The sequence below is a fragment of the Apium graveolens genome, chromosome 6 (genome assembly GCF_009905375.1).
Source record: "Apium graveolens cultivar Ventura chromosome 6, ASM990537v1, whole genome shotgun sequence".
Taxonomy (NCBI): Eukaryota; Viridiplantae; Streptophyta; class Magnoliopsida; order Apiales; family Apiaceae; genus Apium; species Apium graveolens.
Window position 1 is genome coordinate 254,490,267 of NC_133652.1, and position 72,089 is coordinate 254,562,355.

Below are 72,089 nucleotides of genomic sequence, written 5' to 3' on the forward strand. Positions count from 1 at the left end.
TTATTACATATCCGCGAGGTATTGTGGAAGATGTCTTGGTCAAGGTTGAAAAACTCATCTTTCCTGCTGATTTTGTAATTTTTGATTTCGAGGAGGATAAGAAGATTCTCATAATCTTAGGAAGACCTTTATTAGCCACTGGCCAGACCTTGATAGATGTGCAGAAGGGTGAGTTGACAATGCGAGTGCTGGATCAGGATGTGACTTTTAATGTGTTCAATGCTATGAAACTTCATACTGATAATGAGAAGTGCTTAAAAGTTAAGTTGGTTGATTCGGTGGTCACATCGGAACTTGATCAATTGATAAGGTTTGATGCCTTAGAAAAAGCCTTATTGGGGAATTCAGATAGTGAAGATGATGAAGGTGAAGAGCAATTACAGTATTTGAATGCTTCTCCCTGGAAGAGGAAGATTGATATGCCTTTTGAATCTCTTGCAATGGAGGAATTGAACAAAGCTCCTAAATGCCTCAAGCCTTCTATTGAGAAAGCCCCCTCTCTTGAACTTAAGCCTTTACTTGAGCATTTGAGGTATTAGTTTTTATGTGATGTATCTACTCCGCCTGTTATTATTGCATCTGACCTTTCAGGTACTGATGAGGAAAAGCTTTTGAGGATTCTGAGAGAGTTCAAATCGGCAATTGGATGGACTATTGCAGATATCAAGGGGATCAGCCCTTCTTATTGTATGTATAAAATTTTGCTAGAGGAAGGTAGCAAGCCTACAGTCGAGCAGCAAAGAAGACTTCATCCTATCATGAAGGAAGTAGTGAAGAAGGAAATTCTGAAATGGCTAGATGCAGGGATTATCTATCTTATCTCTGACAGTTCATGGGTAAGCCCAGTTCAATATGTACCAAAGAAAGGTGGAATTACCGTGGTAGCAAATGAGAAGAATGAGCTTATTCTGACAAGGACAGTCACGGGGTGGAGAGTCTGTATGGACTATCGGAAGCTGCACAAAGCCACTAGGAAGGACCACTTCCCATTGCCCTTCATTGATCAGATGCTTGACATGTTGGCCGGTCATGAGTATTACTGTCTTCTTGATGGTTATTTGGGTTACAATCAGATTTGTATCGCTCCAGAAGATCAGGAGAAGACTACCTTCACTTGTCCATTTGGTACTTTCCCCTTCAGACGAGTTTCTTTTGTTATGTGTGGTGCACCAGCCACATTTCAGAGATGTATAATGGCCAGAATATGGAGGTGTTCATGGACGACTTCTCAGTCTTTGGCAATTCTTTTGATGAATTCTTGCAGAATCTGGGACACGTTCTCAAGAGATGTGTTGAGACTAATCTGGTTCTCAATTGGGAGAAATGTCATTTTATGGTGCATCAGGGCATTATTCTCGAGCACAAGGTTTATAATAAAGGCCTAGAGGTGGACAAGGCCAAGGTGGGGGTCATTGAGAATCTTCCTCCACCAATTTCTGTTAAGGGAATTCGCAGTTTTCTTGGTCATGCGGGTTTCTACAGGCGTTTCATCAAAGATTTCTTGAAAATTTCAAAGCCTTTGTGTAGTCTGTTAGAGAAAGATGTTCCTTTTAAATTTGATGACGAGTGCCTTGTAGCTTTTGAGACATTGAAGAAGAGTTTAATCACGGCACCTGTCATAACTGCACGTGATTGGAATGAGCCTTTTGAGATGATGTGTGATGCAAGTGACTACGCACTTAGAGCAGTTCTTGGGCAGAGAAAGAACAATATATTTCATGTGGTCTACTACGCTAGTAGGACTCTAAATGGTGCTTAACTGAATTACACTACTACAGAGAAAGAACTTTTGGCTATTGTCTGCAGTTTTGAGAAATTGCGATCTTATCTACTTGGGACTGCATTTAGAGCCACCGGAGTTGACATTCAATGGCCAGTATTTGGTGAGGACTCTGTGTATCCGCCTCCTGACACGCCTGATACTCCACCCCTTGAGGGTGAGGATTCTGATACAGAGTAGGTATGCCTGATTCCTTACTATTACCTACACTGAGGACAGTGAATATTTTAAGTTTGGGGGTAGTAGTTGAAGGAATATGTTTGTGTGAGTCTCATATAGTTGCATGTTCATGATAGTTTAGTTCATATAGTTGCATGTTTTTCCATGTAGTTTTTTTTATTTTGGTAGTTTTATGATATTTTGTTCATGTAGTTTCATGCATTTGCATTATAACATGATCCCTTAGATAATTTTTCCGATCGACTTGCGATATTGATGCTAGTGTAGTGATGTCGTGTTTAGATATGTTAAGTCATATTAAGTTAATTTGCATGCTAGAAACACTTTTATTTCACTAAGTCTTATAGGTTGCTAGAGTGCTAGATCATGATCATGGTTTGTTGATTTGTCGAGGTTTAATCATTTGTTTATATTTAGAATCTTGGGTATTCTCTTAATAATAAAAGGCATGGATATTTAAAAATTAGAGAAATTGGATTTTATTGCTAGTTGTGTGGCTAGGTGTCAAATGGCTAGTAGTTGGCTCGTATTTTTATGAGTAGTCTAGGGTTTGAATGAGATGGAGCGAAACGCACTCATTCAGAAATTGTGAAAAGAAAAAAAAAGAAAAAAAAATAAGTGTTATGTATAATTGATCATGAGTGGGCTCTTTAGTACTCGAGTTATTAAGTTCTTAGGGGACTTTATGTCTAGTGACCTAAGGCTTTTATGATCTGGGATCCGTTAACCTAACGCTCGCTACATGGGTGCTATTGTATAAGTCTTTTGTGGACCTCACTCATTGCACAATCAAATAATCATACTTGTGTTATTTTGTTGTAAATAAAAGCATGAATCCGTATAAAACTCCAATATAAGAATTGAAGTGTTATAAATTATTTTGAGTCTAACTTTTTATTTTATTTATAACCTTACGATTGCCTTGATGAGTAGTGAGTCATAATTATTGATCTAGTTGCGATAGTATATCTGTAAGCATCTTCACACACGCACGTCTCTAGTTTGTAAGTTGATTTGTATGATTTGATTGATCTTCATGCGAGTAACTGCATTTGTTGATATGTTGCTTGTTGATTGGTTGACTTATTCTATTGGGATCGTTGCATTCATATAGTTGCATTCATGCATTTTTGTTTCTTGTTCTTTGAGTTTGTTTATGCTTGAGGACAAGCATCGATTCAAGTTTGGGGGTATATTGAGTGGCATTTATGACACTTATTTATGCTATAATAAGCTTTGAATTGATGCATTTGTACTCAAGTTGTTAAATGTTTTAATGTGTTATTTTGTTTTATAGTTAAAGGTGATTTTATTCAAAATATATTTTCATAAATATTTGGATTGTCTCTAAAAATCATTTTATTGCTTTATAATTTATTTATTATTTTTAGGAGTTTATAAAATTTGGAAATCAATAATTCATTAATTATTTAGTCCTGAATGATTTTCTGATTGTATTTTATTGTAAATTCAGTATTAAATTCAGAAATATTTTGAAAATTATGAAATTTGTACTTTATTAAGTTTGGAATATTCCGGGAATTTTAAAATTATTTTGGAGATTTTTAGGATTTATTTGACCCGCGCGTTATTTCGTTTATTTGTAAAATAAGGATCCAGTGCACGTTTTAAAATTGATTTAAAAATATTTAAAATTTTTGTTTAGTTAATTGTTAATTATTGTGCTAATTTTAAAGTTATTTTGGTAAAATATTAGAATTATTTTACTCATAATTTTCCCGTTTAAATATACGTGTTTCGTGTTTTGCGGGTATTCCAGAGTACGTGTTGGGGATAAAAAAATAAATAAAACCCTCCCCTGTAACCCCCCGTCTCTCATCTCTCTCTATCTCAGCCCTCTCTCTCTACTTTCCTGCTGTCTCTCGATTCCTCTCCTTCGATCCCTCCTTATCCTTTTCTTCCCAGTTTATTCCTTCGGTTTAGGTGAGTGGTACCGCCTCTGTTTTCCCGGCCGTTTCTCATTTTTCCGGCCACTCCTGCTATTTTTTCGATCCATTTCTTTTGGTCACGGTGTGTCGTGTTTATACATGTGTGTATAGGCGCGTGCCCATATCCCTCGTTTCATTTTTGTCATTGCTCTATTTTCCCTTATTTCGCCGCCGCCCCTCGCTATCTCCGGCGAGGCGGTGATGCGTGGTGAAGGGGTTTGTATGTTGGCTTGTTGCGGTTCTGTTACCTCTGTTTCAATGATGTGGTGTTAATTGGTTTATCTGATTTAATTGAATTATTCAGGAAATATTCGAATGAAATCGTGTTGATTATTCGACTAATTATTTTAATTATTTGAAGTTATATCGGTGAAATATGTGTTGGAAACCCGACTTTAATCGGGTACCCGCGATTTCACCGCCGTCGGCAATGAGCATCGGCGAGCCGACGGTGGGCTATGATGAATATTTTTTAGTCCTACAATTTAAAATATAAAATACGAATTAAAGCGTAAATACGAATAATAATGATTAATAATTATATTTAATTGATATTAGTGAATTGGCGAATTGACGTTGTTAACTAAAATCGGTGGTTGGGTTTTGGATTGCGATTGATTGTGGTTGTGATTGTTTTGACGTCGGGATGTTCGACGGGTTAGCCGATAATCAAAGGAGGTGATGCCCGATTTCCGGGAAAATTTAATTACGGAAATACGAGGCCGTACCCGATGACTATCAGAACGTCAATCGGTTATATGTAACTATTTTGTACAAAACCTGATTATGTGTTGTGATGGAATGGAATACTTTGCGAAACTGATAACCCTAATTTCGTAAAATGACAAATATACCTATTTTTTGAAAATGAACACCGAACCGACTTTCAAGGACGTGAACCCTAATTGACACGTGTATTATTATATTGAGAATGTTTCGAGTCGGGTTTGTTAACGTATGGGTAGATTGTTAGCGAGGGTAGTCAAGCATATTCGGACGTCTAATTTAGGGTATTTCGGTTCCTGTAGGTACCAGTCGAAATCCTTAGCATCCCGGTCGGTGCAAAGCCAGTCAGAAATTATTGTTAAAGCGTATTGAGGCAAGTACCCCTGACCATTCTTTTATGGTTCAACATATATGAATATACAGTTGTTTTATTCTTGTGATGAAACAGAACGATTTAAGTTACGTATTCCCTGGATTTTAAATTATTTTGTTAACTCGTGTTTTGGGGGAAAAGTAACTTCGAAAAATGCCTATCTCTAAATTTTGAATAAAATGGAAATGTTTTGGAAAGTGTGTTGTGATATAATTATTTTGACAAGAGATAGGTAAGTGATTTGGAAAACTGGATAAGAATGATCAGATAATTGGATGAGTGTGCGCAGGAGGCCCGTAACGGCCTGGAAGTTAGCGTAAGAGGTGAAGTGGTTGTGCACCCTATTATAACCACCAGCCCAGCGTGACAGGGACCTAGCTAGTCTCCGAGTTCCGGAACAAGTTTTCATATGATAGCCAAGATAGAGTTATCATATGGAGATAGCCTGATCAGCTGTTTCACCAGGGATCATCCAATACTTTTATATCTGAGCAAGTGATTTTGAGGTTCCCGGAGAGGAACAAGTTTTATAGGTCCTGTGATGGGACAAGTTTTATGGTTCCCATAACGGAACAAATGGTTTTATTGGGTCCTGTGATGGGACGGAAGATTTGAAAATGAAATTAGCATGCTAAAATTTAACTCTGGTATTTACACAACACAATTAATGAAATGTTTTATAGGGCATACTAGCTATTGAGATCCAGTTTTCAACAGTTCATCAGTTTTCATCTATTTATGCTTGTTTTACTTGTTTTCTACTAACAAGTTGTGATTTATGTTCCTACAATTGTTTATTATAAACTGTTTTAACTAGTATTCATATAGTGGTAATGCTGAGCGATTGATCGCTCACTCTTGCAAATATGTTTGTATATTTTCGCATTGCAGATGCCTAAGAGATGTTGATGTCTCGGTAAGGGCCAGTTTCCAGTTCCTCCTGTATTGAACTCCTCTGAGTGGGTTGTGTCAGACCAAGTGTGGTATGTGAGTTGCTGTAGAATAATAGTTATGACAGGTTGCTTTCAATAAGTTGGATTGTAATAAGTGTATAACCTAAATTATACTTGAACCTGGAAAAGATCTTGTGGAAGAGTTGTTTATATTGAAATAAAAGTAAGTTGGTTGTATTATAGTTGTAGTTTAATTTTGTTAGTGACATCAACTCCTGACTCGGGGTTGAGGCCGTTACACTTCAAGTGCAAACAGAAAGGACACTATTCCAATGAATGTCTAGCAGGGAGAACAGAAGTTACTTGCTTCCAGTGTGGGAGGAAAGAGCATGTTGCCAGAGATTGTAAAGAACCAGCAATTGCAGCTAGTGTTTTGAAAGTGTTAGCATTACCTCCACCACCACAGCCCAATCAGCCTAGAGCGAGAACTTTTAATATGACGGTGAAAGAAACTGTGCAGAGTCCTGGTGTGATTGCAGGTACGCTTTCTGTGAATTCAGTAGATGCAAAAGTATTGATTGATTTTGGAGCCACAAGATCTTTTATTTCTGAAGAGTTTATTGATAAGATATGTTGTGAAATTCAACGGTTGGGCGAGACGTTAATTATAAAATTAGCGAATGACGATCAAGTTCCTGTAGATCGAGTATGTCCCGAATGTAATATCGAAATAGCATGACATCATTTCTCAATCGACTTGATACCTTTCAAGTTAGGAGAGTTTGATGTTATTCTGGGAATGGATTGGTTAGCCAGTAGTAATGCTCAGATCAATTGTGCGAATAAGAAAGTGAAATTGCGAACTACGGATAATGCAATGGTAATGTTTAGGGGTGAAAATAGAGAAAGAAATTCCTGACAATAATGCAGACTAAATGATTGTTACGACAAGGATGTAAAGTTTATTTAGATTATGTGTGGGATACTGAAAAGGGAAGTTCGAGGATAGAAGGTATTCCAGTTGTGTGTGAATTTCCTGACGTTTTTCCAAATGAACTTCCAAGATTACCGACGGATCGAGAAATCGAGTTTACTATTGATTTAGCACCAGGTACGAAATCGGTTTCGAAAGCTCTATATCGAATGGCACCAGTTGAAATGAAGGAGTGGGTAATACAACTGTAAGATCTTCTGGATAGAGGAATTGTAAGACCCAGTTGTTAGGGCGAAAACACGCGCTAATATTCATGCAAGTATACACGTTCGCAAGTAGTATAAGATATAAATCAGATTCGTTCCCACAGAGACTGGTTTAGGTTAAGTTCAATTTATGCACCTATGCAACAATGTATGGTTATTGCTCAATGCTATGACAAATAACAAATTGGATTCTTATTAAACTAAGAGATTATACTAAATAACATTAACTAAGAGAATTGAGGTTGAATTACTATATATAACAAACATGGGATTCTAACTTCACTAAATACTTTATTCAATAGCCTTATTGTTCTTAACCTTAGCATGTGATGGTGATAACACTAATCAGATAACACGAAACTGATAAACGCCAACTTTTGTTGCACGAGTACCATTCTACCAGACATCCACAAAAGAGATAGAAGCTAAATAGGCACCAATTATACTGAGACCGTATATGTCTATAGAATTTGACAACATAACGGTTTAAGCCCAAGTTATCCATAATGATTACATAGGACAAGTAAGACGGTTAGAGTTACCTACTAATCATGCATACAAATACATAAACCTATGCTAGCATGGCAAGTTCTAAATCTCAATATTCACTGTCGTTTCAATAGAGATTAACACAATATCTTATATGTTAGCTACACACATAAGAAGCACAACCAATACTAGGATATCAATCAATCACCACACACCAAGATATCAAAACAATTAACTATTGAAATCCATAAGTAAATCCGCTAGAACCCCATGACAACGATTAGCCCATAATCAAACTCATCATCACCATGGGTTCTAATGAAAGCATGGTATAAAACAAGGTCTTAATAAACTGAATAATAATTAAAGTACGAATAAACGAGATCTAGGTTCAACAAGAACGAAAACGAGCATCCAAAGTTACAACTAATTCAAAGAATTATAAGTTGAAAACAAGATCTTCTTTTTAAGAGTTGTTCTGTGCTTCTAGGTCTTCTCCTTGGTATCCCAATCTTCCCGGATGATAAAAACCCTTTTTTTAAGTATATATACACCCCTAGTGGACCCGGACCTTTAAAATCGTCAAATTCCACTCAAAAAAGGCTTTTTCAGCGAAATCAGCGACCAGCCACGCCTTGGGCGGCCGCTCAGCTCTCTGGACGGGCGCTCAGCTCTCCTGGGCGGCCGCTCAGCTCTCCTGGGCGGGCGCTCAGCTCCTGTCTGAAAATTTTTTTGATGAATCTTGTTTTGGCCATAACTTGAGTTCTACTCGTCAGAATTAGGTGATTCAACTGCCCACGTGAAGCTAACGAGATTCTCTACAAATTGACAATGGCCTTGGCTTGCAAATCTGATCACTTTTTATCCTATTTCCTTTAAAAGCTCTTTTCTTCATATAACTGATACCTGAAATGTAATAACACAAAAATACATCAAAATACCAACAACTTGAGTCCAAAACACCAATTTAAGCTTGTAATGAAGCATTCCAAGTGGATATAAAATCCACTTATCACACCCCCAAACTTGAATCGATGATTGTCCTCAAGCATAAACAGACTCAAAACTATAAAACAAACCTAATGCATGAATGCAACTACGTGAATTCAACTAAATGATAATGCAATCGATCCCCTCAGAATAACCATAACCAAATGAATAAGCCAATGCCTCTAAGAATGCAATGACTTGAAACAGAGTTTGAATAAATCCCATAAACCAACTCACAAACTAGAAACGTGCGTGTGTGGAATGCTTAACAGATATCTCTCGATACTAGATCAATAACCATAACTTATCTATCATCGAAACAATCAAAAGTTTATAAACAGAATAGACAATAAACACATTATGACTCACAACACCTCCTTTCTACTAGAGTTATACAAGGATGCACACTATTTTTGAACACATAACAAAGATGTTTATTTGACCGTGCAATGAATGAGGTCCCAAAAGACTTATACAATAATACCCATGTAGCGAGCGTTAGGTTAGCGGATCCCAGACTATAAAAGCCTTAGGTCACTAGGCATAAAGTCCCCTAGAACTTAATAACTCGAGTATTAAAGAGCTCACTCTTGATCAATTATGCATAAACACATACTTTTTTTCTTTTTTTTTCCTCTTTTCGTTCTTTTTTTTTTCTTTTTTTCAATAATTTCTGAATGAGTGTGTTTCACTCCATCTCATTCAACCCTAGACTACTCATAAAAATATGAGCTGGCTACTAGCCATTTGACGCCTAGCCTTACAACAACTAGCAATGAAATCCAAGTTTTTCTCCATATAAAAAAAATCAGTGTTTTTACGTCATTACGAGAATATCACAAATTCTAAATATAACCAAGTGATTAAATCTCAACAACAAACAAGTATGATCATGATCTAGATCAGAAGCAACCCTATAAGACTTTGTGAAAATATTTGTTGCTGGCATGCAAATCAATTCATTAAGACTTAAACATCCCTCTATTCATCATCACCACACTCAAATCAACATTAACTTATCAAATATCATAGTTCATCTTAAAGGATCATGCTAAATATGCATGCAAATGTAACTATATGAAATCACATAAAAACAACAAATATGTCCTAAATGAACAATCATGCAAAAATATGAATGAACTACAACTAAACATGTAATATGAATCTATATGAATCTATATGGACACACACACTACTAATCCTTACATTATCACCCCCAAACTTAAAATTTTCAATGTCCTCATTGAAGGTAATAATAAGGATTTCAGGCATACCTAGTCGTCGGAAAGATCACCCTCTTCAGGTGGAGGATCAGGTGGCCAATCAACCTCGCCACTAGTGTCTCGGACAATAGTACTGAAAGCATGTGTCAAATCTTCAGCAAAACGATGGTGAATGTCATGCATGGCCTCCATACGTCTAGTCACTCACCTGTACTGCTCATCACCAAGACCAAACCTATTAACTACCTGTAGCGCGTGAGAAGAACCCTCTATAGGCACTGGAAGATCCGTCCAGCCACTCTCTAAGAATGAATAACTCAAGTGATCTGGCGTTCGGTTGAGCTCAAGTATGGGAGCTTCTTGAGTAAATGGTTCAAAACGCTCTTGAAATTTTTTTAGCTCTGCTAACCCAAGAGAATCGAATGGCATATCCAACTTCCTCTTCCACGGAGGTGCATTCAAAACCTGCAGTTGCTCTACTTTAAAGCAGCCCTCTTTAGCTGTGGGTAACTTTATTTCCTTGAACACATTAAAAGTGACCTTTTGATCGTAAACCTTCATCGAAAGCTCTCATTTTTGCACATCGATCATAGTTCGGCCTGTAGCCAAGAATGGTCTTCCCAAGATGATGGGAATCTTCTTATCTTCCTCGAAATCAAGAATTACAAAGTCAACAGGGAAGAACAGTTTATCCACCTTGAACAAGACATCCTCCACTATACCTCGTGGATAAGCGATGGAACGATCAGCTAGTTGCAATGACATGTATGTTGGTTTCGGATCAGGCAAACCAAGCTTCTTGAAGATAGATAAGGGCATCAGATTGATGTTAGCTCCTAAATCACATAAACACTTGTCGAATGACAAGTTTCCAATGGTGCAAGGAATAGTGAAGCTTCCAGGATCTTTAAGCTTCGGAGGCAACTTCTGTTGCAGCACAGCACTGCATTCCTCCGTTAGAGCAACAGTCTCTAAGTCATCGAGCTTCACTTTTCGAGAGAGAATACCTTTCATAACCTCGCATAGCTAGGCATCTGTTCAAGAGCTTCAGTGAAAGGTATATTGATATGAAGTTTCTTGAACACCTCCAAAAACTTCTCAAACTGCTTATCCAGCTTTTTCTTCTGCAACCTCTTAGGAAAAGAAGGTGGAGGATAGATCTGTTTATCCCTTGTATTACCCTCAAGAGGAGTGTGTTCCACAGTAGTCTTCCTTGGTTCCACCTCTGCTTCCTTCTACACTTCTTCTTCAGCCACAACTGCATTTTCTGAAACTTGAGATTTTTCAGGCTCTTCGTCTTGCTGAATTTGGGGGCTTGCGACCTTTCCAGACCTTAAGGTGGTGACGTTCACCCGTTCTTCAACTTCCCTCTTGCCTGGATTGGCTTCTGTATCACTGGGAAGCATTCCCGGTGGCCGATTCAATAAGGCATTAGCAATTTGCCCTATTTGGTTCTCCAGAGTCTTGATAGAAATAGTCTGGCATTGGCATATAAGAGCCTAGTTTTTGCAAATAAGCCGCAACTCCTCCAATTCAGATTTTTCATTCGAAGATAGACCTGCATCATGATTTTTTATTGAATTTGGAGTTGTTGTTTTGGTGCAATTTGTTGCTGAAAACCAGGAGGGTTGAATAGCTTATTTCCAAACTGCTGGAATGGCTGTTGTATCACATTCTGATTGTTGCTCCAGCTGAAGTTAGGATGATTCCAGTTGTTAGGATGATAAGTGTCTGGAACTGGTTGTTGCGATCTCTGAAATTTGCTCACAAACTGAGCTGAGTCACTAGATATAGCGCATTGCTCCGTCGCATGCGAACCAGCACATAGCTCACAAACACTAATTATCTGCTTAACACCATAGTTAGCCAGAGAATCGATCATCATAGACAACGCCTTTAGTTGAGCAGTGATAGCCATAGTTGTATCCACTTCAAGAACTCTTGCTACCTTGCCCTGTGGACATCTCTGGGTTGGATACTGATATTCATTAGCAGCCATCAGTTCAATTAGATCATAAGCTTCCTCATAGCTCTTTGCCCATAATGTTCCACCTGCTGCTGCATCGAGCATGGGTCTGGACTGTGTTCCTAACCCATTATAAAAACAATAGATGATCATCCAATCAGGCATTCCATGATGAGGACACTTCCTACGAATCTCCTTGTAGCGCTCCCAAGCTTCATATAAAGATTCTCATGATTGCTGCGCAAATTGAGTAAGTGCATTCCTGATTGCAGCTGTCTTCGCCATAGGAAAGAATTTAGTAAGAAACTTCTGAGCAAGATCTTCCCAAGTAGTAATCGAACCAGCTGGTAGAGAGTGTAACCAGCTCTTAGCCTTGTCCCTTAGAGAGAATGGGAACAGTCTCAGCTTCACAGCATCTTCAGAAACACCGTTGAACTTGAAGGAGTCGCAGATCTCAATAAAGTCCCGAATGTGCAAATTAGGATCTTCAGTCGGAGAACCCCCAAACTGGACTGAATTATGCACCCATTGAATTATGTTAGGCTTGATCTCAAACGTATTAGATATGATAGCTAGCCGGACAATGCTAGATTGAATGTCATTGATCTTGGGTTGAGAAAAATCCATCAAGGCTTTCGTTCGTGCTGCTGGATCTCCCATTGTAATGAGTACCTGAAACACAAACAAATAAACCGTGAAAGTAAAACAATCCGGGTCAGTGAACTTTAACGACCACTGATGACAAGCACATAAACTAAAAATTAACACCGAGTCGCCGGCAGCGGCGCCAAAAACTTGTTAGGGCAAAAACACGCGCTAATATTCACGCAAGTATACGCGTTCGCAAGTAGTATAAGATATAAATCAGATTCGTTCCCATAGAGACTGGTTTAGGTTAAGTTCAATTTATGCACCTATGCAACAATGTATGGTTACCGCTCAATGCTAAGACAAATAACAAATTGGGTTCTTATTAAACTAAGAGATTATACTAAATAACATTAACTAAGAGAATTGAGATTGAATTACTATATATGACAAACATGGGATTCTAACTTCATTAAATACTTCATTCAATAGCCTTATTGTTCTTAATCATGTGATGGTGATGACACTAATCAGATAACACGAAACTGATAAACGCCAACTTTCGTTGCACGAGTACCATTCTACCAGACATCCACAAAAGAGATAGAAGCTAAATAGGCACCAATTATATTGAGACTCTATATCTCTATAGAATTTGACAACATAACGGTTTATGCACAAGTTATCCATAATGATTACATAGGGCAAGTAAGACGGTTAGAGTTACCTGCTAATCATGCATACAAATACATGAACCTATGCTAGCATGGCAAGTTCTAAATCTCAATATTCATTGTCGCTTCAATAGAGATTAACACGCTATCTTATATGTTAACTACGCACATAAGTCGAATAAGCAGAACCAATACTAGGATATCAATCAATCACCAGACACCAAGATATTAAAATAATTAACTATTGAAATCTATAAGTAAATCCGCTAGAACCCCATGACAACGATTAGCCCATAATCGAACTCATCGTCACCATAGGTTCCAATGAAAGCATGGTATAAAACAAGGTCTTAATAAACTAAATAATAATTAAAGTACGAATAAACGAGATCTAGGTTCAACAAGAACGAAAACGAGCATCCAAAGTTATAACTAATTCAAAGAATCACAAGTTGTAAACAAGATCTTCTTTTTCGGAGTTGTTCTGTGCTTCTAGGTCTTCTCCTTGGTATCCCAATCTTCTCGGATGATGAAAACCCTTTTTTTTAAGTATATATGCCCTTGGTGGACCTGGACCCTTAAAATCGTCAAATTCCACTCAAAAAAGGTTTTTCAGCGAAATCAGCGACCAGCCACGCCTTGGGCGGCCGCTCAGCTCTCTAGGCGGGTGCTCAGCTCTCCTGGTCGGCCGCTCAGCTCTCCTGGGCGGGCGCTCAGCTCCTGTCTGGAAAAATTTCTGATGAATCTTGTTTTGGCCATAACTTGAGTTCTACTCGTCAGAATTAGGTGATTCAACTGCCCACGCGAAGCTAACGAGATTCTTTACAACTTGAAAATGGCCTTGGCTTGAAAATATGATCACTTTTTATAATATTTCCTTTAAAAGCTCTTTTCTTCATATAACTGATACCTGAAATACAATAACACAAAAACACATCAAAATACCAACAACTTGAGTCCAAAACACCAATTTAAGCTTGTAATGAAGCATTCCAAGTGGATATAAAATCCACTTATCACCAGTGTATCCCCATAGGGTGCACCGATATTGTTTGTTAAGAAGAAGGATGATATTATGCGACTATGTATCGATTATCGTGAATTGAATAAGTTGACTATCAAGAATAAGTATCCTTTACCACAGATTGATGATTTGTTTGATCAGTTAAAAGGAGCCGCATGGTTTTCGAAGATAGACTTGAGGTCGGGATACCATCAATTGAAGATCAAGGCTGAGGATATTCCCAAGACTGCTTTTCGTACCAGATATGGACATTATGAATTCCTCGTAATGGCATTCGGTTTAACTAACGCACCAGATGCATTCATGGATTTGATAAACAGGGTATTCAAGAAGTACTTGGATAGATTTATGATTGTATTTATTGATGACATCTTGATTTACTTGAAGCCAATTTTGGTTAAGAGAAGTGCAATTTCTGGGCCACATAATCAGTAGTGAAGGAATCAAAGTTGATCCAGCAAAAATTGAAGCTGTACTAAACTGGGAAAGACCAAAGACACCGACAGAAGTCAGAAGTTTCTTGGGATTGGATGGTTATTACAGAAGGTTTGTTAAGTAATCACAAAGATAGCTATGCCATTAACTAAGTTGACTCGAAAGAATGAAAAGTTTATATAGAATAAAAAATGTGAAGAGAGTTTTCAAGAATTGAAGAACTGATTGGTGACCGCACATGTACTTGTGCTACCTGATGAGCAAGGATATTTTGTCATTTACAGCGATGCTTCATATCGAGGACAAGGATGCGTATTGATGCAGCATGGTAATGTAATTGCATATGCTTCTAGACAACTGAAACCTCATGAACAGAAATATCCTACGCATGACCTGGAATTAGCAGCAATCGTGTTCGCATTGAAACTTTGGAGACATTATCTATATGGTGATAAATGTGAAATTTACATAGATCATAAGAGTCTAAAGTATATCTTTACGCAGAAAGAACTCAACATGAGACAACGACGGTGGTTAGAATTGATCAAGGATTATGATGTTACAATCAACTATCATCCAGGAAAAGCAAATGTCGAAGCAGATGCACTAAGCCGGAAATAGAGATTGAATATGTTGACTTCTGCAGAAGAGCTGGTCAGAGAATTTGAGAAATTGGAATTTAAAGTTCGTATTCCAGAGGAATCCACCGAAATGAACTATGAAGTGACTTTTCAGCCAGAACTGTTGGAAAAGATTTGAAGATGTCAGGAAGAAGTAATGAGTCAAGAGGAATATAACCTAACAGGAGAATAAATCACAAGTTAGAAAGATGATGAAGGAATTTTACAATTTTCCTCGAGTATTTGGATACCTAATGTGTCGGAACTAAAGAAAGAAATTTTACGGGACGCTCATAACTCAAGATATTCCATACATCCCGGAAGCACAAAGATGTATCGCGAATTGAAAGAAAACTTTTGGTGGCCAAACATGAAGAAAAAAATAGTAGAATGGGTAAGTAAATGCTATACGTGCCAACGAGTGAAAGCAGAACATCAACATCCAAGCGGATTACCACAACCACTGGATATTCCAGAATAGAAATGGGAACATTTAGCGATGGATTTTGTGGTAGGACTTCCAAGAACCAGAGCAAATCATGATGTGGTGATCATCGACTGACTAACCAAGTCATCACATTTTCTTCCAATCAATGAAAGGTTTTCACTCGACAAGTTAGTGCACTTATATCTTAAAGAAATTGTGATGCAACATGGAGTTTGTTAGATATATTTGTGATGTCATTTCTAATAGTGATTTGTGTTTAATTTTCAGATCTTAACTAACAGGACAAATCAGGATTTAACTGGAAATCAGTACTTATACTGAAGTCAGAACTTAAGATATCAGAACTTAAGTTATCAGAACTTAAGATATCAGAAGATATTTATCAGGAGATAATATCAGGACTTAATAAGACGTTCAGATAAGGAAGACGGCTGATTGAAAGGAAAGAAGATCAAGACTAAAGCAAGAAGAGATATGCATGGAGAAGAATTCTATGAAGAATAGAATACTTGGAAGAAAAGATAACTAGTTGATATATTTTAGGATGCAGACTAATATTCGATATCAATTAGAAGATTATTTTGTAACTGTGTGTCTATATAAACACAGCATAGGGTTTACACTATATGTGTTATCTTAATCGAGAATATTATTCATTGTAACCCTAGCAGCTCTCGTGATATTTGTTCATCACTGAGAGAGAACGGTTCCATTGTAATACTGTTTATTAATAAGATTATTCTGTGTTTTATACTTATGTTCTTAATTCGATTTGATTGTAGTATACATTGTATTCAACCCCCTTCTACAGTGTGTGTGACCTAACAGAGTTCATGTATCAATTGTATCTGATCGAGATCCACGTTTCAATTTGAGATTCTGGAGACAGTTTCAGGAATGCCTTGGTACCAAATTAAATATGAGTACCGCATATCATCCACAAACAGATGGACAAAGTGAAAGAACGATTCAAACAATTGAAGATATGTGATGTGTATGTGTGATCGACTTTGAAGGCAGTTGGGACGAGCATTTACCATTAGTGGAATTTTCTTACAACAACAGCTATCACGCAAGCATTAGAATGCCACCTTATAAAGCGTTATACGGAAGGAAATGCAGATCACCTGTGTATTGGGATAAAGTTGGTGAACGCAAAATTTTAGGTCCAGAATTGATTCAGCAGACTAAGGAAAAGATAGAGCTTATTCGAAAGTGCCTCGAAGCAGCACAAAATAGACAACGCAAATATGCATATCAAGCTAAAAAAGATATGGACTACCAGGAAGGAGAGCATGTGTTATTAAAAATATCGCCATGGAAAGGATTAACCAGATTTGGCAACAAGGGTAAACTGAAGCCCCGATAAGTTGGTCCATTTGAAATTCTGAAGAAAGTGAGGAAAGTTGCGTATGATTTAGCCTTACCACCTCACATGCAACATATTTATAACGTGTTTCATGTGTATGTGCTTAAGAGATATAATCTTAATTCTATACATGTAATAGAATATGAGGCGATAGAGATTCAACCTGATTTATCTTATGTAGAGCAGCCAATAAGAATTCTAGATCGGCAGGAGCGAGTGTTGAGAAATAAGTCTGTACCTTTAGTACGAGTTTTGTGGAGAAACCCTTTGGTTGAAGAGTCAATCTGGGAACTTGAGAGTGAAATGTTAGAAAAGTATCCCCAGTTATTTTCTTAACGAGATTCTGAAGACTGAATCATATTAATGGGGAAGGATGTAACGACTGGGAAATTACGTGTGTATTATATCGTAATACAGATAAATTATGTGTTTTATTATGTCATGTATGTGTAATTAAGTGTAAAACTCTAACTGCTATATGCTACGTGTATTCCGTATCGTCAGGGTATTTTCCGGGTATTTATCAGATATTTTATTTCGTATTAAAGGCTTTTGTATCAAAAGTTATATGACCCGAACTATGTTTTAATAGTTGATATTTCAAATAAAATAATTGGCTTTATTTTTCGCAGAATGGCTTGTACCATTGTGCCACTCTGAACATCTAGTTATTTTATAAATTTTCTCGTTTCGAGAAAAATAAATTTTCAATGCCCCTTTGGGTGTTAAAAACCACACAAAAATCACATTTTTATTTTTATAAAATTATAGGACTTTCAATTATACCATTTCTTTGTATTTTTGAATTATTCACAATTTTTGAGAATTTTTCGCATATATATTCTATATATTAAATATTTAAAAATTAGAAATTAATACTCAAAAATTATAAAATTAGGGGCCAATTAATTTTAGTAGATGTGTAATTCGGGCCTTAATTTTAATTAGGAGTATTATTTTACTTACTATAAATAGCATAATTTTTATTAATTAATTATAATTAAATTATTAAAAATTCAGAAAATCAGAAATTTATTTGAAGAATGAGCTAGGTTTTGAATTCGGGTTGAATATTCCAGACATGATTTTGATCTAATTTCTGCACCAAATCAAGTCGTTCAAGTACTCAAATTAAAGGTTTTCTAAAATCCGAAATGAATTATGTTAGGTCACACACACTGTAGAGGGGGTGAATACAGTGTAAAATACAATCAAATCGAACTTTTAATATTTCAAGTAACAGAAAACAAACTTTATTGAAACAATAAACTCTGTTACAATATGGAACTGTTACCTCTCAGTGATGAACAAATATCACGAGAGCTGCTAGGGTTACAATGAATAATCTTCTCGAATATGATAACACTTGTAGTGTAAACCCTATGTCTGTGTTTATATACTACACAGTTACAAGATAATCGCTAATTGATATGGAATATAATTCTGCTTCCTAAAATATATCAATCAGATATCTTTTCTTCCAAGTATTCTATTCTTCATAGAATTCCTTCTTCATGCATATCTCTTCTTATGTTTATCTCGATCTTCTTGCCTTTAATCAGCTACTGTCCTTATCTGAACGTCCTTTAGCACTTAAGTTCTGATATCCATCTTCTGATGATTATCTCCTGATAATATAAGTACTGATATCCTTAAGTCCTGACTTCCAGTATAAGTACTGATTCCCAGTTAAGTACTGATTTATCCTGTTATGTAAGATCTGAAAACTAAACATAAATCATATTAACCATGACATTATCAAATATATCTAACAATCTCCCCCAACTTGTAAATTAGCATAATATACAAGTTTAACAGATATTTGATGATGTCAAAAACATTAAGTACAAATACATGAGAATTAGACTAGATAACTAAAACTTATAGTCCTTAAAGCTTTACCAACATTTAACTTCTGATAACAGCTTCAGTCTGTACAAATATCAGAATTTAATCAGTTGTAGATCTTGACTTGGCTTCATCTTCTGATCTCTCTGATGTCAGGAGTTGTTCTGAGATAGTTCTTCAACAAACATCTCTCAGCATATCTAAGTTCATCAATCATCCTCCTTTTAGCATCTTTAAGCTCTGCGGTATCTTCACCAATTTGAAAGATTACAGCCCTGAGATCATTAATCTTTGCTTTTCTTATATCCTGATCTAGTCTAATCAAATAAGCTTTATCAGACTCAAGATTGAATTCCACAGCCCTGTAACCTAGAAAGGTAGTTATAATTTTAGCAGTATTGGGCTTCATTTCAACTATATCATCCTTGTGATCTCTGTACTTTGGAACATATGTGCTATCAGACTTAACAGAATAAAGCCTTTTATGTCTCTGAATCTGATCCTTCAAATAGTTTGCAGCACTTCCTGTCAATCTGTCATCCACTTGAAGTAAGAATAGTACATGCTCCAGTTCTTCAAAATACTTCAATGGAATGGCATTTTGCCTTATATGATAAACCCTACCATCTGTCATGAAGTACAACAAGATGTGTTCTTTCAAGTAGGTATGGTAAACCATTTGTACAGATTCTAGTTGATTCAATCTCTCAGGAATTGCTCCAATACCTGGTTCACTCAAGGAAGTTGGATCATTGGTAGTATTCTGTATTCTTCTTTCATCAGCACTTCCCAATCCAGTTTTATCTCTTGCTTCCTTTCCAGTAACTACTCTAGCTTCAAAACCACTTGCAGCAGTCTTCAAAGGTTGAGTCTATTTTGCTTTAGTGAATCCTGGTACGAGTGTCTTTGGTCTATTTTCTGATATCAAGTTAACTTGAGTTGTGTCAGAGGTTACTTGCTTCTTTGAAATATCAGAACTTACTTTATCTTGACTCTGAACAACTTGAGCCATGTCAGAGGTTGTTTTAAGAACTTTTCTTGAAGTCAGAGCAAGATCATCCTTTTCATCAGTGATTTATTCATTCTCAGGAGGCACATAAACCTTGATAGGTTCACCAACCTTTTCTTTACCCTTGGATCTTGGATCTATCTGCGGTTGTGATTTAGCCAATGTTGCTTCATCATTTGTCCTTTCTTTTATCACAATGCCTTTGAGTTTTGGAAGTGTCTTTTTACCAGAAGCTTCAGATTTAGATATTGCTTTTTCTGATTTAAGTCTGGCTTCTTCTTTCATTAAACTCTCCAAGTCCATTCTTGGATTTTCCTGAAGAAATAACCGTCTTGACATTTCTTCATCAAGATCTAAAAGTTCATCATAACTTATCCTTTTACCAGTAGCAGAACTAATTCTTTTCCTAGTATCAGAACTTGTCCTATGACTTGTGATTTCAGCTTTTCTTGATGTAAAACCTCTACCTTGACTATGACCTCTACCCATTCCAGAGCGTCCTTGATCATCCTTTTCATTATCCTTCCATTTCAGTGTCTTGTCAGTCTTGCATTTGGACTTAATTACTTTCTCCCCCTTTTTGGCATCAGCAGGTAGTAGAAGAGAGACAAGCAATTCCACTGAGGCTTGGATTTCAATAAGTTGAGATTGCTGAGAAGCTTGATTTTTCAGAATATCATCAATCTGAGCTTGTTGTGTGTCTTGAGTCTTCTCAATATAAGCAATCCTGTCAAAGGTAGGTTGGAAGAACTTTTTCTTATCAATCTTGTGAACTTGTTCTTGCTTCATTAGTTCTTCCCTTAAGAGATGTAACTCTGCATGAGTATTTGAATGAAGATCTTGTAAATGTTTAGTACTCAATGCAGTGACTCTAAGCTGTATTTTGAAATCATCAGTATTTAACATCTCATCAGCTTTTGTCAATTGCTCGGCCAGATTCTGTGCAGTTGGAACACAGGTGACTGAGTTCCATTCCTTAGTCCACTTCTGTCCTGCAGGAGTTTCACTCCAAGGCACTGGTGCTTCTCTGGTAACAAACTTCTTAACAAGTTCAGACTTAAGAATAGTTTGTTGAGGAGCATGTCCTGAAGGACCTGCTTCATCAGCATCTGCATTTGGAGCAGCATCACCAGTATCTCCAGCATTTGCAGCATCAGAACTTACAGAATCAGTATCTTCTGATAAAACAACAGTGTGAGTAGCAATGGAGGCTTTAGCATCCTCTAATTGCTGATCTGGTTCTAAGTTCTGATCAACACCCATATCCTGATGCTCACCTATATTCTGATCATCAACATCTAGATGCAGAGAAGGTGTAGTAGATAACTCTGGAGTTTGAACTGCATCAGTAACAGGTGTTGTCGATGGATTATATGATGTTGGAGCTTCTAAGAGAATTACTTCAGGCACAACCAAGTTTTGAACATCAATATCAGCACTTGTGCCTAGATCAACAGGAGATACAAATGGTGTGTTGACCTTTTCAGAAACAGGTTCCTGAGATGGAGTTGATGGAGAAGAAGTGAATTTAGCAAATTCCTTTTCTTGTGAGATCAGAGATTCCTGATCCCCTTTCTGAGTTGCTGCTTCTTCATCATCTGAAACAGGTCTTTTTGCCCTATGTTTCTTGTATCTCTTGGAAGATTTGGATTCCTTGGGAGTTTCAGGAACTGTCATTCTTCTAAGCCTCTTGAGAAGCCTAGATCCCCAAATTCCAGAATCCTTCTGAGAAGTTACTTTCTCAGCTTCTTCAACAACAGGTTCTGAAGAAGGAACCTATTCCTCAGTATCAGATTCATCTCTCAAAGCAATCTTCCTTCTCTTTTGAGGTGTTTGAGGAACAGTCTTTGTCCTCTTTGGCTTGGAAGATGAAGGCTTCACAGTAGGTACTGAGGTTGAGGGTTGAACTGTATGTGAAGTGGAGAGATAGGATTTGATATATTGCCTGAGGGTCGGTTGAGTAGAATGGGTGGTAGGTGCTGATGGTTGTTGTGGTGTTTGGGAAGTTGTTGTTGGTTGGACATCAGAATAAACAGATCTATAAGTATCAGGATCAGCATTTACTAAGATCTGTTTTACAGATTGAGGAATCTGTAAAGGTCTAACCACTGATTTCTTAGTGTCAGCATTTATCAGGTCATTAAAGTAGCGTTTTGCAACCTTAAAAGGTGGAGTTGAGGAACTGACTAATTGAGGTTCATCAGTACAAAAAGTATATATAAGTTGACAGAATCTAGCAAAGTAAACAACATTCCTATCCTCTGTCATCCTATCCCCAATAAAACCAATTATAGCAGCTGCAAAATCAAAATGAGTTTGGTTTATAATAGCATACCCGATGTGCTGACTCATTATAGGAATAGCATCAAAATTTGAACACTTGTTCCCAAAAGCTTTAGTGATGCAGTCGAAGAAGAAGCTCCATTCTCTTCTGATATGAGCCTGTTTCAACTGCCCAAGCTTTGCCAAACTCTGTTCATACCCCAAATTGGCCACTAACTCTTAAAGAGCTGATTCATCTGGAATGGAAAAGTACATCCTTCTGAGAGATGTAGAGCCTTGCGTATTATACCAGGAGTGACTGCATATGAAGAATCACCCACTTCGAAAACAATACTAGGAGTACCATGTGTACCACCATTATCAAAGTGCCCAGTCCGCCAAAACGTCAGAACTTGTTGGCTTGAAAAGACTAAAGGCTGGGTCAATGCATACCCAATTTCACTATGTGCAAGAAGATCTTGCACAATATGCAGTTCAGATGGAGCTTCAGCATGATCAAGAATTGCAGCATAGTTGTTTGGAACAAATTTAGCTCCATCAATGATTAAATCCTTAGGTGCCATGTGCAAAATTGAGATTTAAGAGTGCCTGTTAGGTGTTTGATAAAATGTCTGTATGAAAAACCAACGTTAGATGAAGAAGGAGAGTAAAAGCAAGTAGAGAGAAAAAGTATGAAGGGAAATAAAGGATTAAAAAATCCTCTCTCTCTCTTACTTATACTCTGAAAAAAAATGTTATCATTGGACACCTGTCAGATATGCAGTAATAACGGATAGTTACTGGGCTCGAGAAAACAGTAATCATTACTTACCCACTTGCAGTTTTTCAAGGAAAAACCGTTCCACTTACCCAGTTATTCCATTAATGACGGTGAAACAGTTTTAATTCAAAATTGAAACCGTTCCCACTTATTTAATTATTTCTCACTGCAACATCAATATTCTGAAAATAAATTCGAGTAAGAATGACCAAAATAAATCAGATGAGTAAGTACTGATAAAGGAAAATCAGAACTTAAATTAAAACAGAATTTATATGGTCATCAGAATATGATTATTTATCAGGATTTACCAATGCATTACAAATTATCTCAGAGACAAAATCTTGAAACAAAAACAAATTTCATTAATATATCAAGATAATACATTCATGAAATTGAAATTACATCAGAACTTATACAAGATTTCCCTAAGCCGCTAAACCTAACGTCAACAGCCTTTGTCCTAGCTCAAGAAACAGGGCAAGGCTGATGATGAAGAAAAACAGGAAGAAGAGAATAAATCATTTCTTCTTCCTACTCTCGATAAACATAATGGCGAGTCGAATGATTCGCTCTTGCTGGCGGAGAGCTTCCAGCCTTTCCTCCTCCAATCGCTCCAGATGGCGATGGTAATCCATATAGAAGAACATGAGGTGGGTGAGTACCTCCTGTGGGACAGAGTCCCATATCTCATCAGGAATGGCAGTGACGTGCCATTCCTGCTGCCAATCGGCACAGCTCAGCTCCATGTTGAAGGTTTCGTAGTTCAAAAACATATTATTTTCGACCATGGTGTTTTTGATAGAAAAAGTATGAAGATGAGTTTGTGAGAAAAGATTTGCTGGGAAGGCTGAAGTGAAGTGGTTGCTTATATAGGCAGAAGAATGCCAGGAGACGCAAAGAAATTTAATGTTGACAGGTAGAATTAATTTTACCTCGTCTCCCTAGACTTGGAAAAAGAAAAACATTCATTGGAAAGGGAAAACATGATTTAATGCGCACAAGAAGCAAGTAAAAGTTGACTGTTCAAGTACGAGTACCACTAACCCTAACCATAGTGACTATTAATCTTCCACTTCAACATATTCAGGTTTAAACTGAGACTTTTTCCAAATTTTATCCATAAATAAGTCAAGTAAGGAATCATACGTTAATATCAGAACTTAGACTTATATCATAACTTAACAGTCATCAGAACATAATTTCTTAACTCGAAAAGAAATGCCTATCTTAGTAAGTCCTCTCACAAATTCTGATTTATATTCTTCAGAACTTAATCATCAGAATATGTAATCAGAACTTGTCCTCAGAATTTGTGCAATATGACACAATGACTGTTCATCTAAAATAACATAGATCACCACAGTAATTTTCATCATTCATATGGAGTGATTAGTGTGTGCATTAAGCTAAATGTCAGACAAAGAGTAAAGTCTGATTCACTTCAGTACATCTTAGAAATAAGGCATAACTAAAACTTTGCTAAAGAGCTGTCATTATCCTGAAACCTACTGATGAATGAGTTCATGCTTGAGTCCACCTCAACTATTGTGTGCTAATTTTGTGCATATTTTTAAATTCCTTTTTACAGTGGTTTCTCAGTGTAAGTGAGTCACGACTGCTTATCAGAATTTATGCTATTATCAGAGTATTTCTCCAATAATCATAGAGTGTGAAAAGTCACCAATAAAATATTTTATTTGCTTTTCTGATGCATATTACTTAATACCAGCAATGCACTTGGGTCTTCCCTTCCACATTTTTACTCTAGATCTCAAAGGAGTACCTGATTTTTAATCCTTGATTCTTTTGCTTTTTCATTTGATAAGTGAGGTTTATCAGCACTTAGTACATTCAACAGATTTACTAGCATCAGAACTTAATAGATGAGTAGCATTATTCTAGTTTGTGCCTTAGTAATAAGATAGACAAAGTAAACTCAACTAAGCTCAATTATCAGAATTTGCTTGTGTCAATAGATTTCCACAGAAATAATTACTTCTTACATGGGATCCCTTGTTTATTGAAGACTACTAGTTCAGCATCTAGTACAGTTATCCTCATAGGATTAAATAGTTACTTAAACAGATATATCACTTATCAGAGTTTAGAAACATATATCAGACAACAGTCAGTACTTAAACACATTTTTCAATTAAGCACAGAATACACAAAGAGATTAAATTCTGTAAATACTGATCATAGAGTCTGATGTAACAGAACAAAACTAAGCAGATTTAGAAAAAGAACCTGAAACTATTCCAAGTTCATTTACCAATCTTGTAAAGGTAGCTTCACACAATGGTTTTGTGAAGATATCTGCTAGTTGTTGATCTGTTGGAACAAAGTGCAACTCCACTGTACCTTCATCTACATGTTCCCTGATGAAGTGGTACCTGATGCTGATGTGCTTTGTCATAGAGTGTTGAACTGGATTACCTGTCATAGAAATAGCACTTTGATTATCACAGTAAATAGGAATTTTGAAATATGTTAACCCATAATCCAGTAACTGATTCTTCATCCAAAGAATCTGTGCACAACAGCTTTCTGTAGCAATATACTATGCTTCTGCAGTTGATGTGGAGATTGACTTTTGTTTCTTGCTAAACCAAGAAACCAATCTGCCTCCAAGAAATTGGAAGCTTCCACTTGTGCTTTTCCTGTCAATTTTGCAACCTGCAAAATCTGCATCTCAGTAACCTATTAGTTTAAAATCTAATTCTCTGGGATACCACAATCCCAGATCAGCTGTTCCCTTAAGATACTTTAAAATTCTTTTCTCAGCTGTTAAATGAAGTTCTCTTGGATCTGCTTGAAATCTTGCACAAAGACCAGTAGCATACATGATATCAGGTCTACTAGCAGTTAGATAGAGTAGAGAGCCAATCATACCTATGTAATCAGTAGTATCTACTGATTTACCAGTATCCTTATCCAGTTTTGTTGCAGTGGCCATGGGAGTGGATGCACTTGAACAATCTTGCATTCCAAATTTCTTCAGCAAGTTTCTGGTGTACTTAGTTTGACAAATAAAAGTGCCTTCTTCATTTTGCTTGACTTGAAGGCCCAGAAAATAGCTAAGTTCCCCCATCATACTCATCTGATACCTTGACTGCATCAGTTTGGCAAACTTCTTGCAAAGTCTGTCATTTGTAGACCCAAAAATGATATCATCAACATAAATCTGGACCAGAAGTAAGTCCTTTCCATGGTTGAGGTAGAACAGTGTTTTGTCTATTATTCCTCTGTTGAATCCACTTTCCAGAAGAAACTGAGCTAAAGTCTCATACCATGCTCTAGGAACTTTCTTAAGTCCATAAAGTGCTTTATCAAGCCTGTAGACATAATCTGGATGTTTGGAATCTACAAATCCTGGAGGTTGTTCAACATATACTTCCTCCTCCAATTCTCCATTGAGAAAAGCACTTTTCACATCCATTTGAAAGACAGTAAACTTTTTGTGAGCAGCATAAGCCAAAAATATCCTTATGGCTTCTAACCTAGCAACTGGTGCAAATGTTTCATCATAATCAATTCCCTCCTATTGAGAATATTCTTTTGCAACCAGCCTTGCCTTATTCCTTGTAATTATGCCATCACTGTTAGTTTTGTTTCTGAATACCCACTTTGTACCAACAACAGATCTATTCTTTGGTCTTGGCACTAGGGTCCAGACTTTGTTTCTTTCAAATTCATTTAACTCTTCCTGCATTGCTTGCACCCAATCAGTATCTTGAAGAGCTTCTTCCACTTTCTTTGGCTCAGTCTGAGAGAGAAAAGAATTGTAAAGACATTCATTTGAAGTACCTGTTCTAGTTCTGACACTTGCATCAGGATTTCCAATTATCAAATCAGGTGTATGTGATTTAGTCCACTTCCTTGCAGATGGAAGGTTTTCTCTAGAACTGGATGCTCCCCCATGATCCATGTTGTCTTCAATTTCATTTTCTGATGCTCCCCCTGAAATTATGCTCTCTGAGTTGGATTCTTCAGAATTTAGATTTTCAGCACTATCAGAACTTGGCTTATCAGAACTTGACGAATCAGAACTTGAAGAGCCAGATGTATGTTATGATGCTTCTTGAGATGTGGTAAGATCTTGAGTATGCTCCCCCTGCACAGGTGCATCTTCCTTTGGCATAGTTACCACAGTTTCAATAACATCAGAGTTTAATCCATCAGAGTTTACAGTATCAGGACTTAGACTGTCAGGATTTTCAGTATCAGAATTTGAGTCTTCATTTTCAAATCTCAGCTGATCATGGTCAATAAAATCTTCAAGACCAGTAATTTTCTTATCATCAAAAGAGACATTGATAGATTCCATGACCACTCTTGTTCTCAAATTATAGACTCTGAAGGCTTTTGTGGAAAGTGGATATCCAACAAAGATTCCTTCATCAACTTTTAGATCAAATTTAGATAGCTGTTCAGGATGAGTCTTGAGAACAAAACACTTGCATCCAAATACATGAAAGTACTTCAGATTTGGCTTCTTTTTCTTCACCATCTCATATGGTGTTTTTCCTTGCTTATTAATGAGTGTTGCATTTTGAGTAAAGCAAGCAGTCTGCACAATTTCAGCCCAGAAATAGGTTGGAAGTTTTGCTTCTTTAAGCATTGTACGTGCAGCTTCAATGAGAGTTCTATTCTTCCTTTCAACAACTCCATTTTGCTGTGGAGTTCCAGGAGCAGAAAATTCCTGCTTAATTCCATGGTTTTGGCAGAACTCTTCCATTATCAAATTCTTGAACTCAGTGCCATTATCACTCCTTATGGTTTTCACAGAATCTTTGACCAATTTATCCAGATGTTTGACATGATCAATCAAGATAGATGCTGTTTCATTTTTTTTGTGCAAGAAATACACCCATGTGTATCTGGTGAACTCATCCACTATGACCAATGCATATTTCTTATTTGCAATAGACATGACATTCACTGGACCAAATAGATCAACATGTAGTAGATGATAAGGCTCAAGAATTGATGATTCAGTCTTGCTCTTGAATGAAGATTTTCTTTGTTTGGCCTTCTGACAAGAATCACAAAGGCCATCAGGAGCAAATACTGACTTTGGCAGTCCTCTCACAAGATCTTTCTTGACTAGATCATTTATATTGTTGAAATTAAAATGAGAGAGTTTCTTGTGCCAATTCCAGCTTTCTTCAATTGATGCTCTACTCATCAGACAGATTGCAGAACCATCAGTACTTGTTGAAAGCTTAGCTTCATAAATGTTACCACGCCTGTATCCTTTTAGAACAACTTTGCCTTTGGATTTACTCACAACTTCACAGTGTTCTTCAAAGAAATCAACATGATAACCTCTGTCACAGATTTGACTTATACTCAGCAGATTATGTTTAAGTCCTGAGACCAGAGCTACATCTTTGATGATGACATTCCCTAGATTGATATTGCCATATCCCAATGTTTTTCCAATGTTGCCATCTCCATAAGAAACACTTGGGCCAGCTTTTTCCACAAAGTCTGATAGCAGGGCTTTATTTCCAGTCATATGTCCTGAACATCCACTGTCCAGAACTAGAATATTTTTCCTGTTGCCCTTTGTTTCAGCAGCTTCAGAACTGCTCTCAGCACTTTCTTTATCAGCATTTGCCATCAACGTATAGTTCTCCTCACTTTCAGAGTCTGAGGTGTCTGTCCAGCTTTTCTGCTTTGTGATAAGAGCCTTGCCTTTGTCACCCTTTAGCTTCTTGCAATTAGGAGATATGTGGCCTTTCTCACCACAGTTATAGCATTTGACATTAGTATAATCTCCTCTATCAGACTTTCCTCCTCTGCCTTCAGATCTTCTGAAATTCTTCTTATCAGAACTTATGCCTTTCCTGGAAAACTTCTTTCCCTTCCTGAACTTCCTGTATGCAATCTTTGTGATCCCTTTCACCATAAGAGCACACAGCTTCATCATCTCCTCATCAGCATCAGTCTCAGGAAAGCTTTCAGAATCTGAGTCATCATCACTTTCAGAACTTGATGACTCAGTATCAGACTTTGTGAAAAGAGCTTTACCCTTGTCTTTCCTTGAGGTAGCTGCCTTGGGGGATTCTTCTTCAGCCTTAAGAGCAACTGTCCTTGACTTTCCTCCTTTCTTCTTGCTTCTTTGTTCCATCTCAAGTTCATGAGTCTTGAGCATTCCATAAATTTCATCAAGAGTTGTTTCATCAAGATTGTAATTGTCTCTTATTGTTGTTGCCTTCAAATCCCAACATTCACGAAGAGCTAACAGGAATTTAAGGTTTGAATCTTCAAGATCATACTCCTTATTAACCAGTGATAGATCATTCAAGAGTTTGACAAATCTATCATATAAATCATTCAATGATTCATTAGCCTTTGAGTCAAAGTGTTCATACTCTTGAGTGAGTATTGTCTTCATGTTCTTCTTAATTGTATCAGTTCCCCGACACCTTGTTTCCAGAGCATCCCATATCTCCTTAGCAGTCTTGCAGTTAATTACCCTATTTGACATTATATTATCAATGGCACTATGCAGTAAGTGTCGTACCTTAGCATCCTTAGCAATTGATGCGATATCTTTGGCAGTATAATCACTCTTTTCCTTTGGTACGGTCTTTGCTGCTTCACCTGCAACTGCAACAGCGAGCTTGGTTGGTTTGTGAGGCCCTTCCTTGATTCTATCAAGATATTCTGGATCTGTAGCTTCCAGAAACATGGTCATCATCACCTTCCATATGGCATATTAAGATGGTCTCAGTATGGGAACTCTGATGGTTTCATACCGACTTTGAATTTGTGTCTTTGGAGGTTCTTCAGTTTTGGTAGGCTTAGTTGGAGTTTTTGTGTCAGACATGATTGTGTTTGGATCTTTAACTATATGTGTGTTAACAGATAGGCTCTGATACCACTTGTTAGGTCACACACAATGTAGAGGGGGTGAATACAGTGTAAAATACAATCAAATCGAACTTTTAATATTTCAAGTAACAGAAAACAAACTTTATTGAAACAATAAACTCTGTTACAATATGGAACTATTACCTCTCAGTGATGAACAAATATCAAGAGAGCTGCTAGGGTCACAATGAATAATCTTCTCGAATATGATAACACTTGTAGTGTAAACCCTATGTCTGTGTTTATATACTACACAGTTACAAGATAATCGCTAATTGATATGGAATATAATTCTGCTTCCTAAAATATATCAATCAGATATCTTTTCTTCCAAGTATTCTATTATTCATAGAATTCCTTCTTCATGCATATCTCTTCTTATGTTTATCTCGATCTTCTTTCCTTTAATCAGCTACTGTCCTTATCTGAACGTTCTTCAGCACTTAAGTTCTGATATCCATCTTCTGATGATTATCTCCTGATAATATAAGTACTGATATCCTTAAGTCCTGACTTCCAGTATAAGTACTGATTCCAAGTTAAGTATTGATTTGTCCAGTTAAGTAAGATCTGAAAACTAAACATAAATTATATTAACCATGACATTATCAAATATATCTAACAAATTATTTTTTTAATTATTAATTATTTAAAAATAATTAATTATTTTGATAATTAACCAAATTATTTTCAATAAATCATAATAAATTTATTTAATTTCAAAAATTATGGAAAAATCATTTTTAATTCTGATTTTTCCTAAATAATTATTTAAAATATTTTTGAGGTTCAATTATTTTGAATTATTAATTATAATGAATAGGAAACTGATTTATTCTAATTTATTGAATAATAATTGACCGTTTTTCTGATTTAAGCTAAACGAAAGCCTTTCGACTCGGAAAAATGATCTGTTTTCATTAAAAATAGTTTTAATCCTAGTTTCTTTTAAAAACGAGTCAGCTTTCGGTATTTATTTATTTATATGCCCTATTAATTATAGAGACGGGTCCAATAAATTCTGAAAATTAAGAAACGAGCCAGATATTGTTCAGTAATGCGAATAGTGAGTCGATTTCGATTCTAAAAATTACTTTAAATCTAGAATGACTATGTGACTTATGTGCTATGTGAATTATGTGGTTAATTGAGTCCTAAATATTACTAATTATAATACGAGTCAATTATAAGCATACGGGTAGACGATATAGGCTACGTGAAGTCGGTTTGAGACGCGATTGATGTACGAGTTGACTAAATAAGTATCTTTCTTTGATAGAGATGAAGCCAACAAGGCGGACCGAGCCAGGGTTAGAGAATGGTGATTTGCTTGTGATAGATCGCGCGAAAGGCAAGTTTTTCCCCTATTCTAAATTCAGAATAGTGAATTGCTTTCAGGTTCTTTTCGCAGTTACATACTAATAACTCCTGTTCACATACATTGTTATAAAATTATTAATCCTTTGTTCATATTTTATTTCGATTCATGATTTCTCCTAATTCGTTGAATCCTCTATTCATATTTAAATAGTTTATATATATATACATATATCCTGATATATTCTGATGTTGGGATACATCAAAGCATACCGATCGTTCTGGTTGCTCATCTGTGGATTGGATGGTGATGATTAGGATCAGGTATAGACTTGATCCTGAGGATCGAGAATTAACTGGATCCTTATGTTGGGCCGTAGAGCCTGGGTACCCGAATGGATCTATACATTGAGGTATGGATATGCACTGTATCCTGGCTGATCAGCAGGATATAGGTGTGAACTTGTATCCACTTTAGTTTGTTGATAATCGCTGATAATGACCTTTGTTCTTTTCTTGTGAGGTTATATCTTTGCAGATGACCTTTGTTCTTTTCTTGCGAGGTTATATCTTTGCAGATGTAAACAAATTACCGGTTTATTTAACTTTGTTATAATACTGTTTATATACTATAGACTTGTTGAGAAACTTATGGCTCACCCCCTTTTTGTTGTTGTTATTCACCTTATTGTTTTCAGTTAAGAAGGAAAATGAAACATATCTGGACTCGCGTGGTAAAAAATGAGTCAAGCAGCGGGACCCTCTAATACCAAAAGTGTTTATCCCGATTCAAGAAGAAAGCTTTGAGTTACCTGAGCAGGTGTAGTGTAGATAGATATGGTGTGTGTTTGAATAAAAGTGAATTTAGTTTAAAATTTGTTTAGACAATGGTTTGTAATAAAGAGAGTTCTGTGAGATTTTAAATTTAGTTTGTAATAAAGGTAGAGTGTTGTTCTTGTTTTCATACTTTAACCTAAAAAGATCCTGGTTAGGTGTAAAAAGGGGTTAGATATATGTTGCATAATTATTATACAGGTTTGTACAGGTATGGTGATTAGCTAGTAACCCCCAGACCTAGACCCCGGGTTTTGAGGGTGTTACATTGTGTATCAAACTCTCGAAGTAAGATAAAACCTTGAAGTGTCCATATATATTATGTTTTTATAATATCATATGGGAAGGCGTAATGATCTTAAGATTCATAGAATGGTTAAGCATAATAATTAAGAAGTCATAAAATTTTATAATGTTTAAATATTTTAATATGGTAGGAGAATGTTACACGTTGTAATGGCCTTCTAAAAGTGATAAATTTAGCTATTTTATAATGTCAGACTAGAAAGCATAATAATTTTAATTTTCGTAAAAAGAAGGATACTAAGCAACTAATTTGTTACGCCATAGGAATTAAGAAATCATATATTTTTTTAATAAGATAGGTAAACTTCGCACATTGGGAATAACCTAAAAAAAGTAATAAATTTAGTTGCTATAAATCAATAAATTAATTTTTAAATCTTACTTTCTATCTGTTTACTTTGGCTTCATAATTGCTTGTAAAACAAAGATTATAAAGTTTTTTAATTTATAAACCAACCTTTATAACGACGTATGAAAATCGACAATCTAGAAGTTATTCTCCAATTTTTAGTTTTGCATTAACATTTTTACGAACCTCATAACAATAATGATCAATTAATTAGTAACTCAATAATTTTGAATTGCGAGCAACATTTCGAACGATGGCAGAGTCTGCATATATGTATTGATATCAGGTATTTTAAATGTAATATATTTTCTAGAATATCCAAATTAAGATATTTATTTTGTTGACTTCTTAATTAGTTTATTATTCGGGTTAATGTGATTTATTTAAGAAGTGCTAGTTACGTACAAGGCTAAGAAAATAAACTTTTATGTCAAAATAATTTTCAAAATAGTGTATCAAACTATTATTCAGGGGCTCTTCATTTTAATTGGTCAAATAGTTTGGAGGCTTACGATCATGGAAGCGACAAAAATATTTATTTGTTAATTTTGTTATTAATGGCTCAAATGTAGACGAGTTGAAAATGATAACCCACTACTATACTAGCAAAAGAAATAATGGGTGGTATTCTTCTTATGACATTGGTCAAACTATGGGAGAGTATCACATGAGAACGACACTTGGAAAAGACCAGTGATCTTTGCCGAAATTTTAAGCCAAATAAGTTGTTAATGACTACAAATTATTGAATTCCTGAAGTTGATTCTTTATTAATTGATTTTATAATTATTCATTCAATTGATTAATACTTTTAGATTTAAATTTATATTTGTATATCTGTATTCTTTATCATCAGAGTTATTCTGTTGTACTAGTGAACTTGCTGAGTATTTAATGACTAATTTTTGCTATTACAATCATTTTTAATAGTAAAAAAAAGTGATGAATATGTCAAGGAGAGGCCGAGTGGCAGGGAGAAGGTTTAGAGCCCAAGTGACATTATTTAGATTCTTAATCTCCGAAGTATGTCTCAAAATTCGACTATCGCTATCTTTTGTATTTTTGATATTATGTATATACTTGTAGACGATATGGTGTGTATTAAAGTTCGTAGCGACATGAAATGTTAGAGACAAGAGATCTTTGGATCCGTGGATTTTTGGAAATTTGCGATTTTGTTTTAGTCTGTAACAATAATACAAGTACGCGTTCATGGTGTGACGTGATGACTTAGATTTGCGAAATAGTAGGTTTGGGGGCGTTACACGTACGTTTAAAAACCTGCAAATTAAAGTCATCTCCTCCGACATCATACAACACAATTATATAATGAGGCTTCAATCCATCATAAGACGTCATCGAGTGCAGACCTTTAATAAACACCCTCCTAAACAACCCCAACGGAACATACAAAAATAATTTCTTAGGTAAAACACCACCATATTTATAATAAAAAAAATAATGCTAGACTTTGCATTCAAATTTATTGAAGCACTCAAATAAGTTCACATACAAAAAAATCTAATCACCAAACATAACATATAGAAAATATACCAGTTGTCATTTTTTATAATTAGAAGATGATATTTTACATATCATACCAATCTTAATTTCATCATTGTTCATGACTATATAACCTGATATAAAAATAATAATCCAAACAAATATAACAATCAAAAGATATTTCGATATTCCGGATAAAAAAATATTTCGATATTGAAAGCTTTCGATTAACATATAAACAAATAGGAGAATAAGTGACAACATGCAAATAATGATAAAGAAAATTATTACATATTGGGAGAGGAAAAGACAGAAAAGAAAAGAATAAGAATCTAATATGTAAAACAATTACTCAAAATTATAAAACAGTAGTTTAGAGTGGACGGTAGCATAAAAAATCATAATGTATGCCTCAAATTGAATTAGTAGTTCTGATAGAAGAGTTACCATTACAACTCTCTTTGCTTTTAATTGTATCAAATTCAATTACAACTTAAACTTAAACTAACAATATAATTGTATCTACTTTGAATTATATTTTAGATGTTTACAGAATTTTACAACTAAAATGTAAAATAACTAAATTTTAAATTTTAAGCGGTAATAATTATGATACAATTAGATCAAAAGAGCAATGCATTCACATTAACACCAATAATTAAATAACTCATTTCACCTTATTTTGAAACTCTTTTAATTTATAAGGTAATAAATTTTGGTATGTAGTAAAAGTGATAAATTTTCAAAATACAGTGTGAAAAAAAAGTAAAATGAGTTCTCGCATATCATTTATATTTTTTCAAATGTATTGCGAAGTTTTGATCGTATATGAATTTCTAGTATTCTTTCTTTCTCCGTTAAGTAGTCGTCTTAATATTTCATGAGGGGTTTTCATCAATTTTCACTGTTGGAAAGTCTCAATTCTTTTTTTTCATTTTTCTTGATGAAACATTTATTTTCCTTCAATAATTTATCACTTTATTTGAGTTTTATGGATTTATTCAGTCCCTCCTTATTAGAGTTTGATTTATTTTGGTAGATTTCGATGTTTTTCGTATCTGGAATAAAAAAATTACAGGATTTTCAGGGTTTAAGCGTTTTTTAATTTCGATTGTATTTATGGCCTATAATTTTTTTTTATTTTAATTGAATTCCTTTTTTTTTCTAAAAGAAAGAATGAAATAACTTTATCTACCTACATTTATAAATATATATATATATATATGTGTGTGTGTATATCAATTTAATAAAAAAATTAATATGATGCTTTGAGACAAAATGATTCTACGTAACATATCCAAATCTTTTAACACTTTAACTAAATCTATAATACCTAATGACTACTCCCTAATTTATCCATTTAACAATTTGGGTAAAAAAAATTACTCATGACCCAAATCCTATACATTTTGCTAGATCCATGGACTACCCAATTAAGTTCAATTGACCCATCTTAATCTATATGGTTATTATTTGAATTTCAAAAATAAAGCTATCTATGGAAAATGATTTGAACAAATCAAATCATGCATGATTTTCTCCAATTTGTTACATCAATTTCTCTCTCTTTTTCCAAATCATCCTGCCCCTCTCTCTCTCCCTCAGTCGACGGATTACAATGGAGTTACAGTACTGCTTCTGAACTTAAAAACTTTGCTTGGAGTTTACAATGCAGTCTCAATGTATTGCTTCCAAACCTTGGTTGCTCCATAACTATTTTTATTAGATTGTTTGATATTTTCCCTTGGTGTCTCCAGAACTGTGTAGTTAGATTGTTTGATGTTTTCATGATAGAAATGGTACATGAGATTCTTCTCATTATGTTCAATTTCAGGATTCAAGCGTGTTTGTGGACGTAATATTGAGAAAACCTTGAATCCATCTGATGCCACCAGTGAACAAGGTTTTAATCCTCATGATGATGCAACATGTAAACATTTCCCTATTTATTTTTAACTGATTTGTTGATTTTATCGAACCAGATACAAAACGTAGGGTTCGTGGGAGAAATGTCAATTTTATTCTTTCAGACAGGACTAATCTCTAGCCTACAGAGAATCACCAGTCTAAATCCGTCAACAATGATAGATGTACCCTATTGTTTTTTGAATTTTTACATGATATTTCATGTGACCGCTGTTATGATTCCTTATAAGTTATGTTGTATATATTAATAAGTTTTTCTTTACTCTTTTGTTTAGTTATACTTGGATCTAATCCACCAAGTTTGCGTGAAGATGCATTGTTACGAGTAGTTAGTGACAAGGAGAATCAGAAACCAGATATATTATTTACCAAAGCCTCTTTCAGCCGATTAAATCCTAAGCAGAGCCAATGTATGTCGTGCACTTCAGATCATAAAAAACTCTATCCAAGGTTCACTCTATGAATTTCCTTATAGCTAATGTCGTATATTTGTTACTTAAACAGGTTCCAAACCTTCGCCGATCAAGCAATTTTTGTGGACGACGAAAGAAGCACATCTCAGTCGTGGTCCTCTACAAGCAATTAACGGTAACTTGACATATGAAATAAACTATACTGAAAATTTATTGCAGAACAATCATGTATATTATTACGCCTCATATTGTATAACTACTTTTGTATCAATCCTGACATGGATGCAGGTAATTCTTTGTGCCATTCTCATCTAACACCTCTATCAAGAGTTGATAACTTTAACAATGAATCAGAAAAATCAGGTTAGTCCAGTCTGTGATGTTTGTGTTTATTTTTTAATATAATATTAGTTTTTGTACCTATACGGTATAGTGGACTTGAATCTATGTAATTGAAATTAAGTAACATACAAGCACATACTTTGCCATATTATTTATGTTCAAATATGGAGTCAACCAATTTAATACAGAGAAATGTCTCAAAGCGCTTGGTAGAGTATATAGTTTTTGATTTATATGATACCCTGATTGGCAGGGGATGTAAGTGAAAATGAGGAAATTAGAAACAATTTACTACAAGATATTCCGGTTCAAATATGCAATCAACCAATTTCTGGAAAAGACTGTATGCGTACGGTAAATTTAAGTAATCAGTCTCTGCGCAGCATTTACACTGCCACTCCTGGTAAGCTTCCTAAACTTGGTATTTGGAATGGCGATACATGTAAGCTTCCTGTTCATCATGCAGATTCAGGCGACAGTGATTACCACCCCATTGGTAATGACAGTTTATATACAGAACATTTGTTAATGTCAAATCTCCACGATATTGTGGTTGACACTGATTTCCAACCAAGTTTTAAACTTCTGGCTAACAACCGATGTGAGGTCAATACTGTTCCAAGATCAAATCCCCACCTCACCCAGCCTGGTAAGCAATAATGACTGAGTATCTACTGAGGAAATGTTACAGATTTTATTTGCTAATATAAAATTCTTGATTGGAAATTAGATCAAAATAAGCAAGTGAGGGTGCGTGGAAAGAATTACAGTTCCAAGGATCATAATTTATTCCGATCTACACTGCCATACAATACAAGTTTGAGTGAAACTATTTTACACACTCCTGGAAGAAACACGTCACCTTTGGATGCTTCCCACACATCAGGCACGGCTTGATAATGAATCAAGTGAACATGAATTAGATACGTAAATTAAATGTTATTAACTGTCATAATTTTGTAAGTTTTTTTCCAGATAAAAACAAAGTTAGCGTGCCTGGCAAGAAACAGCTCGCCAAAAAAAGCAATATTCTGTAGTGCAGTGCCATCTTCTTATACAGGATTATTCAATAATTTGATGTACACTCCCGCTGGGAACAAATCGCTTTTAAAATGTACTCAAACATCAGGTCAATGTTTGTAATAATTCTTAATTGAACAATAGATGTACAAACTATTAGAATCATAACTTTCCACGAATTTTTACATAATTGAACTAATGTTCTATATCTCTAATTATTGATTTATTAAAAGTTTTGTAGGTGTTCACATATGTGGAGAAATATGTGCAAATCCTAAAACTCCGTGTGCGCATAAACTACAATCCATAAAGTTTTCTGGTGCGGTTCACATATATGTGCATACATTAATGTATACTATTAGATTGATAAGCATCCAATATGTTTAATTCACAAGTTTACAAACAATGTATTTGTTACACCATGTCAGATCAGAAAACAGGAAACTCCAGGAACATGTCAAAGTGATAAAAATGTAGTCACTTTCTCATTGCCTGCATCCAGAGTGCAGAAACGATCGCAAAAATCTCTTAACCCGGATGGATTACAAACTGGAGAAAATCTAACCAAAAAATTTTGTGGTAGAATAAGTCTAGGTCCTTCGACGTTCGATACATCGTCCGTAAAAAGTACTTTTGAGTGAGGAGAAAGTTCAGGGTCTAAAAACTTATTATATGACTTTAACAGTGTTGATGATTTTGACAGCAGTGACAGTGACTGTTTATCCAGCGGTATGAATTTAGATTTCACACACTACATACTAAGCTGTGAATTCTATATGTTTTTTACATTGCTCACTCTCTGATGAATTGCAAATTTTTGTAGGTGACTGTGAGGATATTGATGTAGATCTATCTGACAATACTATGCATAAGTGGAGTGAGTACCTTGATGTTGGTGCTTCTGATAAAATTTGTTCAAAATGTTAGGTGATCATGTGGAATCAAGAAAGGAACAATAAATCTGCACCAAGACAGCCTCCAACTTTTTCTCTTTGTTGTAAAAATGGTCAGATAACTCTTGATAAAGAAAAGCAACCTCTTGAACCTCTTGCTACACTCCTTAGTGGTGCATCCCGTTTTAGGCATTTCAAGCAAAATATTAGAATGTACAACTGTATGTTTGTGATTTTTTCCACCGGAGGAAAAATTGATCATAGTATCAATCGTGGCGATGCTCCTTATTGTTTCAAGGTCAAAGGTGTAAATTACCACAGTATAGGAAGCTTTGTACCACCTGACGGTACAATCCCTAAATTTTGTCAACTCTACATATATGACACTGAAGATGATGTGAACAACAGAATCAACGCCGTTAAAGGAGGAAGTGATTTCGTTGATGAGGGTATCGTACAGTCTTTGTTAGAAATGTTGGATAAACATAATCGTCTGGTCAAAGGTTTTCACGTGAACGGATTGAACAGAATGCAGTTTATGAATTCAGATTAGTTTTAATAGCTTCTTATTCAGCATCTGGTTGACCTAACCATATTGGCCCATCAAATGAAGTTGTCGGATTGATTATCACAGACGACTATGCAAAAGGATGCAGGGTTACAATAATCCATTTAAGAACCAATGGATTGGAGAGGATATATGAAACCGATCCATGATTTATGCAACTACAATATCCTCTTCTTTTTTAAAACAGAGATATTGGATTTTACCGTCAAATCCCTGCAAATAGACCTTATAAAAAACAGCCCAAACACACTCAGTTTGTAAAAAATGAAGATCCAATAGAAAAGGGAGATAGAGAATTCATCATGATGAAAGAGTATTACAACTATAAACTTATGATTCGACCTTCAGAAGGTATATTCTTTATCTGCACTTTGTTTTAGTACATATTCTTTAATATTCTCTCAAGTTTACAAAGAATCAAGCATTTAATCACGAGTTTACAGGTTTGACTCCACATCTCGGAGGTCGTTTATGGCAGCAATATGTGGTGGATGCATTTACTGCAATGGAGCAGTACAGACTTGACTGGATCAGAGATAACCAGACAACGATTCGTTCAGATTTGTACCACAATATACGGGATGCACTACAAAAGGGTGATAGCAATCCTGAAAATGTCGACGAAGCAACAATTTTACCTACCACATTTACTGGCAGTAAAAGGTACATGAATCAGTATTTTAAGGACGCTTTCGCCATCTGTCGAACGATTGGCCACCCATCACTGTTCCTTACGATGACCATAAATACAAAATGGCCTGAAATACAGCGGAATTTAAAGTTTTTACCCGGTGTTGATGTTGTTGACGCTCCAGACATGGTTGCAAGGGTTTTTAAAATGAAAGTTGACCAGATGGTTGATAAAATCAAAAATAAAAATTGTTTTGGACGTTGTATAGGAGGTATTATAATAAGAAAGTTTTTTCTGATGATCTAATTTTACACTTTGACAATAAAATGACATGTATGGAAATTATACTATTTTTCTAATTTAATACCTTGGCATTTTACAGTGATGTACGTCATAGAGTTTCAAAAGCGTGGACTACCACATGCTCACATGCTTATTTGGTTGCATCCAAACGATCATCCAAAAACCACGGACCAAATAGATAAAATGGTGTCTGCAAAAATTTCCGATCCAAGTACTAATCATGTTGGATATAAAGCTGTAAAGAATTACATGATTCATGGACCATGTGGAACTGATTGTGTTAATTCTCCATGTATGGCTAAAGGCAGTTGTACTAAACATTTTCCTAAAAGGTAAATCGTCATCATTTACACCATAGTTGTACTAAACAATTTCCTAAAATATAAATCTTTGTCATTTACACCATACTCAACGAATTTATTATAACAGTTCATATACTTGATGACATTGAATTATAAAATGGTTCTATCATTTTTAACAGGTAGAATTCTCACACATTCTTCAATGATTGTGGCTTTCCTATTTACAAAAGAAGGAAAACAGGAATTACTGTAAACAAAAAGGGAATTGAGCTGGATAATCATTATGTTGTCCCATACAATCGAGATCTTCTAATAAGATTTCAATGTCACACAAACCTAGAGATTTATAACAGCTCAAGATCACTGAAATATCTATTCAAGTATTGCCTGAAAGGACACGATACCGCAACCATGTGTCTGAGGGAAAAAACAATTGCCAAGACTATCGCCACAACACCAATCACTCTGAAGAAATGTCTGATTGATGAAGTTAAACATTACTTAGATGGTAGATATGTTTGTGCATCTGAAGCATCTTGGAGGATATTTGGTTTTGATATTCATTCCCGTTGACCTTCAGTTGAACGTTTGCCAATACATCTACCAAATGACAAGCACGTGTCGTTCAGGAACTCACAAAATCTACAAGAGGTGTGCGACAATGCAGGATCAAAAAAAATCAAATTAGAAGCATGGTTTGAAGAAAACAGAATATATCCAGAGGCCAAAATTTTCACCTATTCAGAATTCCCAAGCAAGTTTACCTGGCATCCACAACCGGGTTCCTGGAAACCGAGAAAAAGAGGTGATGTCATTGGTAGGCTTTCTGAAGTACATTCATCCAGCGGTGAATTATTATATCTCCGCATGCTCTTGCTTAGGATAAAATATGTTGTTTCTTGTGATGATTTGAAGACAGTCCACGACCATATTCATAAATCTTTTCACGAAGCTTGTGCTGCACTAGGTATCCTCCATAATGACCAGCAATGGCATGAAGCTATAGCTGAAAATTTGCATCCATCCATGCCTCCACAACTCCATGTAATGTTTGTCAACATTATAGTTTACAGTCCAATTTCTCATCCGCGTAGTCTTTGGGATACTCATTGGGAATGCATTTCGGATGATATTGTTCTTGTGAGACGACACCTCACAAACAATCCAAATCTTTTTCTATCAGATTATGATATCCAGAATTACGCTCTTGCAGGTATGAGTTTTAATAATTCTTTCAGCCCTATCATTTTCCCGTATATAACTAACAGGATAAATTTTATATACATTTATTCCAGAGATTGAGAAATTGTTGAACGATATTGGTAAAACCCTTACAAACTTCCCAGATATGCCATTTCCAGGAGAAGCATATCTTTCCAACTCTGACAATAGGCTAATTCTTGAGGAAATATGCTATGACACTGAAGAAATGAAGAAAATACATGAAAAAAAATCATAGTCTTCTGAACGATGAACAGAAGAGAGTCTATGATTCAATTCTTGACAATATCAACCAGAAAAAGGTGGTGTTTTCTTCATTTACGGGAGTGGAGGTTGTGGAAAGACTTTCTTGTGGCAGACACTATGTTGTCGATTACGGTCGGAACATAAGATTGTGCTTCCTGTGGCCTCATATGGTATAGCTGTCATGTTGCTTCCCGGTGGAAAAACCGTACACTCCCGCTTTCACATTCCTCTCAAACTTGATGAACATTGTTCTATCGGGTTAAGACATGGGACCGATATTTCTGAGCTTATTCAACAAACTGATTTAACAATCTGGGACGAGGCACCTATGCAACATCGTCATGTATTTGAATGCATTGATCGATTCTTGAGAGATATTATGTCTTATGTTGATAAAAGAAGAGCTAAAAAGCCATTTGGTGGTATAACCAATATTTTTGGTGGAGATTTTCGGCAAATACTTCCAGTTATTCCAAAAGCGTCAAGAGCTGAAGTAGTTTGCGCTACCCTCAATAAATCCAAGATTTGGGATTCTTGTGAAGTATTTTTATTGAAGCAAAACATGCGGCTTAATGCAGGAAATACATAATCAGAAAAATCATCGCTGAATTCAGCAAGTGGCAGCTTGCGATCGGTGATGGTAAGGAAACCAATATTTCTCCAGATTAAGACAGTGGAGGAATGTTAATCAAGATTCCTGATCAATATATCATTCATACGTCTGGAGATCCTATCCAGATGCTTTTTGAGGTGACATACCCAGATTTTCTACAGAATATCTCTTCGCATGAATACCTCAGATCAAGGGCTATACTAACACCTACTAATATCGTGGTGGATGAAACTAATATACAGCTCCTTGAAAAAATTCCAGGTACTTTGTTTACGTATCTCAGTCAGGATTCAATCGACAATGCTGGTGATGATGATAATGATTTCAGGTCTACATTTCCATTTGAGTATCTAAACTCTATAAATATGCCTTGCATTCCTAAGCATGAGTTAAAATTGAAGGTAGGAGTGGTCGTCATGCTTATGAGAAACTTAAACCAGATTATGGGATTATGCAATGGTACAAGAATGATTGTCAGATCATGTAGAAAGAACAGTATTGAATGTGAGATATTGTGTGGGTCTCATGTTGGAAACAAACATATTATTCCAAGAATCGAGATGATTCCAAGTGACATAAACTGGTCTTTGAATTCAAATATATTCAGTTTCCAATTCAGATATGTTATGCCATGACAATTAACAAAAGTCAGGGACAATTACTTGATACGGTCGGGCTTTACCTTCCTAGAGCAGCTTTCTCACATGAACATATTTATGTTGCAATTTATAGAGTTACACATCCTGAAGGCCTCCTTATTCTCATAGATAGTGACCTATGCAACATCGTCATGCATTTGAATGCGTTGATCGATCCTTGAGAGATATTATGTCTGTTGTTGATAAAAGAAGAGGTAAAAAGCCATTTGGTGGTATAACCATTGTTTTTGGTGGAGATTTTCGGCAAATACTTCCAGTTATTCCAAAAGCGTCAAGAGCTGAAGTAGTTTGCGCTACCCTCAATAAATCCAAGATTTGGGATTCTTGTGAAGTATTTTTATTGAAGCAAAACATGCGGCTTAATGCAGGAAATACAGAATTGGAGAATAAAATCATCATTAAATTCAGCAAGTGGCAGCTTGCGGTCGGTGATGGTAAGGAAATCAATATTTCTCCAGATTAAGACAGTGGTGAAATGTTAATCAAGATTCCTGATCAATATATCATTCATACGTCTGGAGATCCTATCCAAAAGCTTTTTGAGGTGACATACCCAGATTTTCTACAGAATATCTCTTCGCATGAATACCTCAGATCAAGGGCTATACTAACACCTACTAATATTGTGGTGGATGAAACTAATATACAGCTCCTTGAATAAATTCCAGGTACTTTGTTTACGTATCTCAGTCAGGATTCAATCGATGATGCTGGTGATGATGATAATGATTTCAGGTCTGCATTTCCAGTTGAGTATCTAAACTCTATAAATATGCCTTACATTCCTAAGCATGAGTTAAAATTGAAGGTAGGAGTGGTCGTCATGCTTATGAGAAACTTAAACCAGATTATGGGATTATGCAATGGTACAAGAATGATTGTCAAATTATGTAGAAAGAACGGTATTGAATGTGATATACTGTGTGGGTCTCATGTTGGAACCAAACATATTATTCCAAGAATCGAGATGATTCCAAGTGATACAAACTGGCCCTTTGAATTTAAATGTGTTCAGTTTCCAATTCAGATATGTTATTCCATGACAATTAACAAAAGTCAGGGACAATCACTTGATACGGTTAGGATTTACCTTCCTAGAGCAACTTTCTCACATGGACATATTTATGTTGCAATTTCTAGAGTTACACGTCCTGAAGGCCTCTATATTTTCATAGATAGTGACCTATGCAACACCGTCATGCATTTGAATGCGTTGATCGATCCTTGAGAGATATTATGTCTATTGTTGATAAAAGAAGAGCTAAAAATCCATTTGGTGGTATAACCATTGTTTTTGGTGGAGATTTTCGGCAAATACTTCAAGTTATTCCAAAAGCGTCAAGAGCTGAAGTAGTTTACGCTACCCTAAATAAATCCAAGATTTGGGATTCTTGAAGTATTTTTATTGAAGCAAAACATGAGGCTTAATGCAGAAAATATAGAATCAGAGAATAAAATCATCGTTGAATTCAACAAGTGGCAGCTTGCGGTCGGTGATGGTAAGGAAACCAATATTTCTCCAGATTAAGACAGTGGTGAAATGTTAATCAAGATTCCTGATTAATATATCATTCATACGTCTGGAGATCCTATCCAGAAGCTTTTTGAGGTGACATACCCAGATTTTGTACAGAATATCTCTTCGCATGTATACCTCAGATCAAGGGCTATACTAACACCTACTAATATCGTGGTGGATGAAATTAATATACAGCTCCCTGAAAAAATTCCAGGTACTTTGTTTACGTATCTCAGTCAGGATTCAATCGATGATGCGGGTGATGATGATAATGATTTCAGGTCTGCATTTCCAGTTGATTATCTAAACTCTATAAATATGCCTTGCATTCCTAAGCATAAGTTAAAATTGAAGGTAGGAGTGGTCGTCATGCTTATGTGAAACTAAAACCAGATTATGGGATTATGCAGTGGTACAAGAATGATTGTCAAATCATGTAGAAAGAACAGTATTGAATGTGAGATACTGTGTGGGTCTCATGTTGGAACCAAACATATTATTCCAAGAATCGAGATGATTCCAAGTGACACAACTGGCACTTTGAATTTAAATATGTTCAGTTTCCAATTCAGGTATGTTATGCCATGATAATTAACAAAATTCAGGGACAATCACTTGATATGGTTGGGCTTTACCTTCCTAGAGCAGCTTTCACACATGGACATATTTATGTTGTAATTTCTAGAGTTACACGTCCTGAAGGCCTCCATATTCACATAGATAGTGACCTATGCAACATCGTCATGCATTTGAATGCATTGATCGATCTTTGAGAGATATTATGTCTGTTGTTTATAAAAGAAGAGCTAAAAAGCCATTTGGTGGTATAACCATTGTTTTTGGTGGATATTTTTGGCAAATACTTCCAGTTATTCCAAAAGCGTCAAGAGCTGAAGTAGTTTGCGCTACTCTCAATAAATCTAAGATTTGGGATTCTTGTGAAGTATTTTTATTAAATCAAATCATGCGGCTTAATGTAGGAAATACATAATCGGAGAATAAAATCATCATTGAATTCAGCAAGTGGAAATTGCGGTCAGTGATGGTAAGGAAACCAATATTTCTCCAGATTAAGACAGTGGTGAAATGTTAATCAAGATTCTTGATCAATATATCATTCATACATCTAGAGATCCTATCCAGAAGCTTTTTGAGGTGACATACCCAGATTTTCTACAAAATATCTCTTCACATGAATACCTCAGATCAAGGGCTATACTAACACCTACTAATATCGTGGTGGATGAAATTAATATACAGGTCCTTGAAAAAATTCCAGGTACTTTGTTTACGTATCTTAGTCGGGATTAAATCGACGATGCTGGTGATGATGATAATGATTACAGTTCTGCATTTCCAGTTGAGTATCTAAACCCTATAAATATGCCTTGCATTCCTAAGCATGAGTTAAAATTGAAGGTAGGAGTGGTCGTCATGCTTATCAAAAACTTAAACCAGATTATGGGATTATGCAATGGTACAAGAATGATTGTCAAATCATGTAGAAAGAATAGTATTGAATGTGATATACTGTGTGGGTCTCATGTTAGAACCAAACATATTATTCCAAGAATCGAGATGATTCCAAGTGACACAAACTGGCCCTTTGAATTTAAATGTGTTCAGTTTCTAATTCAGATATGTTATGCCATGACAATTAACAAAAGTCAGGGACAATCACTTGATACGGTTGGGTTTTACCTTCCTAGAGCATCTTTCTCACATGGACATATTTATGTTGCAATTTATAGAGTTACAGGTCCTGAAGGCCTCCACATTCTCATATTTGGTGACCTATGCAACATCGTCATGCATTTGAATGCGTTGATCGATCCTTGAGAGATATTATGTCTGTTGTTGATAAAAAAAAGAGCTAAAAAGCCATTTGGTGGTATAACCATTGTTTTTGGTTGAGATTTTCGGTAAATACTTCCAGTTATTCCAAAACCGTCAAGAGCTAAAGAAGTTTGCGCTACCCTCAATAAATCCAAGATTTGGGATTCTTGTGAAGTATTTTTATTAAAGCAAAACATGCGGCTTAATGAAGGAAATACCGAATCGGAGAATAAAATCATCGTTGAATTCAGCAAGTGGCAGCTTGCGGTCGGTGATGGTAAGGAAACCAATATTTCTCCAGATTAAGACAGTGGTGAAATGTTAATCAAGATTTCTGATCAATATATCATTCATACGTCTGGAGATCCTATCTAGATGCTTTTTGAGGTGACATACCCAGATTTTCTACAGAATATCTCTTCGCATGAATAACTCAGATCAAGGGCTATACTAACACCTACTAATATCGTGGTGGATAAAATTAATATACAGCTCCTTGAAAAAATTCCAGGTACTTTGTTTACGTATCTCAGTCAGGATTCAATCGACGATGCTGGTGATGATGATAATGATTTTAGGTCAATTTTCAGTTGAGTATCTAAACTCTATAAATATGCCTTGCATTCCTAAGCATGAGTTAAAATTGAAGATAGGAGTGGTCGTCATGCTTATGAGAAACATAAACCAGATTATGGGATCATGCAATGGTACAAGAATGATTGTCAAATCATGTAGAAAGAACAGTATTGAATGTGAGATATGGTGTGGGTCTTATGTTGGAACCAAACATAGTATTCCAAGAATCGAGATAATTCCAAGTGACACAAACTGGCACTTTGAATTTAAATATGTTGAGTTTCCAATTCAAATATGTTATGCCATGACAATTAACAAAAGTCAGGGACAATCACTTGATACGGTTGGGCTTTACCTTCCTAGAGCAGCTTTCTCACATGAACATATTTATGTTGCAATTTCTAGAGTTACACGTCCTGGAGGCCTCCATATTCTCATAGATAGTGACCTAAGCAACATCGTCATGCATTTGAATGCGTTGATCGTTCTTTGAGAGATATTATGTCTGTTGTTGATAAAAGAAGAGCTAAAAAGCCATTTGGTGGTATAACCATTGTTTTTGGTGGAGATTTTCGGCAAATACTTCCAGTTATTCCAAAAGCGTCAAGAGTTGAAGTAGTTTGCGCTACCCTAAATAAATCCAAGATTTTGGATTCTTGTGAAGTATTTTTATTGAAGCAAAACATGCGGTTTAATGCAGGAAATACAGAATCGGAGAATAAAATCATCGTTGAATTCAGCAAGAAGCAGCTTGCGGTCGGTGATGGTAAGGAAACCAATATTTCTCCAGATTAAGACAGTGGTGAAATGTTAATCAAGATTCATGATCAATATATCATTCATACGTCTAGAGATCCTATCCAGAAGCTTTTTGAGGTGACATACCCAGATTTTCTACAGAATATCTCTTCGCGTGAATACCTCAGATCAAGGGCTATAATAACATCTACTAATATCGTGGTGGATGAAATTAATATACAGCTCCTTGAAAAAATTCCAGGTACTTTTTTTACGTATCTCAGTCAGGATTCAATCGACGATGCTGGAGATGATGATAACGATTCCAGGTCTACATTTCCAGTTGAGTATCTAAACTCTATAAATATGCCTTCCATTCCTAAGCATGAGTTAAAATTGAAGGTAGGAGTGGTCGTCATGCTTATGAGAAACTTAAACCAGATTATGGGATTATGCAACGGTAAAAGAATTATTGTCAAATCATGTAGAAAAATAGTATTGAATGTGAGATACTGTGTGGGTCTCATGTTGGAACCGAACATATTATTCCAAGAATCGAGATGATTCCAACTAACACAAATTGGCCCTTTGAATTTAAATGTGTTCGATTTCCAATTCAGATATGTTATGCCATGACAATTAACAAAAGTCAGGGACAATCACTTGATACGGTTGGACTTTACCTTCCTAGAGCAGCTTTCTCACATGGACATATTTATGTTGCAATTTCTAGAGTTACACGTCCTGAAGGCCTCTATATTCACTTAGATAGTGACCTATGCAACATCGTCATGTATTTGAATACGTTGATCGATCTTTGAGAGATATTATGTCTGTTGTTGATAAAAGAAGAGCTAAAAAGCCATTTGGTGGTATAACCATTGTTTTTGGTGGAGATTTTTGGCAAATACTTCCAGTTATTCCAAAAGCGTCAAGAGCTGAAGTAGTTTGCGCTACCCTCAATAAATCCAAGATTTGGGATTCTTGTGAAGTATTTTTATTGAAGCAAAACATGCGGCTTAATGCAGGAAATACATAATCGGAGAATAAAATCATCATTGAATTCAGCAAGTGGCAGCCTGCGGTCGGTGATGGTAAGGAAACCAATATTTCTCCAGATTAAGACAGTGGTGAAATGTTAATCAAGATTCCTGATCAATATATCATTCATACATCTAGAGATCCTATCCAGAAGCTTTTTGAGGTGACATACCCAGATTTTCTACAGAATATCACTTCGCATGAATACCTCAGATCAAGGGCTATACTAACACCTACTAATATCGTGGTGGATGAAATTAATATACAGGTCCTTGAAAAAATTCCAGGTACTTTGTTTACGTATATTAGTCAGGATTCAATCGACGATGTTGGTGATGATGATAATGATTTCAGGTCTTCATTTCCAGTTGAGTATCTAAACTCTATAAATATGCCTTGCATTCCTAAGCATGAGTTAAAATTGAAGGTAGGTGTGGTCGTCATGCTTATCAAAAACTTAAACCAGATTATGGGATTATGCAATGGTACAAGAATTATTGTCAAATCATGTAGAAAGAACAGTATTGAATGTGAGATACTGTGTGGGTCTCATGTTGGAACCAAACATATTATTTCAAGAATCGAGATGATTCCAAGTGACACAAACTGGCCCTTTGAATTTAAATGTGTTCAGTTTCTAATTCAGATATGTTATGCCATGACAATTAACAAAAGTCAGGGACAATCACTTGATATGGTTGGGCTTTACCTTCCTAGAGCATCTTTCTCACATGGACATATTTATGTTGCAATTTATAGAGTTACACGTCCTAAAGGCCTCCACATTCTCATAGATAGTGACCTATGCAACATCGTCATGCATTTGAATGCGTTGATTGATCCTTGAGAGATATTATGTCTGTTGTTGATAAAAGAAGAGCTAAAAAGCCATTTGGTGGTATAACCATTATTTTTGGTTGAGATTTTCGGTAAATACTTCCAATTATTCCAAAAGCGTCAAGAGCTGAAGAAGTTTGCGCTACCCTCAATAAATCCAAGATTTGGGATTCTTGTGAAGTATTTTTATTGAAGCAAAACATGCGGCTTAATGCAGGAAATACAGAATTGGAGAATAAAATCATCGTTGAATTCAGCAAGTGGCAGCTTGCGGTCGGTGATAGTAAGGAAATCAATATTTCATCAGATTAAGACAATGGTGAAATGTTAATCAAGATTCCTGATCAATATATCATTCATACGTCTGGAGATCCTATCCAGATGCTTTTTGAGGTGACATACCCAGATTTTCTACAGAATATCTCTTCGCATGAATACCTCAGATCAAGGGCTATACTAACACCTACTAATATCATGGTGGATGAAATTAATATACAGCTCCTTGAAAAAATTCCAGGTACTTTGTTTACGTATCTCAGTCAGGATTCAATCGACAATGCTGGTGATGATGATAATGATTTCAGGTCTACATTTCCATTTGAGTATCTAAACTCTATAAATATGCCTTGCATTCCTAAGCATGAGTTAAAATTGAAGGTAGGAGTGGTCGTCATGCTTATGAGAAACTTAAACAAGATTATGGGATTATGCAACGGTACAAGAATTATTGTCAAATCATGTAGAAAAACAGTATTGAATGTGAGATACTGTGTGGGTCTCATGTTGGAACCAAACATCTGATTCCAAGAATCGAGATGATTCAAAGTGACACAAACTGGCCCTTTGAATTTAAATGTGTTCAGTTTCCAATTCAGATATGTTATGCCATGACAATTAACAAAAGTCAGGGACAATCACTTGATACGGTTGGGATTTACCTTCCTAGAGCAGCTTTCTCACATGGACATATTTATGTTGCAATTTCTAGAGTTACACGTCCTGAAGGCCTCTATATTCTCATAGATAGTGACCTATGCAACATCGTCATGCATTTGAATGCGTTGTTCGATCCTTGAGAGATATTATGTCTGTTATTGATAAAAGAAGAGATAAAAAGCCATTTGGTGGTATAACCATTGTTTTTGGTGGAGATTTTTGGCAAATACTTCCAGTTATTCCAAAAGCGTCAAAAGCTGAAGTAGTTTGCGCTACCCTCAAGAAATCCAAGATTTGGGATTATTGTGAAGTTTTTTTATTGAAGCAAAACATGCGGCTTAATGTAGGAAATACTAAATCGGTGAATAAAATCATCGTTGAATTCAGCAAGTGGCAGCTTGCGGTGGGTGATGGTAAGGAAACCAATATTTCTCCAGATTAAGACGGTGGTGAAATGTTAATCAAGATTCCTGATCAATATATCATTCATACGTCTCTAGATCCAATCCAGAAGCTCTTTGAGGTGACATACCAAGATTTACTACAGAATATCTTTTCGCATGTATACCTCAGATCAAGGGCTATACTAACACCTACTAATATCGTGGTGGATGAAATTAATATACAGCTCCTTGAAAAAATTCCAGGTACTTTGTTTACGTATCTCAGTCAGGATTCAATCGACTATTATGGTGATGATGATAATGATTTCAGGTCTGCATTTTCAGTTGAGTATCTAAACTCTATAAATATGCCTTGCATTCCTAAGCATAAGTTAAAATTGAAGGTAGGAGTGGTCGTCATGCTTAGTGAAACTTAAACCAGATTATGGGATTATACAGTGGTACAAGAATGATTGTCAAATCATGTAGAAAGAACAGTATTGAATGTGAGATACTGTGTGGGTCTCATGTTGGAACCAAACATATTATTCCAAGAATCGAGATGATTCCAAGTGACACAAACTGGCCCTTTGAAATTAAATGTGTTCAGTTTCCAATTCAGATATGGTATTCCATGACAATTAACAAAAGTCAGGGAAAATCACTTAATACGGTTGGGCTTTACCTTCCTAGAGCAGCTTTCTCACATGGACATATTTATGTTACAATTTCTAGAGTTACACGTCCTGCATATTCTCATAGATAGTGACCTATGCAACATCGTCATGTATTTGAATGTGTTGATCGATCCTTGAGAGATATTATGTCTGTTATTGATAAAAGAAGAGCTAAAAATCCATTTGGTGGTATAACCATTGTTTTTGGGGGAGATTTTCGGCAAATACTTCCAGTTATTCCAAAAGCATCAAGAGTTGAAGTAGTTTGCGCTACCCTCAATAAATCCAAGCTTTGGGATTCTTGTGAAGTATTTTTATTGAAGCAAAACATGCGGCTTAATGCAGGAAATACAGAATCGGAGAATAAAATCATCGCTGAATTCAGCAAATGGCAACTTGCGGTCGGTGATGGTAAGGAAACCAATATTTCTCCAGATTAAGAAAGTGGTGAAATGTTAATCAAGATTCATGATCAATATATCATTCATACGTTTGGAGATCCTATCCAGAAGCTTTTTGAGGTGACATACCCAGATTTTCTACAGAATATCTCTTCGCATGAATACCTCAGATCAAGGGCTATAATAACACCTACTAATATCATGGTTGATGAAATTAATATACAGCTCCTTGAAAAAAATCCAGGTACTTTTTTTACTTATCTCAGTTAGGATTCAATCGACGATGCTGGTGATGATGATAACGATTCCAGGTCTGCATTTCCAGTTGAGTATCTAAACTCTATAAATATGCCTTCCATTCCTAAGCATGAGTTAAAATTGAAGGTAGGAGTGGTCGTCATGCTTATGAGAAACTTAAACCAGATTATGGGATTATGCAACGGTACAAGAATTATTGTCAAATCATGTAGAAAAACAGTATTGAATGTGAGATACTGTGTGGGTCTCATGTTGGAACCAAACATCTGATTCCAAGAATCGAGATGATTCCATGTGACACAAACTGGCCCTTTGAATTTAAATGTGTTCAGTTTCCAATTCAGATATGTTATGCCATGACAATTAACAAAAGTCATGGACAATTACTTGATACAGTTGGGCTTTACCTTCCTAGAGCAGCTTTCTCACATGGACTTATTTGTGTTGCGATTTCTAGAGTTACACGTCCTGAAGGCCTCCATATTCTCATAGATAGTGATGATGGTAGGAGCACAAATTTTACAAATAATGTAGTTTTTGATGAAGTGTTTTACAATCTTCCAAGCGTAGACAATTGACCTGACATATTAATACAATTATGTTGTATACTTCTCTTTCTCCTGTTTCATTTCTGATTTTTGATGTCATATATCAATGTCGTACGTGTAACAACACAAATATTACAAACATTTATTTGTAAAACCTGCATCAATGTACATAATTAAAACATCCTCTCCAAATTAACCATATGTTTTTAAAAGTTTAACATATCGATCAAGAATATATCTTTAATGGTTAAAATAATAGTATAATTCTGAATGATATGCGTGGTAGGCAGTATTCCTCTATTTTTGGAAGTAACCAAAATGATAAGGTGGGTTAGTTGTCATCATCACATCAAATACTATGTAATCAATTATCATAAAATTAAACCAGGATATTACTCTTATTCTCATTTAAACTAATAGATTTGCACTATCAAATTCCAACTAAATTAAAGGCATATCCCTAATGTCTCGCTGGTGAAATATAGTTACAAAGTTTTTACAGAATGAGATTCATTTGCTAAAATATCAGTTATCTTTTTCTCTCAAGAGTGCAACCATTTTGTAAGAGTTTCATTTCGTTAACCTGTTTTTACTCTTCTTAAAATATGCACTGAATGATTTTCCTACTTACTGTGTTAATCTACATTGTTTAAATAATCTTTTTATATAGCTCCTCTTATAGTGTTGTTTTTAATGGAGTCATTTGACCGTCTATCCAATCTCGACAAGGCTAGCAATAACGGGAAAATTAAGGTCAGGGTTACCAGGATGTGGGCTAATATGACTTTGGAAACAAACTCACTAAAAGGCTATAATCTCATTCTTCTGGATGATGATGTATGGTTAGATGTATTTCTGTCAATCCTGGTTTGCACTTAATTGTATTTATGTAGTTTATATAATTTAAAATTGTAGGATAACCATGTTCATGCCTTTGCGTATCACAACATTTGGAATGGATTTACCACAAAGATTGTGGAAGGCGGTGTCTATATTTTTGACCAGTTTGCAGTTAAAAATCCTATCAGGAATTTGAAGCCGGTCCAGACAAATGTATGTAACAGATTTACAGGCTCCACTACTGTCAGGACTGCTCCTGATGATGGCATGATCCCTTTACAAAAATTTGAGTTTCTAGACCTCGGAGATTTATTTGCGGAAGCAAATAAAGGTCTTCCTCAACAGCAACCTAAATTTGTAATAGGTTCGGTAACGCACTCACTATTATCTTACTGTACTCATATTTAATACCAATTTAATAGGCTAAGCACTTATACAACAATATCATGTAAAATACGTTAGGTGTAAGACAGATATAATTGGAGTTGTCGAAGAGTATGAAGGTTTGACCAAGCTCCCAACTAAATACGGAGATAGAGACATTGTGAAGTTTAGAATATGTGATTCAAGGTTGTTCACATATGTATATTTATTAAGTATTAGATTTATTGCTATATTTCCATTCTGCTAAATATTATTAACCACAACTCCCAATCCTGTTTTCAAGTAATGCCTACAAAGTGACTGTTTGGGGTGATCTTGTTGTGTCGTTCAACGACAAGATGGTTGAAGATCCCAAGAAGCCTATAATTGTTATTTTAACAAGTACAGAAGTGACTACTTTTATGAGTAAGTTATTCTTATTTGCAATCCTATTACATAATTGTAATTCTTGCTGACTAAATAATTTACTTGATTACCACATTCAGGCTCTGTTCAAATTGGTACACTACCATCAACTCATTTGTATATAAATCTTGATGATGAATCTGTGACTGATATGAGGCAAAGGTAACAAATAGATATGAAATTAAAATTAACTCATCCACCTTTTAATCTATATTTATTTTGTTGAAATTGTTTAGGTTGCTTGAAGAAGGTTATATACTGAAAAGAGAAAATTTGATCCAAGATAAACAAAATGAACTGGTTCCTACCTTATTTCAAAAATTATCGCTGAAGGACCTTAATGAGAATTTGACATACAAACATCTCAAGGTATATCGTTAATCCAATTTTAACAAAAACTATATTATAAAATATTCCCTCATGTTGTTAATAGTTACATTTTCATCGTATTCTAGAGAAGAATTTGCTGCACGTTTACCATTATCAAGGTCGATGAGGAAACAAATTGGTGGTTTTATAGCTGTAATAAATGTTTGCATGAGGTTGAGCGCATTAGCACAATATTTAAATGTACCAACTGTCCTCGGAACATTCCCGTCTCTCCGAAGAGGTTACTCATATATTAAAATTTTTGTACAATTTTTATATAAAAGATACCTTAAATTGAAGCCTAATAATATTAGCTACCTATTGTCTTAAGGTTCCCTCTAATGGTTCTTGTTGAGGATGAAACATTTGCCTGTAATGTTGTTCTGAATGATCGAGCTGCTAGAAAAATTCTTGGAACAAGTGTTGCAAAGGTGGTTTCTGATTATGATAAGGTAAACAACTTTAATAGTATTACATCTGCATTTATATATGTTATATCACATATCTGAAATCAATTTATTACAAATGTGTTTGGGATCCATCCAACATTAGTTGGAAGACTAATTTCAGTAGAACTGAGTCTAACCAAATCAAACGTTGCTGAGGACAACAACCTTTTTTATGTTGAAGATATATATGAACCTACAATGCAGACTCCAACTCCTTCTAATTCTCCCATTCTGTCTAAAGGTTATTCCAATAACATTAGTATTGAAGTGAGTGAATTATGTTGTTTTACATTTGCTCTTTGAACATTAATTTTTCCTGATTAATAAATTCTCGAACTTTCTTATCAACGATATGTGCATATGTAGTACTCGGAAGCTGACGACGTGCATGTAACTCCAGGCTCGGCTAAATTTGTTAACAAAAAAATTAAAAAGGTACTCATATTACTATCATCTCATGTTAAACATCCTATTTTCTCATATACTGTTAGATATATTTGAGATGTCATGTCTAATATGATTTGTGTTTAGTTTTCAGAACTTAACAACATGACATATCAGGACTTACTGAAATCAAGACTTACTGAAGTCAGAGCTTAATATCAGAATTTAAGATACATATCAGTACTTAAGTGGGGGAAGACTTTCAGTTAAGGAATGAAGCTGATTTACAGGAGAAGATCGAGACTAAAATAATAGAAGATATGCATGGGAAGAGTTAGAAGACTAGAAGACTTGTAGAAGATATCTGATTGATATATTTTAGGAGACGGAATTATATTCCATATCAATTAGAAGTTATCTTGTAACTGTGTACTATAAAAACACAGACTTAGGGTTTACACTATATGTGTTATCATAATCGAGAAGATTATTCATTGTAACCTAGCAGCTCTTAGTGATATTTGTTCATCACTGAGAGAGAACAACAGTTCTATTGTAACAGAGTTTATTTGAATATACTTGATCTTTGTTACATACTTGTGTTGAAATCAATTTTTTTGTATAAACACTGTATTCAACCCCCTTCTACAGTGTTGTGTGACCAAACAAGTGGTATCAGAGCTTTTCTGTTAACACACATACATCAAAGATCCAAACAATCATGTCTGAAGAAACACAAACCCCAACTAAGCCCACCAAAACTCAAGAAACTCAAAACACCCAAACCCACAGTCGATATGAGACTATTAGGGTTCCCATAATGAGACCTTCTGAGTATCCCATATGGAAAGTGAAGATGGTTATGTTTCTGGAAGCTACAGATCCAGAATACCTTGATAGGATTAATGAAGGACCATATAAGTCTACCAAGCTCTCTATTGCAGTTGTTGGTCAACCAGCAAAGTCCATACCAAAGGAGAAAGGTGATTACACAACTAAAGACATCTCATATATTGCTAAGGATGCAAGGGTAAGGCATTTGCTCTGTAGTGCCATTGATAATGTCATGTCGAACAGGGTAATTAATTGCAAGACTGCAAAGGAGATATGGGATGCTTTGGAGACAAGATTTCAGGGAACTGATGCAATCAAAAAGAACAGGAGGACTATACTCACTCAAAAGTATGAGCACTTTGACTCAAAAGCTGATGAGTCATTAACAGATTTATATGACAGGTTTTCCAAACTCTTGAATGAACTGTCACTGGTTGACAAGGAATATGATCTTGAAGATTCAAATCTAAAATTCTTTTTAGCTCTTCCTGAAAATTGGGATTTGAAGTCTACTACCATAAGAGACAACTATGACCTTACTGAAACTACACTTGATGAAATTTATGGTATGCTCAAGACTCATGAACTTGAGATGGATCAAAGGAGCAAGAGGCATGGAAGAAAGTCAAGGACAGTTGCTCTTAAAGCTGAGGAGGAATCTCCTAAAGTGATTACCTCAAAAGGGGCAAAGGAAATGCTCTCATCATAAAGTCTGATTCAGAGTCATCAAATTCTGATGATGATGATACAGAAACTGAAAGTTTATCAAAAGTTGATATTGATGCAGAGATGATGCAACTGTGTGCTCTTATGGTGAAGGGTATCACAAAGTTAGCCTACAGGAAATTCAGAAAGGGAAAGAAGTTTTCCAGGAAAGGTGGAAGTTCTGATAAGAAAGGATTCAGAAAGTCTGAAGGCAAAGGAGGAAAGTCTGACAGAGGAGACAACTCAAATGTCAAATGTTACAAATGTGGTGAAAGAGGCCACATATCTCCTGACTACAAGAAAGGAAAAAGTGACAAAGGCAAGGCACTTGTCACAAAGAAGAAAAGCTGGACAGACACTTCAGATTCTGAACATGAGGTGAACTATGCCTTGATGGCAAATGCTGATATAAGTACTGAAACTGTTGAATTGAAGGTACCTCAAACAACTTATGTTTTTCATACTGATGATATTACTGAGTTGAGATTATATCTTAAAACCATGTTTATTAGTTATAGAGATCAGATTTAATATGTGAAAGATTAACATCTGAAAATCTTGCTTTTAAAAATAGGAATGACTATTTAGAAAAGGAGTTAGTTTTTCTTTATCAGACTAAGAGAGAAAGAGATGATGCTTTGTATGTTAGAAATGAAGTGTTAAAATTGAATGAATCTCTAAAAGCTGACTTAGAAAAGGAAAAAGAGATTATCAGAACTTGGACTAACTCTGGCAAAACAACTCAGAATTTACTAAGTAGTGGAAACTGGAAAGAGGGCTTAGGTTATGGAGATGATAAAAGTGAGAAAGGAACTGTGCAAATTGAGCCAATTGTTGTTAAACTGACTGCTAAGCCAAAGGTAAATATGTTAAGTTTATAACAAAAACTGTAAAGTCTGATTCTGAAAAGATGAAAGAGTCTAGGACAGAAGTTAAAGAAAAGTCAACTTCTGACAAACAGGATAAACCAACTGAAGTAAAGATAGGCTTAATGACAAAGAAGCAGCTTAAGCATAAGCTGAAAGAGATTAGAAATGTGAACAAGGTAAAGGAAGCTCGGGAAAATAGGAATGGAAAGGAAGGTGTGAATAAAAGAAATAATTAAATGCTTGTTCCTAATGCTCCTAGAAAGAAATATTATAACTGTGGAAACTCTAACCATCTTGCTTCTTTTTGAAGGAAAAATAAAGAAATAAACTCTTTACCTCCTAAATCAAGAGTTAAGAGTCAGTCTGTTAAGTTTAAACCACAAAATACTTGTTTTCATTGTGGTAGTTTATGGCATTCCATTTATACTTGTAAGGAATATCATAGTTTGTACTATGATTATTATCAAATAAAACCTTCTTTGAAGAAAGTTATTATTATTCCTTCTAGTGTAAAGTCTGATGCAAAGTCTGATATAAATTCTGATAAATAGCATGTTAGCATAAACTCTGAAATTAAATCCGCTGTAAATGCTAACAAACTTAAAAAGGCCAAAGGATCCAAGCAAGTCTGGGTCCTTAAAACTAACCAATTGTGGTCTTTGTGATTGCAGGGCAACAGGAAAAACATCCTAGTTCTGGACAGTGGATGTTCAGGACATATGACTGGAAATAAAGCCCTGCTATCAGACTTTGTGGAGAAAGCTGGCCCAGTAGTTTCTTATGGAGATGGCAACATGGGAAAAACTTTGGGATATGGCAATATCAATCTTGGGAATGTCATCATTGAATTAGTAGCTCTTGTCTCAGGAATTAAACACAATCTGCTAAGTGTGAGTCAAATCTGTGACAGAGGTTATCATGTGGATTTCTTTGAAGAACACTGTGAAGTTGTAAGTAATTCTACAGGTAAAGTAGTTTTGAAAGGTTACAGGCATGGTAACATTTATGAAGCTAGACTTTCAACAAGTTCTGATGGTTCTGCAATTTGTCTGTTGAGTAGAGCATCAATTGAAGAAAGCTGGAATTGGCACAAAAAAACTCTCTCATTTAAATTTCAACAACAAACATGAGTTAGTAAAGAAAGATCTTGTGAGAGGACTGCCAAAATCAGTATTTGCTCCTGATGGCCTTTGTGATTCATGTCAAAAGGCAAAACAAAGAAAATCTTTATTCAAGAGCAAAACTGAATCTTCAATTCTTGAGCCTTATCACCTACTGCATGTTGATCTATTTGGTCCAGTCAATGTCATGTCTATTGCAAAGAAGAAATATGCTATGGTTATAGTGGATGAGTTCACAAGGTACATTTGGGTGTATTTCTTGCACAAGAAGAATAAAACTGCATCTACTCTAACTGATCATGTCAGACAGCTGGATAAACTAGTCAAAGATTCTGTTAAAATAATAAGAAGTGATAATGGCACTGAGTTCAAGAATTCAATCATGGAAGAGTTCTGCAAATAGCATGGAATTAAGCAGGAATTTTCTGCACCTGAAACTTCACAGCAAAATGGAGGTATAGGAAGAAAGAACAGGACTCTCATTAAAGCTGCACGAACTATGCTTGATGAAGCAAAGCTACCAACCTACTTTTGGGCTGAAAATGTGCAGACTGCTTGTTTTACACAGAATGCTACACTCATAAATAAGTATGAAAAAACACCATATGAGATGGTGAAGAAAAAGAAGCCAAATCTGAAATACTTTCATGTATTTGGATGTAAGTGTTTTGTTCTTAAGACTCATCCTGAACAGCTGTCAAAATTTGATCTAAAAGCTGATGAAGGAATTTTCGTTGGATATCCACTTTCCACAAAAGCCTTCAGATTCTACAATTTAAGAACAAGGGTTGTCATGGAATCTATCAATGTATCTTTCGATGATAAGAAGATTACTGGACTTGAAGATTTCAATGATCATGATCAGCTGAGATTTGAAAATGAAGATTTAAATTCTGATACTGTAAATTCTGATGGCCTAAATCCTGATCATGTACGTTCTGACAGGTTAAACTCTGATGTCATTGAAACTGTGGTAACTAATCCAAGGGAAATTGCACCTGTTTAGGGGAAGCAAGCTGAAGATCCTACCACAACTTAAGACTCTCAAGAAGCATCAGAACCTGTCACTGGCTCTTCAAGTTCTGATTCATCAAGTTCTGATGAGCCAAATTCTGATAATTCTGGAAACTCTGATTCTTCAAATTCTGAAGGATCCAACTCTAATTCTGAAGTCTCAAAGAGCATATCTACAGGGGGAGCATCAGAAAATGCTGATGGAGACATCATGGATCATGAGGGAGGATCCAGTTCTAGAGAACAACTTCCATCTGTAAGGAAGTGGACCACCAAATCATATACACCTGACTTAATAATTGGAGATCCTGAAGCAGGTGTCAGAACTAGAACTGCAACATCAAATAAATGTCTTTATCATTCCTTTCTATCTCAAACTGAACCAAAGAAAGTGGATGAAGCTCTTCAAGATGCTGATTGGTTGCAAGCAATGCAGGAAGACTTAAATGAATTTGAAAGAAATAAAGTCTGGACCCTAGTGCCTAGACCAAAGAACAAATCAATTGTTGGCACAAAATGGGTGTTCAGAAACAAAACTGATAGTGATGGCATAATTACAAGAAACAAAGCAAAGCTGGTTGCCAAAGGTTACTCTCAACAGGAGGGTATTGATTATGATGAGACATTTGCACCAGTTGCAAGATTAGAAGCCATAAGAATCTTTTTGGCTTATGCTGCTCACAAAAAGTTTAAAGTCTTTCAAATGGATATGAAAAGTGCTTTTCTCAATGGAGAATTGGAAGAAGAGGTATATGTTGAACAACCTCCAGAATTTGTAGATCCAAAATTTCTAAATCATGTCTACAGACTTGACAAAGCACTTTATGACCTTAAGCAAGCTCCAAGAGCATGGTATGAGACTTTAACTCAATTCCTTCTGGAAAGTGGATTTCATAGAGGTACAATTGATAAAATACCGTTCTACCTCAACCATGGAAAGGACTTACTTTTGGTACAGATATATGTTGATGATATCATATTTGGTTCTACAAATGCCAAATTCTGTGAAAGGTTTGCAAAGCTAATGCAGTCAAGATATCAAATGAGTATGATGGGTGAACTTAGCTATTTTATAGGACTTCAAGTCAAGCAAAATGAAGAAGGTACTTTCATAAATCAATCCAAGTACACCAGAAATTTACTCAAGAAATTTGGAATGCAAGACAGTTCAACTGCATCCACTCCCATGGCCACTGCAACCAAGTTAGATAAAGATACTGGTTCATTAGTAGATATTACTAACTACAGAGGTATGATTGGCTCTTTACTCTATTTAACTTCAAGTATACCTGATATCATGTATGCTACCTGTCTTTGTACAAGATTTCAGGCTGATCCAAGAGAACCTCATCTAATAGCTGTGAAAAGAATTTTCAAGTACCTCAAGGGTACAGCTGATCTAGGATTGTGGTATCCTAGAGAATCGGATTTTAAGCTAATAGGTTACTCAGATGCAGATTTTGCAGGATGCAAAATAGATAAGAAAAGCACTAGTGAAAGCTGCCAATTTCTTGGAGGCAGATTGGTTTCTTGGTTTAGCAAGAAACAGAAATTAATTTCCACATCAACTGCAGAAGCAGAATATATTGCTGCAGGAAGCTGTTGTGCATAGATTCTTTGGATGAAGAATCAGTTATTGGACTATGGGTTAGAATTTTCTAAGATACCTATTTACTGTGATAATCAAAGTGCTATTATTATGACAGGTAATCCAGTACAACACTCAATGACAAAGCACATCAGCATTAGGTACCATTTCATAAGGGAACATGTGATGAAAGGTACAGTGGAATTGTATTTTGTTCTAACAGATCAACAATTAGCAGATATCTTCACAAAACCATTATGTGAAGCTACTTTTACAAGACTGGTAAATGAACTTGGAATGGTTTCAGGTTCTTTCTCTAAATCTGCTTAGTTTTTGTTCTCATGCATCAGACTTTATGATCAGTGTTTACAGATTGTCTTATCTCCATGTAATATGTGCTTAAATTGTAATACATTAAATACTGATTGTTATCTGATGTGGATCTATATACTCTGATAGTGTTTTGAATGTTCTGTGACTATTCAATATAATGAGGATAACTGTGCTAGATGTTGACCTAGTAGTCTTTAACATACTAGAAATCCCATGTTTGAATTAGTTGTTTATGTGGAAATTCATTAACACAAGCAAATTCTGATGTTGAGCTTAGTCAAGTTTACTTTTTGTATCTTATTACTAAGTCACAAACTAGATTCTTGCTTCTTATCTGTCAAATTCTGATGTTAGTAAATCTTAAGGATGAACCACATGCTTGATAAGCCTCACTTATCTAAAGAAAAGAAAATTGAAGTTAGGTACTCCTTTGAGATCTAGAGTAAATATGTGGAAGGGAAGACCCAAGTGCATTGCTGGTATTAAGTAATATGCATTAGAAAAACAAATAAATTTTTCTTGGTGACTTTTCACATTCCTAGATTACTGGAGAAATACTCTGATAATAGCATAAATTCTGATAGCAGTTGTGACTCACTTACACTGAGAAGCCACTGTAAAAAGGAATTTCAAAAGATGCATAAAATGAGCACAAACAGTTGAGGTGGATTCTTGCATAAGTTTATTCTATAGTAGACTTCATTATTAATGACGGATTTTAAGCACTTTTTATAGTTATGCCTTATTTCTAAGATGTACTGAAGTTTATCACACACTATCACTCCATATGAATGATGAAAATTACTGTGGTGATTAAGTTGTTTTAGATAAACAGTTAAGTGTCATATGCATAAATTCTGAGGACAAGTTCTGATGGAAGTTCTGATAATTAAACTTTGAAGAAACAAGTCAGTATTTGTATGAAGAATCATAGATACAAACATTCACTTTTTGAGTACAAAAGCCATGTTCTGATGACCGTTAAAATCTGATAATAGTCAAGTTCTAATATTAAATCCTGATACAAACTCTGATGCTTACATGGCATTATTTATTTACTTGACTTATTTGTGGTAAATACTGTAACAGTCATATTTTATCAAAATATAATTAGGTGAGATAAAAACAGTCATAATCATTTAGTAAGTGAGAAGCGTGTTTTCCTTGAAACACTGCATGTGCACATTTATTACTGCTTATTACCCGTGCCCACTAATAATGTTTTGACTAATGATATGCTGCCAGGTGTCTAAAGTCTGTTCTGCTTCAATCATAACAGTTGTCAAAAAGAGAGTATATATATGGGAGTTAAAAGATTTTATAATCTTTTACCTACTTATTTTTCTCTAATCTCTCTTATTCTCTCTCTCACTAATATTCTCTGAAGCTATTTTCTTACAGGCCTTTTATCAAACACCTTGTGTACACCCTATTTTCTCACTTATTTTTCACAGAAATAGCACCAAAAGACATCGTTTTCAATGGAGCTAAGTTTGTTCCTAACAATTACTCAGCTATTCTTAGCAAGGATGAAGCTCCATCAGAACTTCACTTAATCCAAGACTTTTTGTCTCGAAGTGAAATAGGTTATGCTTTGACCCAACCAGAAACACTCTCCGGAACTCAAGTGCTGGAGTTTTGGAGGAGTGGTGTGTATGATGATGGTGGAGCAAATGGGTCCCCTAGTATTATCTTCACAGCAGGGGAGAATGTACATGTGGTGACTGTGGCTACAGTTCACCAAGCACTACAATTTCCAGAAAACTGCACTTATTTAACAGTTGAGGAGCCAGCTCCTCAACGGCTAATGGCCAATCTGGGCTATGAGAAAAGTTTTTCAAAGCTTGGGCAGTTGAAGAGACCCTACATCAGGAGGGAATGGAGTTTCTTCTTTGACTGCATTACCAGAACTTTTGCAAACAAATGTTCAAACTTTGATGCAATTCCTATCCTAAGTCAGCAAATTGGGTATGCTCTAATGACTCAATCTCATTTTGATTATGCTACTGCTGTATTAGAATTCATAGGGGATAGGATGATAGAAGATAGAAATACTGTATATTTTGCTAGATTATGTCAACTTATTTACAGCTTTTATAACTCTGATGTACCCCAACTAGCAAGTGAGTTGATTTCACCATTTAAACTTGCTAAGAGAGCATTTACTGACTTATTATCTACTGATAATAAGAAAACTGTTCTAAGACCCCTCCAAATTCCACAATCAGTCAAACAGTTTTTAGTAAACTCTGACCCAGCCACATACACTGCTAAATATCCTGATGTCCAACCATCCCAACCTCCATCAGCACCTCCAACCACTACACAACCAACTCAACCTACCATTAGAACATACTTCCAACCAGCTCAATCCCAACAACAACAACCATCAGCACCTACCATCAGACCTTCATCCTCTAGGCCCAAAAGAGCAAAGTCTGTTCCTAAATCTCCACAAAGGAGAAGAAGGATGATTCTCAGGGATGAATCTGATAATGAAGAGGAGCAAGTACAGGTTCATGCATCAGAACCTGTGACTGTTGAAGCTTAAAATGTCAATTTTCAGAAAGAGATAGCAGCTGAAAAGGAAACTTCTCAGATAAATACTAAAGCTGAGGGTTCTGGTAATTTGAAGAGAAAGAGAACTATAAGTTCTGATGCTGATCAGGAAAATCCTTCACTATCTAGGAGATTAAAAAATATGAGGGCAGGAAGGCACATGGCTAAGCCTCCATCTGAGGATACTGAAGAAGCCGAGGAAGGGGATCAGGAATCTCTGATCTCAAAGCCAATTGTAATTGAATCTTTGCCACCTCCAACACAGGCTGAAGACACTGTTCATGAAATAGTGATCACACCTCCTGCCTCTCCAGTCAAAGTAACAACAGTTGAAGATTCAGGATTAAGTCCTGAAATTGACATCCATAGGCTACACATTCCAACTGTTCTTTATCTGGAAGCTCCAACAGCAGCTCAGCCATCTATAGTCAACTCTCTAATCTTAAATGCTGAGATACCATCTACACCAATTCTGGAGATAAATTCTAATGATCAGAATTTAGATGAAGCTATTGTAGAATCTCCAACAGCAACACACACACTTGTACTGTCAGAAGATAATGAGTCTTCTTCAAGTTCTGACGACAGTGTTTCTGTTGATACTCCAGCTCCCATTCTAGGAACGGAGGCATTTATTGAGAAGTTTGTTGAGCAAGATGTTCCTATTCCTTGGGAAGATACTCATAGAGGTGTGGAGTGGACCAAGAAGTGGAATGAAACTGATTTCATTCCGAGCTCTAAAGTTCTGACAGAGCATATTGCTAAGGCTGATGAACTGATGGCAAGTTCTGATTTTAAGACTCAACTCAAAGTCACAGCTCTAAGTGTCAAGACTCTTCAAGGTCAACACTCTACAACTCATGAAAAGGTTGACAAACTTCTTGAAAAGGCTGAAAAGCTGGATATGGAGACTAAGCTTGATAAAAAGAGGTTTATCAGACCTATTTCTGAGAAAGTGGAAGCCATTGAGAAGATTCAAGAACAGCAACAGGCCCAAATCACTGAGGTCCCGAATCAAGCTTCTCAAAAAGCTCAACTGGATGAAATTCTATCTTCAGTAGAACTTCTTCTCTCTCTCCTACTACCTAATGATGCCAAAAAGGGGGAGAAGGTAGTTAAGTCCAAATGCTCACCTACTCTAATACTGAAGAAGAAGGATGACAAAGGTGATGACCAGGGAAACTCTAATAAGAGTAGAGGTCATGGAAAAGATCAAGGTCAAGGGCAAAGCAGCAAGGTTTCTTCTAGGAAACTAATTACTGATGCAAGCAAATCTTCTACTCAAAAGAAGACAAGTTCTGAAGTTGCTCAAACTCAAAATATGATAGCAAGTGCTGATAAACAAAATATAATATCAAGTTCTGATAAGCAAAGTCTGATGACAAAGCTTGATGTTCTGATACAAGGTGGAAGTCAAAACTCTCAGAAGTTTTTACAAACTCTGAAGCTAAAGGGGAAGCAGACTACAGTCTACTACAAGGATCCCAAGATTCAGACACTTGATGAAGAGATTGCTAGAAGATTATTTCTGAAGCATAATCCTGGAATGGATTTAGAAAATCTCAAGGAGGAAAAAGCTAGATTTAAAGCTGAAAAGACAAATCTAAAGCCAAAAACTTCTGTTGCAAAGAAACATCCAAGGCCTAAGGAAAAAGGCCTTGTGATCAAGGAGAAATCAAATCATGAGGCATCAAAGCCCAAAATAAGATCACAGATTGAGACTGACCCCAAAGATAAAGGAAAGGGAAAAGTTGATGAACCAATAAAGCCACAGGAGATGAAAATTCCTCAAATCCTGATAAAACCTGTGTGCAAACTGGTTCAAGTTTATGATGATACTCTTGTTGAAGATGAAGATGTTCAAACTCTGAAAAGAAGGAAGATAACTGAAGAATCCAAGACAACCTCTGACAAAGCTCAAGTTGTTCAGAGTGAAAAACAGCAAGCTACAGCAGAAACAACAAGTTCTGATCAAGTCATCAAGACATCAACCTCTGACATAGCTCAAGTTGATTTAGACAAGATGAAAGTAGCTGACAAAAAGAAACTTATATGGAAAAATGTCAAACCATCAGATCCAAAGAAAAGCCAATTGCTGTTTGATTTCATGACTATTGGGTTAAATGCTAGAGAACCAAGAGACAGAGCAGGGCTAGGTTCTGATGAAGCTAAGATCAAGACAGGAGTTGAAGTTGCTACTAGAGATCTATTTCTATTGACTGACAGACCTCTTGAAGATGTTACACAGAAACACCTTGATAAGGTTATCTCTGTTCAAGTGGTACTGGATGCTCATGACAAGCACAATGTCAAAGAAAGTCTGATTCTATTTCTTGAAGATGGAAGGACATATCAAATGTCAGAATCAGATGTGCTAAACAAATCACTGAAAGAACTTCAATTCTTTCATTACCTTTTAGAGGTAAAGTCTGATATTACCAGGAGATGGTCAAATTTCATATTGAAGACCATAAGAGATAAAGCAAGAATTTTTGGTTCAAGGGTTACAGAATTCATTCCAAATATAGTTGAAGATGATGGAAGTGAAATTCCAATGAAGAAGGATTCTGCTAAACTTATAGTGATTTAGAAAGAGAAATGTATATGCTATAATGAAGATTCTTCTCATCCAAGGGTAATAAGACTGGGTGATGGTTTAGAAAGAAACCATATCTCTGCTCTAAGGACTACAATCTACCAGATTGGAAGTCAGAATGAAGAGATGAAGCAAGTCAAAGCTACACTATCTCAAGTCCTGAGGAATAAAGAAGAAAAGCTGATATCAAACTTTATCAAGAATGACTTTGGATTCAGATTGACTCAGTGAGATTGGTAAAAGCTACAAGGACTGTAAGTTGTAGTTAGTTATCTAGTTAAACTCTTATTTGCATTTGTACTTAAATGTTTTTGACATCATCAAATCTATTAACTTGTATATTTTGCATAATTTACAAGTTGGGGGAGATTGTTTGATATATTTGAGATGTCATGTCTAATATGATTTATGTTTAGTTTTCAGAACTTAACAACATGACATATTAGGACTTACTGAAATCAGGACTTACTGAAGTCAGAGCTTAATATCAGAACTTAAGATACATATCAGTACTTAAGTGCGGGAAGACTTTCAGTTAAGGAATGAAGCTGATTTACAGGAGACGATCGAGACTAAAATAATAAAAGATATGCATGGAAAGAGTTAGAAGACTAGAAGACTTGTAGAAGATATCTGATTTATATATTTTAGGAGACAGAATTATATTCCATATCAATTAGAAATTATCTTGTAAATGTGTACTATAAAAACACATACTTAGGGTTTACACTATATGTGTTATCATTATTGAGAAGATTATTCATTGTAACCTAGAAGATCTTAGTGATATTTGTTCATCACTGAGAGAGAACAACAGTTCTATTATAACAAAGTTTATTTGAATATACTTGATCTTTGTTACATACTTGTGTTGAAATCGATTTGATTGTATAAACACTATATTCAACCCCCTTCTACAGTGTTGTATGACCTAACATATACCATGGTTCCCTTTTTCACTAAACAATCAATTTATTTATTTATCACTCTAAAACTTAGAAGTTATAATTTATTTACTGAATCATTCACTTTGTGATTGCAAGAAGGTTGATATCATTATTCAACTATGAGGATTTTGAAGAAATTTCAATTTGCTTATTCCAGAAATAATTTTTAATAGTATCATTCAAGTGACAGTATTTGTTATTCCAATTGTAACTATTAGTTATACTCTGTTTCTATGAATTATTATCCATGTTTTTTGATACTGATCCTTTATTAATGTGAGCTTTGCCTAGACATATACATACGACTTTGATTTTCAATAATTACAGAGTAACCAATTTATCTTCTATTAATGAATCATGGTAAAACCATAATTTTATTGTATTATAGTTCTTATTTATCATGGATTCTGTCATACACCTTTTGTGTTACATTCAATGTCCTTTTTGGACATAAACGATTTAGTGGAACATAGTCGATAAATTTAAAAATTCTAGCATATAGGACATTTTTTAAGTATGACAAATTAATTTTAACATTATACAATTTTATGTGTTTTTTAACCTGAATATACTCAAAGTAAGCTCCTTAATTTTTAAATCCTGCACAACATGATATATGACAATCGTATTGTGATGACTCTTACATATTTATCTTAATGTTGGTTTGTTGAGGAATGTGATAAGTGTTGCCAAATATTTTGTGATTGATACGGAATGACATAGCCTATCAAAATTAGGCTAACTTACTGCAATCAAGATGACAAAATATTCCAAAAAAAATGTTGTGATTGAGTATCTTTACCATATTCAAACCCGATCCTCTTCAACTAAAAGAATACTATATATTCACTATCTTGGACAGTTGTTTTATACTCAACTTGCATAAGAACATCCAGGTTTGTAATCATTATCTTCAATTCCAACAAAAAATTACTATACATAATACATTCTCTTATTAAAATTTGACCATCTTTGATCCAGATATGGAAGACCATCAGCATTTGTCCGACCTGAATCTCACTCAAGTTGCCTGGACGTTGAAAGTTAGAGTGACACGAATGTGGAGATCAATTAATGGTCTTGGAGAGGTCTCGAGGCACAATCTTATTTTGCTGGACTGTGAGGTGTGTTTGATATTTATCTGTTGCAATGAAAATATTGTACTCTAGTTGTATTTTTATATCCATTAATGATGCTTAAATTCTGTTTCGAGTACAGAATACACACATGGTTGCAGTTGTGTCACCTGCTATTTGGAATCAATTTGCTGGACTGTTGAATCCAGGAACCTTATACTTTATAAGGAACATAGGTGTCATGCCTATAGCTAGTATGTACAGGCCTGTACGTTCCACATTCTGCATACGGTTCCTTCCCATCACTATTCTGGATGTGGTTCCGTTGGATACTCTCATGATTCATCACTACAAGTTTGAATTGACTCCTCTGCCAGCTATAACCAACACTTTTTTGAATTATAATGAAGATGAGATGCCTGTTTATTCCACAGGTACAACATTTTAAACGCTCACATATAGGAATTATAAACTTCTCATCCTGATTAATTATAATATATAAACAGATGTTATTGGTGTTGTCGAGGACTTAGAACCAATGCGAACAGTCCTGAGCAGGTTTGGTTCAAGGGTTATAGTGCGCTTCAGACTAAACGATGGAGAGTAAGAAATCCTATATTATATTTATCTAATCCGGATGAGTACAATATCACCGTCTAACATTTTTGTTCTTCAAGGTCAAATTCTCATGTTCATATTTTATTTTAGGACATCGCACCGTGTTCATTTAGTGGGTAATTTACCACCAAATATTGAGTCTTTATACTAGGATATAGGAACAGACTTGAAAATTGTTATCCTTGCATCTGTCCGCATCAACATTTACCATGGTGAATTTTTCTTGCTTTCCTGCATTTAATTTTTTTTATTATGAACCAAATTTTTTCACTATACTATATTTCATGGAAAGCAATTCTAACGTCATTTCATTTATCTATTTCAAAAAGGCATAATTCGTATAGGAAATCTACTTCAACAAATATCTTTATCAATATTGACTATCCTGATGTCGCTGCCTTGAGACAGAGGTGCGCACATTGTGTGATAATTTAGAATTTAATATTTTATAATTAATATTCGTACTCTAATTATTGTGTTCCACGTGTTATGTAGGTTGCTCAATATTCATAATTGATGCATGAGTCGCTGCAGCAGGACGTTTTTATGATATGCAAGAGCTTATTATTTTTACGTAAAATAGAGGGGTTTTGAGATGTGAAATAAGCGTGCTCATTGCTTTCGAGCAATGTTATTTATTGTTTTTCCGAGTGTATGTTTGTGGGGATATTAGAATTACGTATTATTTATTAAATAAATTGATAGCATTATGCTCGAGCATTTTACACTTTTTAAATTAGTACTTCTATGTTTAGAATCTTATAATATTATAAATTTGGTAGCATTATGCTGGAGTATTTTATACTTTTTAAATTAATACTTCTTTATTCATAATTTTATAATATTACATTAAAAGAGAACATGACATATTTATCCATATTAAAATTAAAGTCACATATATTGGAATTAAGGGATAAATTTAATATGACATTAAATGTGAATCTTAAAATTAATGACTCTGTAATTGTAATTGAAACTACTAATTTACTACAAAATCCAAGGAATTCCTAAAGTCAGGCAAAGTAAAGTAAAATGTGCCGAAACCATTTTAAGGCAGTTTGCTTTATCTGGATTTTTTACGGCAAGTATGTTGTATTTTTTTTTTGTTTTTAAAATCTCAAAATCAACGTTATTTGTATTTTTTTTGCTTTTCGTTTTTTCTCTTTTTCTCCTTATATTTTTTTCTATAAATTACATTAATATATTATATTTTAATATAAGGATGATTTTGTATTTTTTTTTATTTTGAAAAAAAATCTTGCAAAATATTGAATTATATATAGTATTCACTTTATGTCTTTTAAAATTATCAATTAAATAATACGCTTAGTCAGTTTTGTTGCAACACCTTTAATCACATTGTCTACTCAAAACTTGAGAAATAAATATGTTACGACACAAGAAGTAAAGAGACTCTTTCCAAATTGGTTATGTACAAAGACACTCAACTATGTCTTGGTTGTAACACTTTTTGTTATTGTTTATCTGTCTAGATACAATAAAAAAACATGATGGATGTAATGAAGGCTCTACAATAGGTGTAAGGAGAACTGCTTTTGGAGATATTGTCATGATAAACTACACCAGTCCTAGATTTTATATTTTTTTCCTTCTTATTAAAAAAATCAATTTGGTAAAGTTAGATTAAATCAAAATATATGTTGAAAAAAATGTAATTCCCAGAGAAGATACAAATAATTAGTATCTTCAAGATGATTTTTTTACAAATAAATTTAGATTACTATGTCATGTAATTAGTAGACAGTCTAGAAAAATAAGTTCAGATTTTTTGTTCTGTGAAATTTAAATCTGGAAATTGAATTGTAATGACGCCAAGATTTAGTTTTATTTTATTTTATTTTTGGTACAAAAATATTGATCAATATTAATATTACGGGAATAAGTAATTTGTAGAAAAAATATTGAAAGACAAATATTGTATGTAATTACTTTCTTTCATGTTTAGATTAATTTATTATATGATTTTTTTAGTTTATTTTCTTATATGATTTATACGATTTTTTATACGCAAAATATGTTTTTGAGAATAAGTACATAAAATCAATATATTTATAGTTTATTCCTCGAGA

At 35.2% G+C, this 72,089-nt stretch overlaps 7 protein-coding genes and 1 non-coding gene across 8 annotated transcripts; all 8 read left to right on the forward strand.

Annotated features, from left to right (window-relative positions):
- The first annotated feature begins 11,932 nt into the window (after positions 1-11,932).
- Positions 11,933-12,039, forward strand: LOC141670075 (small nucleolar RNA R71). The gene has a single exon (XR_012554323.1). It is a non-coding gene; the product is annotated as a small nucleolar RNA R71 (small nucleolar RNA).
- A 30,528-nt stretch (positions 12,040-42,567) lies between these two features.
- On the forward strand, positions 42,568-43,134 carry LOC141665907 (uncharacterized). Its single transcript, XM_074471893.1, has one exon. It carries the CDS (start codon positions 42,568-42,570, stop codon positions 43,132-43,134), a length of 567 nt encoding a protein of 188 aa, XP_074327994.1.
- Positions 43,135-43,276: 142 nt separating this feature from the next.
- LOC141665908 (uncharacterized) lies at positions 43,277-44,386 on the forward strand. The gene is made up of 2 exons (XM_074471895.1): positions 43,277-43,592; positions 43,827-44,386. The coding sequence occupies exons 1-2, from the start codon at positions 43,277-43,279 to the stop codon at positions 44,384-44,386; spliced, it is 876 nt and encodes a 291-aa protein (XP_074327996.1).
- Positions 44,387-46,708: 2,322 nt separating this feature from the next.
- On the forward strand, positions 46,709-47,582 carry LOC141665909 (uncharacterized). The gene is made up of 2 exons (XM_074471896.1): positions 46,709-46,790; positions 47,104-47,582. Exons 1-2 carry the CDS (start codon positions 46,709-46,711, stop codon positions 47,580-47,582), a joined length of 561 nt encoding a protein of 186 aa, XP_074327997.1.
- Positions 47,583-47,590: 8 nt separating this feature from the next.
- On the forward strand, positions 47,591-48,648 carry LOC141665910 (uncharacterized). Its single transcript, XM_074471897.1, has 3 exons — positions 47,591-47,855; positions 48,090-48,229; positions 48,448-48,648. Exons 1-3 carry the CDS (start codon positions 47,591-47,593, stop codon positions 48,646-48,648), a joined length of 606 nt encoding a protein of 201 aa, XP_074327998.1.
- Positions 48,649-48,656: 8 nt separating this feature from the next.
- Positions 48,657-49,715, forward strand: LOC141665911 (uncharacterized). Its single transcript, XM_074471898.1, has 3 exons — positions 48,657-48,770; positions 48,856-48,921; positions 48,975-49,715. The coding sequence occupies exons 1-3, from the start codon at positions 48,657-48,659 to the stop codon at positions 49,713-49,715; spliced, it is 921 nt and encodes a 306-aa protein (XP_074327999.1).
- A 191-nt stretch (positions 49,716-49,906) lies between these two features.
- Positions 49,907-50,781, forward strand: LOC141665912 (uncharacterized). Its single transcript, XM_074471899.1, has 3 exons — positions 49,907-49,978; positions 50,087-50,362; positions 50,449-50,781. The coding sequence occupies exons 1-3, from the start codon at positions 49,907-49,909 to the stop codon at positions 50,779-50,781; spliced, it is 681 nt and encodes a 226-aa protein (XP_074328000.1).
- An 8-nt stretch (positions 50,782-50,789) lies between these two features.
- On the forward strand, positions 50,790-51,790 carry LOC141665913 (uncharacterized). Its single transcript, XM_074471900.1, has 3 exons — positions 50,790-51,054; positions 51,289-51,355; positions 51,484-51,790. Exons 1-3 carry the CDS (start codon positions 50,790-50,792, stop codon positions 51,788-51,790), a joined length of 639 nt encoding a protein of 212 aa, XP_074328001.1.
- The last annotated feature ends 20,299 nt before the right edge of the window (positions 51,791-72,089 follow it).

What these genes read in the sequence shown, in the direction of transcription:
- LOC141665913 (XM_074471900.1), top strand. Translation starts at nt 50,790, where the DNA reads ATGTCTGTTATTGATAAAAGAAGAGATAAAAAGCCATTTGGTGGTATA. An exon ending in GCAGCTTGCGGTGGGTGATG is followed by an intron (nt 51,055 to 51,288) that starts GTAAGGAAACCA and finishes AAAAAATTCCAG; the next exon opens with GTACTTTGTTTACGTATCTC. An exon ending in GATGATGATAATGATTTCAG is followed by an intron (nt 51,356 to 51,483) that starts GTCTGCATTTTC and finishes GGGATTATACAG; the next exon opens with TGGTACAAGAATGATTGTCA.
- LOC141665908 (XM_074471895.1), top strand. Translation starts at nt 43,277, where the DNA reads ATGCAACATCGTCATGCATTTGAATGCGTTGATCGATCCTTGAGAGAT. An exon ending in GCAGCTTGCGGTCGGTGATG is followed by an intron (nt 43,593 to 43,826) that starts GTAAGGAAATCA and finishes AATAAATTCCAG; the next exon opens with GTACTTTGTTTACGTATCTC.
- LOC141665907 (XM_074471893.1), top strand. Translation starts at nt 42,568, where the DNA reads ATGTTAATCAAGATTCCTGATCAATATATCATTCATACGTCTGGAGAT.
- LOC141665909 (XM_074471896.1), top strand. Translation starts at nt 46,709, where the DNA reads ATGCGGCTTAATGAAGGAAATACCGAATCGGAGAATAAAATCATCGTT. An exon ending in GCAGCTTGCGGTCGGTGATG is followed by an intron (nt 46,791 to 47,103) that starts GTAAGGAAACCA and finishes GTCAATTTTCAG; the next exon opens with TTGAGTATCTAAACTCTATA.
- LOC141665912 (XM_074471899.1), top strand. Translation starts at nt 49,907, where the DNA reads ATGCGGCTTAATGCAGGAAATACAGAATTGGAGAATAAAATCATCGTT. An exon ending in TCAGCAAGTGGCAGCTTGCG is followed by an intron (nt 49,979 to 50,086) that starts GTCGGTGATAGT and finishes GATCCTATCCAG; the next exon opens with ATGCTTTTTGAGGTGACATA. An exon ending in AGCATGAGTTAAAATTGAAG is followed by an intron (nt 50,363 to 50,448) that starts GTAGGAGTGGTC and finishes CAAATCATGTAG; the next exon opens with AAAAACAGTATTGAATGTGA.
- LOC141665911 (XM_074471898.1), top strand. Translation starts at nt 48,657, where the DNA reads ATGTCTGTTGTTGATAAAAGAAGAGCTAAAAAGCCATTTGGTGGTATA. An exon ending in CAAAAGCGTCAAGAGCTGAA is followed by an intron (nt 48,771 to 48,855) that starts GTAGTTTGCGCT and finishes GGCTTAATGCAG; the next exon opens with GAAATACATAATCGGAGAAT. An exon ending in GCAGCCTGCGGTCGGTGATG is followed by an intron (nt 48,922 to 48,974) that starts GTAAGGAAACCA and finishes ATGTTAATCAAG; the next exon opens with ATTCCTGATCAATATATCAT.
- LOC141665910 (XM_074471897.1), top strand. Translation starts at nt 47,591, where the DNA reads ATGTCTGTTGTTGATAAAAGAAGAGCTAAAAAGCCATTTGGTGGTATA. An exon ending in GCAGCTTGCGGTCGGTGATG is followed by an intron (nt 47,856 to 48,089) that starts GTAAGGAAACCA and finishes AAAAAATTCCAG; the next exon opens with GTACTTTTTTTACGTATCTC. An exon ending in AGCATGAGTTAAAATTGAAG is followed by an intron (nt 48,230 to 48,447) that starts GTAGGAGTGGTC and finishes TTTCCAATTCAG; the next exon opens with ATATGTTATGCCATGACAAT.